The 71,478-nt window shown below is 39.6% G+C and overlaps 4 protein-coding genes across 6 annotated transcripts; 2 read left to right on the plus strand and 2 right to left on the minus strand.

Moving 5' to 3' along the window:
- Nucleotides 1-8,331: 8,331 nt before the first annotated feature.
- Nucleotides 8,332-18,730, plus strand: top1a (DNA topoisomerase Ia). Its single transcript, XM_066671075.1, has 21 exons — nucleotides 8,332-8,467; nucleotides 8,808-8,832; nucleotides 11,836-11,932; nucleotides 12,214-12,319; nucleotides 12,428-12,474; nucleotides 12,750-12,839; nucleotides 13,628-13,709; nucleotides 13,811-13,905; nucleotides 14,049-14,164; nucleotides 14,383-14,504; nucleotides 14,583-14,705; nucleotides 14,822-15,009; nucleotides 15,260-15,404; nucleotides 15,594-15,737; nucleotides 15,981-16,166; nucleotides 16,251-16,319; nucleotides 16,962-17,076; nucleotides 17,189-17,316; nucleotides 17,450-17,544; nucleotides 17,638-17,787; nucleotides 17,904-18,730. Exons 1-21 carry the CDS (start codon nucleotides 8,441-8,443, stop codon nucleotides 18,004-18,006), a joined length of 2,253 nt encoding a protein of 750 aa, XP_066527172.1. The 5' UTR covers nucleotides 8,332-8,440; the 3' UTR covers nucleotides 18,007-18,730.
- Nucleotides 18,731-24,125: 5,395 nt separating this feature from the next.
- Nucleotides 24,126-31,076, minus strand: fam83d (family with sequence similarity 83 member D). The gene is made up of 4 exons (XM_066672549.1): nucleotides 30,231-31,076; nucleotides 28,990-29,154; nucleotides 28,250-28,374; nucleotides 24,126-26,245 (listed from the first exon to the last, which is right to left on the minus strand). The coding sequence occupies exons 1-4, from the start codon at nucleotides 30,702-30,704 to the stop codon at nucleotides 25,369-25,371; spliced, it is 1,641 nt and encodes a 546-aa protein (XP_066528646.1). The 5' UTR covers nucleotides 30,705-31,076; the 3' UTR covers nucleotides 24,126-25,368.
- Nucleotides 31,077-35,263: 4,187 nt separating this feature from the next.
- On the plus strand, nucleotides 35,264-47,264 carry adnpa (activity-dependent neuroprotector homeobox a). Of its 3 annotated transcripts, none has more exons than XM_066672415.1 (4): nucleotides 35,264-35,620; nucleotides 36,564-36,676; nucleotides 42,211-42,300; nucleotides 43,902-47,264. In XM_066672415.1, exons 2-4 carry the CDS (start codon nucleotides 36,569-36,571, stop codon nucleotides 46,590-46,592), a joined length of 2,889 nt encoding a protein of 962 aa, XP_066528512.1. In that variant the 5' UTR covers nucleotides 35,264-35,620; nucleotides 36,564-36,568; the 3' UTR covers nucleotides 46,593-47,264. The 3 variants fall into 3 exon arrangements, with proteins under 3 accessions (XP_066528512.1, XP_066528511.1, XP_066528513.1); XM_066672414.1 differs by having other exon boundaries at nucleotides 35,265-35,626; XM_066672416.1 differs by lacking the exon at nucleotides 35,264-35,620 and adding an exon at nucleotides 36,235-36,270.
- Nucleotides 47,265-49,083: 1,819 nt separating this feature from the next.
- Nucleotides 49,084-57,503, minus strand: gata1a (GATA binding protein 1a). Its single transcript, XM_066672443.1, has 6 exons — nucleotides 57,385-57,503; nucleotides 54,592-54,793; nucleotides 53,259-53,717; nucleotides 51,179-51,324; nucleotides 50,837-50,962; nucleotides 49,084-50,595 (listed from the first exon to the last, which is right to left on the minus strand). The coding sequence occupies exons 2-6, from the start codon at nucleotides 54,791-54,793 to the stop codon at nucleotides 50,347-50,349; spliced, it is 1,182 nt and encodes a 393-aa protein (XP_066528540.1). The 5' UTR covers nucleotides 57,385-57,503; the 3' UTR covers nucleotides 49,084-50,346.
- Nucleotides 57,504-71,478: the final 13,975 nt, after the last annotated feature.

The raw sequence follows: 71,478 nt of genomic DNA on the forward strand, positions 1-71,478 counted from the left end.
CTGATCGCACCCCCTACTCATGTGTTTACCCAGCTTCACTAGAAATAGGAATCCCATCTGGATATATGCAGTTATACATTTTATAGACTAGAAGAGGTCCCCATGTCTCAGTTTTGGGATGTGGTAGAGCGAAAATAACCACACCACTGTTTTCGCCAGGTCCCCCCTGACACAGTGTGTGGGTTTGAAAAAAATCTGAAGAGGTCACATTTATTTTTTCTGTTGTTTTCCCCAAGGTCAGAGGACCCCGCTCCACATGCCTTTGGCTCGCTCAGGGTGCTTTTGGCTTTGAAGAACCAACTAGGTTTCTCAAAGATGTTGACTAAAATTTTGAGTCTGAGCTTACTCTTTTTTTCAGGGGATTGGTGCAATGCACTCTGGCCTCAAAGGAGCAGAGAACTAGATCATTTCAGGCTGTCCAGTTTGCCTCACCCGCTCAAAAGAGCAGAGCGCGTCAACAGTGGGTAGTCCTACTTGACCCGCCCACACTGGGCAGAGCTTAGATAACGCAAGTCAGAAAACTCTCCCAAATCACACTCAGAGAAAGAGACAGATTGTTTTTCGGCCAGGTTTAACATGATAACATATCCTATGAAATGACTAAACTTCTCAAGGATGGTGTAGAAAACGTGTAAGCTCTAATTCCCGCCTTTTTTTTTTTTTGCTCTTGGCACCCTACAAGGACGGATCGGTAATACAATGGGTTTCTATGGGGGCCTTAAGGATCTGAAAGTATGTTGTTTGTGGAATTAGGTTCCACATTGGTAATATAGTGACAGACTGATGTAGTAGTGTGACCGATTGATCTAATACTGTACAGTGGGTAGTGGGGAGTGTGCTGGACACTCAGTGACCGGACATGACTGGTGATTTTGGTGATTAGGATTCCTATGGGGACTGTGTCATATTACCATTGTGGAATCAGCTTCCACATTGGTGATACAATTGGTTCCTACGGGGACTGTGTCATATTACCATTGTGGAATTAGCTTCCACATTGGTAATACAATGGGTTCCTGTGGGGACTGTGTCATATTACCATTGTGGAATTAGCTTCCACAAAGGTAATACAATGGGTTTCTATGGGGGCCGTTGTGGTGAATCTACGGAATTCCACCTTAAGAAATTAGGGGGTTAGGGGAATATATTACCTTTGTGGAATCAGGTTCCACATTCGTGATACAATTGGTTTCTATGGGGGCCGTGAAGGTGGATTTATCTAAAAAGTTAGGGGAATATATTACCTTTGAGTCCCGGTTCCGGTAATACAAGGGGTTTGTATGAAAAACCAGCTTTCAGAGGCCTCTTGGCCAGTAACTTGTCGTACGCTCACAGAAGACATATTCAAAATTGGCAAAATTGGTGATCTTAGGTCAAAAGGTCAAGGAGTTATGGTCAAAAACCAGATCAGTAATATGGTTCCAGATTGGTAATATCTGACCCTACCCAGCTTAAGATTTGACCCCAGGGGGTCGAGGGTCGAGTATGTCGTTGGTGGCAACCCCTTGACCTGGGCCCTAAAGTTTGGTGACTCTAGGCCAAAAGGTCAAGGAGATATTACCCCCCAAAAAAATCCCACACACGAGGCACTATTCCCGGCCACGGGACTTCCAGGATTACGCACCCCTAAAGCCTCATTCAATTCAAGCCTCATTCAAGTCTAATTTGACCACTGGGAGACCTAACTATAGATTAGATTCAATTTTATTGTCATTACACATGTACAAGTACAAGGCAACGAGATATAGTTTAGCATCTAACCAGAGTGCAGTAAGCAGTAAGTGCAGAATGTACATATATAGAAGATATAGGCATGAATATGGACAAATATACCTGTGAATATATTATATAAGTAATAAATATAGTTTGGCGAGAAAGACATGTGCAGATGGAGTAGAAAAAATGCTATAAACATGATATACAGTGGATATATAAATACTATAAATTTGATATACAGATAACTAATTTACAGGTTGGGTTAGCAAAGGATGGTTGGATATGTTTACATTAATTGAATGTGCAGAATATATAACCCAATATAATATACAATTATGTACAGTGTAAAAATAGTTTACAGAGAATGTAGTCCAGTCAATGACCAGATTACAGATTTTAGGAACAAATGGAAGAAAAAAAGTTTTGTCTTTTTTTGGGAAGGCATTCTTTCTGTTAAATATAAACACAGTACAACAAATTATTCATTAGCACTGAAAGAAAGTGTATAAACAGAGCAAACAAATTAAAGTTTTTCCTCTGAATCTCCTTCGCAGGAATAAGAAAGTTTCAAATTTTACCATTATTTGACTTTTTGGGAGATGGGGAGATCCTTCTAGGTTGAATCCAACACAATGACCCCAATTCTGCGTCTGAATTGGCAAATAATGAATGTACTCAATGTAACAAAGGTTTATGCTTCAAGAATATAACAACTTTTTTTTTATAATTCTAAACTTAGGTATTATGTGAAATATTAAGCAAAAGTTAAATAAAAAGTTCAGAAGCTCTTCAGATCTCTCTTAGGCTCTTCAAACAGGGTCCAGACAGAACAAACCCAGGACAGAGAAATAAAATGTAGAGAGAGAAGAAAAGAGGAGGGGTGGAATGAAGGACCAGGAGAGACATGCATGGATGTGTCTCTCACAAGGAGGAAGATCAGCAATAAAGGAGAATCCCCACATGCCCATCATGAATGCCACCAGCTCTGACGGAGTGGTCGCCATGTCCAAGGCTGCGTCTTTGACCAAAAGCCAAATGGAAGAAAAGATGCAATGCTACAAGGCCCATGTCTGCGAGAAGGAAGCCCAGGACTCTACACAGACTCAATACATAGTGACACCTGGACTGGTCTGAGGATTCATCAAGGAAAGAGAAAGTGCTTGGATAAAGGAGTACAGCGGACCCGCATTGAACAATACTTGTTACGGGGTTGTCCAAATCAGTCGGTTGAAGTCCAGTGACAGGTTACTCACCACAGTTCACAGGATTTCAATACCTCTGTTACTATTGAGAATACCAGCACAAATGTACAGGAAGGTGAATCTAATGCTAACCAGAGGAACGGTGGACAGCAGGAAACAAGGGGTGAAAGAGAAAGGAAATGGGCAGAAGATAAGTGTAAAATGGCAAGCTGCAAATGATGATTTTAAAGGTATATTGGCTGGTTTGAAGGGCTCAGCAGAGAAGAAACTGAATAGTTTAATTAAAGTTATTTATGAATATGGAAGTGGCAAAATTTGGTAGGTTGCAGAAAAAGCAAAGGGACAAGATATTGTGACGTCAAGTCGGCAAGCATGTAGAGGAGAATGGATCCAGATCAAGAAATGAAAAAACGCTAAGATTCAAACATTCACTTTCTTTTATCAAGACCTCACATTCCACAGAATGTGTGTGTGCTAGCAGCCACACACACACCGAGTCTGTTGAAGGTGTAAAGGCTGTAAAATCCCCTTTTCCAGTGACCCTGAGATGCTCACAGAAGAATCCAGACTGACACTGAGTGGTTCTCCCAATTTTATGACTCCAGAAAGCATCGTTAAATCAACATAATGCAAATAGAGCCTTGAGAACTTCGTCATAAAAACTCACCACATGTGGAGACCCTAGGACCCCCAGCGTTTTTTATTACTCTCCAGCGTCGGACTGTCGAACGCTTATCTTATTGCAAAATCGATAGATGGCCCCCGAGGAATGCGCTAATATTGAACTCTCCACCCGAGTTCAACCCAGACGAGCAGCATGGACCAACATTGCTCCCAAGTGGACATTTGCGAAATCATATGCCACCCGAAACAATCTCTCTCTCCCTCTCTCTCTCTGTCACGACTGGACAGAAGGCAGACACAAGCGGCGAGCAGTATAAAGAGTTTATTAGCAACAATCCACAAGGGGTTAACAATAACTAGCACAGGTCGAATATCAGGAACAAACAGTACCTCAGAGATAAACCAGCAGAGTAGTCGAAAAGCCAGACAGAAGGATCGAACACCGGGAACAAACAGTACATCCGAGATAATCCTAAAGAGTAGTCGAAAAGCCAGGCAGAGTTCATAAACCGGAGAGCAAACAAATCCAAATGGGCAAGGCAGGGACGAAAACCGAAAGACGAGCATAAGGTAAGTAACTGGAATTCAAGACAAACTGGTAAGTAGAGAACGCTTTGTATTCGGAGATAAATCACGCAATACTCTGCAATGACTGGTGAGTGAGTGGAGCTTAAATAGAGAGATAAGCAGGTGTTCCAAATCAGAACTCTGGTGATTGAGAACGGTGTGGTGTCATGTGACTGTCTAATGAATTCTGGGATCTGGAGTTCAGAGAGCCCTGCGTGACACTCTCCCTCTCTCTCTCTCACCCTCTCAAAAAAGAATTATCTCGGACACATATGATTCTTCTGGGCACGGTGGCGCAGCAGGTAGTGTCGCAGTCACACAGCTCCAGGGGCCTGGAGGTTGTGGGTTCGATTCCCGCTCCGGGTGACTGTCTGTGAGGAGTTGGTGTGTTCTCCCCGTGTCCGCGTGGGTTTCCTCCGGGTACTCCGGTTTCCTCCCACAGTCCAAAAACACACGTTGCAGGTGGATTGGCGACTCGAAAGTGTCCGTAGGTGTGAGTGAATGTGTGTGTGTCTGTGTTGCCCTGTGAAGGACTGGCGTCCCCTCCAGGGTGTATTCCTGCCTTGCGCCCAATGATTCCAGGTAGGCTCTGGACCCCCCGCGACCCTAAATTGGATAAGCGGTTACAGATAATGGATGGATGGATGGACATATGATTCTTCTGAATCTAATCATGTATTATGCAATGTGTTATTAATGTTTATCCTCTGTTATTCTCAGGTGACTCTATAATAACATGAATCGAGTGACATGAATTAGGGTCATCGTGAAGAGAAACTCCTTTCCCAGTTTAAAAGAATGTTAATTAATCTCTAATAACTAGAATAGTTGGGGTAATTACATCGGTATACTCAAAATGTTATATTCAAGTATATACGAAGTATTAATTTTAGGATGTTCGATTCTTGCCAAAACATAAGTAATTTTTATTTCTCTGGGAACTTGAGACGGTCACGTGTACTCCCCAAACCCAGGAACAAATCAGAGAACGGTGACCTCCCAAGTGGGCGTGACAGCGCCACATAAGAAAACAGGAGTTCGGTCAGAAGGACACACACTTTTTGACTCACTTCTTTTTACCTCTTTTTCACTTCTGAACTTTTTTCGCTCTTCCCTTTTTTCTGAAGCTGACAAAGCCAACTCTCAAGAAGACTCTTAAAAGACCGATCCTCATGCGAACTAACAGGAGACGCCTTGGGTCAGTTTGCATTGCTCAATAGAGAAATTAAGATAGCGAGAAGTTGATGAGCTTTGTTAGTAACTTTCAACTTATTTCATATTTTGTGTTTGTTGGTATTTTTTTTTTTTTTTTTTTTTTTTTTGCCCAATCAAAGTTTAATTTTATGACTGATCAAAGCAGGGGAAAATTGTTTTGGCCAGAATAAGAGCCACCGCGTAAATTAGTTGAAATTTTTAAATTAGTATTAGTTACTTATTTTGGAGGACATCGCTTCTGTGAATTAAGGAAACAGAGAGCTTTTATTTTGATGCCTCTTCCTTCCGGAAGTGAATCCCAACCAGGACAGCGAGCCAGAGGAAACTCTTTAACTGACGTCACAACGCTCTGAGGGTGCCTGAAGCGGCCGGCCCCGTAAGTGACGATTCCTGAGCGAACCCAGCCTCAGTGCTCCCACTGAGAGAACTGCAGGAGCCAGGCTTGGCCTCTCTACTGTCACCGCGACGCGTTGCTGTACCCATCGGTTGGTTGATTTGCGACAAGAGTAAGCAAGCTCATACAATCCTCATTCTCAGAAGCTGATGTCTATCTAATTAAGTCTCTTGATAAAGTTATATTTTAATTAACCTCATAATAGCAACACATATTAGTCACAAGTCATATAGCCTAGCCAATTATTAAAATCATGATGGTTTCATCTGCGTTGATCCAGTTGAGATTTTGATGATTATGCTATGTTTATGTTTATTTATGTTTATTATTCCTCTTAATAAAGTACTCCTTGATTTGAAATAATACGGTGTGTGGAGTCTATTGCTAAGAGTCTGAAAATCCTGAAACTCACCCCTAACAGTATTTCAATCTCTGATAAATTATTAATATTGTTGTTATCTAAATTCGGTAATAATTATGATAATAATTATAAGTGATAATCACCATTAAGCATAACTAATTCAAATACTGTTACCATGCTACAGTGCCTTGCGAAAGTATTCAGCCCCTTGAACTTTTCAACCTTTTGCCACATTTCAGGCTTCAAACATAAAGATATTACATTATTTTTTGTGAAGAATCAACAACAAGTGGGACACAATCGTGAAGTGGAATGAAATTTATTGGATGTGTCAAACTTTTTTAACAAATAAAAAAACTGAAAAGTGGGGCATGCAATATTATTCAGCCCCTTTACTTTCAGTGCAGCAAACTCACTCCAGAAGTTCAGTGAGGATCTCTGAATGATCCAGTGTTGTCCCAAATGACTGATGATGATAAATAGAATCCACCTATGTGTAATCAAGCCTCCATATAAATGCTCCTGCCCTGTGATAGTCTCAGGGTTCTGTTCAAAGCGCAGAGAGCATCATGAAGACCAAGGAACACACCAGGCAGGTCCGAGATACTGTTGTGGAGAAGTTTAAAGCCGGATTTGGATACAAAAAGATTTTCCAAGCTTTATAGATCCCAAGGAGCACTGTGCAAGCAATCATATTGAAATAGAAGGAGTATCAGACCACTGCAAATCTACCAAGACGCAGCCATCACTCTAAACTTTCATTTCGAAAAAGGAGAAGACTGATCAAAGATGCAGCCAAGAGGCCCATGATCACTCTGGATGAACTGCAGAGATCTACAGCTGAGGTGGGAGAGTCTGTCCATAGGACAACAATCAGTCGTACACTGCACAAATCTGGCCTTTATGGAAGACTGGCAAGAAGAAAGCCATTTCTCAAAGATATCCATAAAAAGTCTTGTTTAAAGTTTGCCACAAGCCACCTGTGAGACACACCAAACATGTGGAAGAATGTGCTCTGGTCAGATGAAACGAAAATCCTTTTTTCCCTATTATTTATTTATATGAAACATTGTAAATGACCCTATCAAGCTCCACTGAGCGATAACACTGTATTTGAAGCTCTGAGCTCTTGGTTGCGTTTCTCTGCTGTTCACAAGGTCAGCAGGATGCCTCTAAACTCTGCCACAGCGTCCCCTGCTCATGACGTATTCCTGATTCCCCTCTAAACGTGTAGAAACATGGCGGTTCACTGGAAAGAACCAAGGTTCCAAGAATCTGGAACAGAACCGGTTCAAGAACCAGCGTTCATTTTGTGGAAAAGCGCTATGGCTGATAGCAACAAATCAATGTTCTGATTAGTTAAACAAACCTCGCGATCTGGTTGGTCCAGCTAAAGGTTTCCTATTGGTCCATCAATTGGTGGTGAAAACAAGGTCTTAAATCTGCAACAGCAAAAAGAGATTCGCACATGCAGCAGAGAAGGAGAATGTGTGGATGTTTCCACCTCATTCAAAAACTCCCACTGTCACATTTGGAACCTTAAAAAGGTTTTCTCTTGCACATTTTAAGCCGTTGGAGAAGGTACTGATTCACACATTCATGACACTTGATTTACAAACGCAAATCTTTTTTTTTTTTTTTTTTTTTTACACAATTGTGATTTTAAGTTATTATTGTTGTTGTTTTAAATTTGTGCATTCCAATACATTTGTTTTAGTTTTACGTGTATGTAGTTGCTCAAACGCAGTTACAACGTCCGTTACATTTGTGAGTATTGTTTTACAAACTCAATCTTTTTGACCCTATTTTTACTCCATATATGCTTGCTGTCTTAAATACTGGTACTAAATAAATTTTTGGGTTAATCACCAAAGAGGTTATTTTATTTTGGTAGAAATTGTTGAATAACGACTTTTTTCTCACATATAGAACCCTGATATAAGTATCATATAAAGGGTTTTTTTTTAGGATTTTTTAAAATGTTTTGTTGTGCTATGCACTGCTACTTATTAGATTATTAGGCACAAACATAGAATTTTCCCCAAAAAAATAGAAAAAATGCCAACACAATGGAAAAACAGTAATTACGACCCATGTAAAGCCTGAGGCGCGAGGATGGCGCTTACGAGTTACAACTGTGTAGGGTTTAGCGATTAGTTAGCACTGTTCATCACTTGAGAACGGGACCTCATGTAGCGATCGTGTCCCCTGCCTTTAAAAGCCTGCGCATGCGCACTAGGTCACATTTGAGACTTGGTCTGTTACACAACGCGAGTTTCTCCACTTCAGCTGCAGTTCCGCGCCGGCATTTTATTATCACGCGAGTTTAAATAGTTTTTTTTAAAGACAGTAGGGGTAGAAATGAGCGGGGACCACAATGAATCTCAGGTAAAGTTTGCAGGCGTTTTCTTCATTTAAAAATATTAAAACGCCGTTTGAATTCGGCTCTAACCTGTAGCGCTAAGCTAACAGGCTACCATAGCCATTCATGTAGTAGGGTTAGGCGCAGAAAAAGTTTAATTTACATTTTATTGGTTAGATTTGGTCAGATTTATTAAATGACTCAAAATTCAATCTAAATCCAGATCGTTTTTTCTTCTTTGTCATACTTGCTCTCGTGTTTTTAAACTACTATGCTAATTGCGCTATAGTGCTAATAGCTCAGCTGTAAGTTTAAAGTTAGCGTGCTGCTGTCATCTAACTTAAGTCCCTCTCTTTTATTCTACAGATTGACTCTGGATCCAAATATAGTGGTAAGTGTGGTTTGATAAACCTTGACTAACCCAGATATTTATGTCTATTGCTTTCTCTCTGCTTGTTAGTGAGGATAGAAATGGCGTCCAGAGACTAAGTCCCCTCTCTCTGTCACAGTCGCCTATTGTTCACATTTAGGCCCAAGAAACAGAGATTACGATTTATTTTTACTGAAGTGGGCATCGGGATCTGGTAAATAAAGATACATTTATTCTAAGTGTTCCATTTAGATGTTATAAATGTTACAGGACTGCTATTAGAGTTCTTCTGAAACTCGGGTTTTGGGGGTTAAGGACTTAGTCTCTGCGCCATTTTCTTTTTCTCTAGCGGTCTGAATGTAACATTAAGATGGACATGATATGGTGAAGCAGCGAGTCTGTCATTAATATACTGAGGAAAGTCCGTGTATAATATTAGTTGATTTTTTGTTCTTTTTCTTTTTACACAAGGGCTTTATCTGCTCTGGTGTGCATGGACAGCTCACTTGAAATGAGCTCACTTTGCCATAACTGTAGGATTACACAGTAAAATGATAATGACGGATCAGTTTTTGATTAAACATTTTGTCTTATGTATACTTGGTTGTTAGAACTAAGCCACGCTGTAGATTGATCATTAAAAATGTTATTCCCTGTTTTAATTTGCATTATTAACTTGCTCATTATTCCTCTATGGTGCCTTTACCATTTCATTCTGTGCGTAGTTTAAATGTTCATTCACAATGAAAATGTTAATTGTTTATTCACTTCTTCAAAAAAATCACTGTGACATTTGACCATTGCACCCTTTGTGTTTTTAATTTAAAGTTAAGCTTTGCCTGACCATTTGAGGAATGTACAAATGTATAAATTCATATACTGTTTTCACCAAAGATTAATCATAGCTGTAGAATGCAGTTACTTCTGTTTTTTTTTTTTTTTACATTGATTCTTCAGATATTGATGCAAAGTTTTTATGAAAGCATGCAGACTGATTAGCTGTCTTACAGTTTGTAAAGGACTGCCACTTTCACTGCTCAGGTTTGTTTGGGACTGTTTAAATGCATATTTATTGTAATATAGGGAAGTATGAATACACAGCTTAACAAAGCACTCTTTTAGCTCAGCTTATTACTGCATGCATTCAGATTCAGAAATACTTTATTGATCCTAGAGGGAAATTGCTGTTACAGTTGCAATCAATTTTAAAAATGAGAAAAAAATTAAATGAAAAGAGAAATTTGCAAAATGTGCACACTTACGTTCTTAAAAATACAGTAAAGTGTCTTTGGCTGTGATAATAAATAGAATATATATTGTATAGGTGATTGCACCTCTGAATTATTACAAAAATTAAGAAAAATGAATCATTATTATTATTTTTTTTACATATGAGCAATATAATGTGGTATTGAGTATTGCACGGATGAGCCATGGTGTCATACTTTGAGGGAGGAATCATGGAGTTTGGTGGCCACATGTAGGAAAGACCTCCTGTGTTTCATCACTGTGTCGTAGAGTGGGTGGAAGCCAGACAAGAATGAACATTCTTGTCTCATTTTTCTCACTGCTACATGTAATCCTATGCGTGGCTCAAAACCCATAATCCAGACACATCTGACCAAAACTGTGGATTTTGCAGTCTGTTATCCCACTTTTGATGTCATAGAAAACTAGAAGAGGAGATTGAGACATGCTCTTGCAGTGGGCTGAGCCTATGCAGGGCATGCTGGAGAAACTCTGGATAATTTTCCGCATTTAATCCATACGTGGTAGTGAACACACAAACATACTATCAAGCAATGTTTTTATTTTGTTTATTTGCCCCGCACACTGAAGGTGTTGATTATAAAACATAGGGCTCTAGACTTTTTTTCAGAACCATCCCGAAACTTGGTCCCTAACCCTGAACTGAAAATTACACAAAGGTTGCCAGTTCGATCCCCAGAGCCAGCAGGTCATGACTGAAGTGTCCTCGAGCAAGGAACCTAACCCCCATCTGCTCCCTGGGCACCATGTACATGTAGGAGCTCATGGGCCATGCAGCCTTTGATCAGTAACTTTAGCAGGAAATTTAATGTGGACGGGGATTTCACAAGGCCAGTGGAGTTAATTTTAAGCTCCCAGACTTAGTATAATTCAAATTTTTGGGTGGTCACTTATTTAAGGTGGGAGTTTCAGTGAGGTCAGGGTCTCAATAAAATGGTTGTATTTTTAATGTGGCATGGCTTAAGGTGGCCATATAATTTTAAGGTTATGTTTTAATGTGGAACTTCAAGGTGGATCTTTAAATGTTAAATCTGTAACTGAAAAATATGACTTCAAATATCCAAATATAAACTGAAAAATACTACAAGGAATTTAAATTTTGAATTCCTTGTAGTAGTTTTCAAACTTCAATATTTAGAAGTTCAGTTTCAGATTTTTTCAAATGAACAAAACTTTTGTCCCTGCATTAGCGCCATATTATACAGAGTTTTCTGTGTAAGTGGTGTGTGCTTTTGTTTTGGAGGATTTTGCACACCTTCAGACTGTCAGCATGGATGACGTACTCAGATGACAATGTGTAGTGTATAAACACAGACGGGCACCCACTTCAAACCTGCAGTTTCAGTTAACCAGTCAAATCGGTAAGCCTGTTGGGCTACTTGATATAGTGTGGCTGTATGTAACAAGACAGTTGGCAGTTTGCTTTTATTTATGCTAATTAAAGCTATGTGAACTTTGCCAAGCTATATGAGCAAAATCACTGTTGTGGACAGATACAGCAGTGTGAACAAGTGATTTATGGTATATTGGTGTCATTTATTTATTTATTTATTTATTTATTTTAAATTTCAAGCACCATCAATTTCGGTTCCTATTTCAGTTTACAATTTTGTGAATTTCACAATCCAGCTGCTGGGAAGCACTACCCTGCTGACAGAATAATACTGCCAGGTGTCACTTCAGTTTGCTCTATAATGATTTATATTTTTTATTTATTTATTGATTATTTTTATTATTTTTTTCCCCCCTTTTCAGATTCACACAAACACAGGGATAAATATAAGGATAAAGAACACAAACATAAAGACCACAAGAAAGATAAAGAACGTGAGAAATCAAAGTACAGCAACAGGTACCACATAATTTAAGATTTTCCTTTTTACTTTATTTTATTATTTTTATTTATTTATATATAAAGCCGCACTCTGTTCACCCTGCTACAAGTTGGGGGCTTTATGGTCTGGCTTTGCTAATGTGAACACATGCCCAGTAATTTAATTTTTTATTTTTTTTATGATGTTTTCGAGAACAACTGGAATGAATTTTCGCTTTAGGCCACTTTCTCCTTAGGGATTGTTATCAGGGATTGCTTGGTTCAGCCTTAATATACTGTAATTTCTTGCGCTTTGACAGTGAACACAAAGGGTCCTCAGATAAACACAGAGACAGAGACAAAACAAAGCACAAAAATGGATCCTCCGCCAAGCAGAAGGACAAACATAAAGAGAAAAAGAAGGAGGTGCGGGTGACTGTTTTATTTTGTTTGTTTGCTTGTTTCCATTAAGTCATTATGATTTCTCCCACTGTAAGACTTGCCTTACGGTATGGCTTTTTATTTCTCCCTTAGTCTTTCGATGGGGAAATAAAAAGGGAGAGAGAGAACGGCTTTGCCAGGTGAGTTAGCAAAACATTTTGACTGTTGTAAATCTAAAATACTTAATTCATCCTCTGCTACTTAGATGTGTACAGGTCTCGAATTCTAGCTTTTTCTGTTTTCATTGTCTGAATTTTCATTTCAGAGTGTTTTAATTTTCTACTTTGCATAGTAGTTATATTAACTTCAGTGTATTTTGGGGCGATTAAAACTTTTCCATTGCACCTTCAGTCAATTTATTATTCAGTCAAGGTATGTGTTCTACTGAATAGAGAACTGTTTCTGTCTTTCACAGCCCTCCTTGCATAAAGTCTGAGCCAGAAAATGAAGACTTCTACCACTCAACAAAACACAAATACCTTAAGAGAGAGCATGATGATGATGAGTGAGTAACCGGCACCTATTTTAATGTTTATTTTAGTTTGTCCTCTCATCACTGTCATGCAGAAAACAAGTTAAAACTATGGATGCACGGATATTGCTTTATTTGAGCTGATACGAAACCACTGTGCTGTAGTCGATACAGATATTAAAAATCAATAATGTTTTCAAGTTCATTTTATGGGTTTATTCGGTGTAGTTCATTTATACTTTAATAAAGATTTACTGATGGTTCCACATGAATGGTTTCTAGTGGGGCGCTAATTAGTGCAGCAGGTTTTTGGAGAGCGAATGTGAGGATGAGGTGCAATGTGTGTTTAATACATTCCAAATGATTTGATATTGATTTTTCATGTGAGAGTTTTTCTTTTTATATAGGAAGTGGAAGTTTATTTTTCTGCTGTTTGTTTGTGTGGTTTGCTCTAGTATCTGAGAGTCTCTGACACTTCACATTCGCTTTCACCCTCAAAAAGGCAATAAAACAATAATGTAGAGCAACTTAAAAACACCCACGGCAGACGTAGTTGTGTAGTTAGCCATCGGTGGATATATACTAGCACAAAAAGGTGCTAAGGTATTGATTGTGATAATGGTTACAAAACATCTTTAAAAATCCACATATCTGTCAAGGATATATTGTATATCACTAGTTAAAATTTGTTAATGTTGCTGCTTCTGTAATGTGATTCATTTACGGTTCCAAAAATTTGTCCTATTGTTTTATTTGGTTAAAGATGAATACATTTAATTTTATTCTGACTTTTATTTTTTTTTATACTCCTGATTTTTCAGTGCTGAGTTCAAACCCAAAAAAATTAAAATTGAAAATGATAAAAATCAGAAGAAGGTGAATAAAAGGAAACAGGAGGAAGAGGTGGGAATGCTGGTTTATCCCTTTAATAAATTATCATTTTTGTTTCTGTTGGAGCATTTTAAAAAAATAAAAATAAATTTGCCATTCTATCTACATAACAGGATACAGTATCCAAAAAGAAGACAAAAGGCAAAAAAGACATGGGAACGCAAGGCAAAAAGAAGGTAAAGACGGAGCAAGAGGAGAAGTGGAAATGGTTAGTTTCTCTTTATTTCTTCTGCTTTATAGTCTCTTATTTATACAGCAGTTACCATCTTGAGTTTGTATTTGAAGGATGTTATTTTTTGGTTTGATATGCATTTGATTTTTCTGCTACACATTCTTTGTAATTGCTGGTAGGTGGGAAGAGGAGAGATATAAAGATGGAGTAAAATGGACGTTTCTGGAACACAAAGGGCCTGTGTTTGCCCCACCATATGAGCCTCTTCCAAGCAAAGTCAGGTTCTATTATGATGGTAAGAGTATAAAGCTTTGGGGTTGCCTGGGGTTGTCACTAGATATTTCTGATAATTTGCTTTGTACTTCATTAGACTTTTAAATGTTGCTGGCCACCTGTCTATTACTTTTTACTGGTGATTTGATTATTCAGCTTTTTATTTATTTATTAATTTTTTTTGTTTGTTTGTTTTGTTTTTTTTTTTTGTTTTGTTTTTTTTTTGGACACTGTATTCAGGAAAACCCATGAGTCTCAGCCCAGAGGCAGAAGAAGTAGCAACTTTTTTTGCTAAAATGCTAGACCACGAATATACTACAAAGGATATATTTCGTAAAAACTTCTTCAAAGACTGGAGGAAGGTAAAAAATAATCCTCTTTTATTTTCCACTCAATACCAAGAAAATGTTTGAGTAAATCATTTAATTTATTTGTTTTAGGAAATGACTCCAGAAGAAAAAACAAAGATTACAGACTTGAACAAATGTAACTTTAGTGAGATGAATGAATATTTTAAAGCCCAGTCTGAGGCAAGGAAAGCCATGACTAAAGAGGAAAAACAGGTATGAATACCAGCTTGGTTGTGCTTGCAGTTATTCTTACCATAATTTGGCAGCAGTAAAGCACCTGTGCCAAATTGTAATGTTGGTGTTGTGTTTTTTTTGTTTTTTTTTGCCAGAAAATCAAAGAGGAGAATGAGCGTATTCTACAGGAATATGGCTTTTGTTTAATGGACAATCACCGGGAAAGAATCGCCAATTTCCGTATTGAGCCACCAGGTCTGTTCCGTGGAAGAGGAGACCATCCAAAAATGGGGATGCTCAAACGCCGCATCCAACCAAATGATATCATCATCAACTGTAGCAAGTAGGGCTATATTTGAATACCTTTTACACTTACCAGATACACCCAGATATGCATATGTGTAATGCCAGTTATGAAAAGCCTGCATGCTGCAGTCTTGAGTATTCTCCCTGCTCACAATGATGGAAAACCATCTGTTGACAACTTTGGAATGTAATTGTTTGAGGGCCTTGATTCATAGAAGGTTGAGGTTCCTTCCTGACTTTTATAATGTTGGAGTATCTTATTTTGCGAGTGTACTTTGCATCCTCAGGGACTCTCAGTATCCCAAGCCTCCTCCAGGGACCAAATGGAAAGAGGTTAGACATGACAACAAAGTGACGTGGCTGGCGTCCTGGACAGAGAACATTCAAGGTTCCATCAAGTACATCATGCTGAACCCTAGCTCCAGAATCAAGGTGCGTATATCATTTGGTACCTAAGACAAAAAAAAAAACGCATCGGACGCAGTGTGAAGGTATTTTACATGTGAAAAAAGTCATACTGTGTGAAAACGTCTTAAGTTATTCGGTCCATCCAATAAGCATTTTAAATATATTTAATTACCTTCATGTGAAGTGTAAAAAACTCGTCTTGTTTCCCTGCAGGGAGAAAAGGACTGGCAGAAATATGAGACGGCTCGACGGCTGAAGAAGTGTGTGGACCGCATTCGGGCTCAGTACAGGGAGGACTGGAAGTCAAAAGAGATGAGGATCAGGCAGAGAGCTGTTGCCCTCTACTTCATTGACAAGGTCTCTTGCAGCCACCGACCACCAATTATTTTTTATTTTTTTATTTATTTTTTCCCTTCTTTTACTTGTGGGGGAAAAAAAATCTGGTTTTAAAAAAAAATAAGGTTTTAAGTTATTCAACCCCCACCCCTACACACACACACTTGTGCAGATTTAGTGCATTCAAATTGTTTCCTAATTGAGAGTCAAATTGTGAAGATTGAAATTATTTTTTTTCCTTCTATTTTTCTTTTGTGTGTGTAGTTGGCACTAAGAGCAGGAAATGAAAAAGAGGAAGGAGAAACAGCAGATACCGTGGGTTGCTGTTCGCTTCGAGTTGAGCACCTTTCTCTGTACGCAGAAAAAGGTGGCCAGGAATACGTGGCAGAGTTTGACTTCCTGGGGAAAGATTCAATTCGCTACTACAATAAAATCCCTGTGGAAAAGAGGGTAAGCTGAATATTACCTGACATGAGACTTTAATTGTTTGTCAAGTAGTGCTCATTTATTTATTTATTTATTTTATGTCACCAGGTTTTCAAGAATCTGCAACTCTTCATGGAGAACAAGCAGCCAGAGGATGACCTGTTTGACCGCCTAAATGTATTTGCACGCTATGCTTTTGCTTTACACACTGCTTTGCTCTACACAATTTTAGGTTTTCATGTTTCTGAAATCTCTAACCTACAATTTTCTGACATTTTAATAAGTTTTTCTTCTATTTTGCTATGACTCTGTGACACTGTTTTTCTAAACTTGTGATTCACACATTTGATTATTCATGAGATAGGTGTGAAACACAGGTGCGAAATCCCCCTGAGCTCTGTGCCCTTGCACATCTACAAAATAATTACTCTCAGCTTCATAAATTCCTTCACTAGAATATACTGCTGAACTAGTGTAGCATCAAAGCTAACCATTCTAAACGTGCTTCAGTGAAACTAGTCTAATATATTTCACTTTATCATCACAAAATGAAACTCCTCCTTAGGCAGCTGAAATGTGACTGCGCCATTTCTGAGCTCAGTGTGAAAACGCAGCCATGTGCACTTATTTATGACTGAAATGAGCGTTTTTACATTTTGTAATCCTCCGATAAGAGTGGCCAGGTGATCATGCTATTATATGAATACGAATGGGTGGGCCACTAAAAATAAATTAATTCAACCTCCATATATTTGAAAAGGAGACCCTTTTAATGTTTCTGGGTGTATGTTAATTTTTAACTTTCTGCAATATCCCTAGACCACTGTTCTTAACAAGCATCTTCAAGAGTTGATGGATGGCTTGACAGCTAAAGTGTTCCGTACCTACAATGCATCCATCACGTTGCAGCAGCAGCTGAAGGAGCTGACTAACTGTAAGTTTCTCTACGAATTTGTGTCCCTAGGCACCTCAGACTTTTAACTTGAGGGTCTAACATATGTATGAATCTTGTTGGTCCCGCAAAAAAAAATTGCATTATTTTACAGCGGAAGAAAACATTCCTGCAAAGATTCTCTCTTACAACCGGGCCAACAGGGCTGTAGCCATTCTGTGTAATCACCAGAGGGCGCCTCCAAAGACGTTTGAGAAGTCCATGCAGAATCTTCAAACAAAGGTATGACATTTGTAGTATTTTGTTTGTTGCTCCAGCTAGAGAGATTGATTGTTTTTGTTTTGTTCCCCCTTCTTCCCCTATCTCTTGATGTTTTAACTGTCATTCTGACATGTCTTGTGTCCATGAAAACCAGATTGATGCCAAAAGAGAGCAGCTCGCTGATGCTAAAAGAGAACTGAAAAGTGTGAAGGCTGATGCCAGGGTACGCAGAGATGAGAAGTCCAGGAGGTGAGTAAGAAAATATTTGCCAATGAAATTTGGACGTCATTTCACACGAGGGTATATTTTAGGACTGAATGTGTGATGTGATGCAATACTCAGAGCTATAGAATCGAAGAAGAAAGCTATACAGAGGATAAGTGAGCAACTCATGAAGCTGGAGGTGCAGGCCACAGACCGCGAAGAGAACAAACAGATTGCTCTTGGCACCTCCAAACTAAACTACCTGGACCCACGCATTTCTGTTGCCTGGTTAGTGCGAATTTGTATATTTATTTTAAAGCTGAGATTTGTTGATGGAATTGTGTGTGTGCACAGCAGTTTTTCATTAAATCAATGTCTTCTCATCACTTTTGGTTTTCTCCCAGGTGCAAGAAGTTTGGCATTCCTATTGAGAAAATCTACAACAAAACTCAGCGTGAGAAGTTTGCGTGGGCTATTGACATGGCGGATGAAGATTTTGAATTTTAAATCTACCATTTGTATTTTATTCCTTTTTTTTTTTTTTTTTTTAAGTTAAACCCCCAGACTTTTTTTCTGTTTTTGGGACTTGGTGTTTATCTTTAAAAGACAGCTGACGCTAGCTTGGAGTTTATCCACTAGATTTCTTCACCTCCCATTGGGCAGAAATGCACGTAAATGTCTGAACTAATGAAATCTTGTTACCAACAGGTAGTTGCATTGTGTATTTTAATTTTGCCTGAGTTTTAGCCCTCCTTTTATTAATATTCTATATTTTAATAGAGAAATTATTGAATTCCTTATACACCTACACGCCTTTTTAGTAAAAAGTATGTACTTACTGTGAGAGTGAATGTGACACGAATTTTTAAAAAAAAAAATATTACAAACTGGACTAAGAATTGTGTATGAAGTGTATCCATACCACAAACTAGACTTGGAGGGTCAAGTAAAGCAATTCTTAAGCCAGAAGGTAAATTATGTGGGTAAAAAAAAAAAAACTTCTATCAGGGAATTGTTAATATGTGTGTTTAAATTTTTTTTTATTATTATTTTTTTTAATTTATTTTTTTTTAAATAACCAGTCACTTCTAATGTCCTACAGATTGTTCTTCACAATTTGCATTTTTCAGCTTTAACTTTGTCAAGTGATTTTTTTCAATAAGGAAAAATGATACTTGAAGATACCAATATGTTAGTGTATTGGTTTGAGGTTAGATAAAATGGGGGGGGTTTGTTGTTATTATTATTATTATTATTATTATTTTATTTTTTATTTTTTTATCCGGTTAGGTCAGGGATTTTCTTTGCCAAATAAGGTATAATGCAGAATGACTGGTTATTTTACAATTTTAAAGGAACGCTATGTAATATTTTTATCTTAAAATTACATCTTAAATCTTTGTTTCACTGACCGTTGTAATAGAATTGCATATTATAATTACAGTGGGCTTACTACTGTAGAAAGTGGAGGCAGGTAGGATATTACCAAATCCTCCCTGCTAAATTTAGTACAATGCTATAGAAATTATACTAGGGAGAGACATGGGCAAATGGAAATACTGCAAATCTTACCTAGTGTTCCTTTTGACTATGAACATAAAACTCACTTAACATTTGTGTTTTTTTTTTTTTTTTTTTTTAAATATATTCTCTGTACCATTAATTTACAGTAAAAAGAAAACTGGTCACATCAGAGGGAACATCTGTGTAATTTTATGGCCTACAATCATATTTTATTTAGTTTTTGTTGCTCTGCTTGTAGGTCATTTAAGAATAAAGACTATGAATCTAACTGGTTTGAATGAAACTTTTTCCCTTAAGTGTCAACCATTCCTGAAGTGCTGACTCTTGCTTTATTTTATTCCCCCCCCCCCCCTCCTCAGTGCTATGTTAGTCTGTGATTGTATGACTGCAGGAGGCATCAGTCTATGGGGCTAGTGCCTCTAGTCACTTGTGATACTACCTACTTTTTAGGGGCATAAACACTCTGCTACTCTCTCAGAAATCTCTCACAGTATTAACATCTGTTGTCCAAGTAACTGGGCACTCCTGTACAAGCTAGTGTAAAAGGGACACCAGCTGTTTGGGCCCCATGAACACAAACAGCTCTTCGACAGGGCAGATGGCTGCGTTTACGTGAATGTACAGATTGCTAATCAGAATGAAACAGTCAGAATCCTGACAATGAGGCCAGGTTTGCTCACTGAGAGTTCAGACTCACCATCAACTTGTGTGGAGAGTGTCTGACTGGGATGAACATTTGTTTCTCTTTAAGGTGAACCTATAAAATTCATTCATCCATTATCTGTAAGCGCTTATCCAGTTCAGGATCGCGGTGGGTCCTGAGCCTACCTGGAATCATTGGGCGGGAATACACCCTGGAGGGGGCACCAGTCCTTCACAGGGCAACACACACTCGCACATTCACTCACAGCTACGGACACTTTTGAGTCACCAATCCACCTACCAACATGTGTTTTTGGACCATTTTGGGGGAAACCGGAGCACCTGGAGGAAACCCACGCAGACACAGGGAGAACACAACCTATAAAATCGTATTCAGTATTTCCGCTGAAAGACCACGACTGGAACGCTAATTTCAAAGAAAGCCCAAGTGTGGTGAAGGCTGAGTTGAGATTTTCTGTTGTACTGCAGTACATATAGCCTTCATCCTTCTGTATGTATCATGCTTTTATCATTAAATAATCAACACCTGAAAAGATATGGCATCTGTCCTTATAAGTAACACAAACACACTGGACATATCTGAATATCACTGCCTTTGTTGTGAGTACATCTGCACAGCTTTTTCATTTTACATGAAAACAAATGACATTTCTGGATTAATAAAGCCACAGCACCAGAGAGTAAAGGGTCTGATTGATATTTTAAAGAGGTTGTAGACATCCATGACATACAACACTTTTATCAAATCAGACGATTATAGCTAAAGAAATGTAAGTTCATAGTATAAAAGATTTTTTTGTTTGTTTGTTTGTTTGTTTGTTTTAGAACTGAGATGGAGTCACCACTTTCATGAGTAATTGTTCATTGCCTGAGTCTAGACACAATCCTGTTGTTTTAATAACCACAAATTAATAGACTGTTACCACAAACCATTTGAATAATGTTTTAAAGCTCATACTACTCTACAATAGTAACATTCTAGGAACATTAAAAATGTTGCCTTTATAACCTAAAAAAATATTAAAGGACCAATCCTCTCCAGCTGTGCGGCTCAAACGAGTTGCCAGGTTGAGAAAAACTGATGTGATCATAAAAAAGAAATGTGATCATATCAAGCTATTCAAAGCCCATTCCTCTGAAATTATACATTCTGGATTTGAAGTGACTATTTTATAGGGTGACCATATTTGAGTTTTCAAAAAAGAGGTTGGGGCAGGTTGGCAGCACAAATGCTTCCATAACCATGTAACTGTGTTGCTGAAATTTAATACATAAACCGATACTCTTTAACAAGATAAAAAATAACAAATGCCTTTTTGTAGAGTCCTTTCCATTAAACATTTGGCCCTAAGCAACAGTAATAAAATAACAATTCTGTCATTTCTTGACAGTGTATTATTATTGAAACCTGTTATTTTCTGAGGGTGGTGCAGCAGGTAGGTGTCGCAGTCACACAGCTCCAGGGACCTGGAGGTTGTGGGTTCGATTCCCGCTCCGGGTGACTGTCTGTGAGGAGTTGGTGTGTTCTCTCTGTGTCCGCGTGGGTTTCCTCCGGGTGCTCCGGTTTGTGGTGTGTTCTCCCTGTGTCTGCGTGGGTTTCCTCAGAGTGACTGTCTGTGAGGAGTTGGTGTGTTCTCTCTGTGTCCGCGTGGGTTTCCTCCGGGTGCTCCGGTTTCCTCCCACAGTCCAAAAACACACATTGGTAGGTGGATTGGTGACTCAAAAAGTGTCCGTAGGTGTGAGTGTGTGAGTGAATGTGTGTGTCTGTGTTGCCCTGTTAAGGACTGGCGCCCCCTCCAGGGTGTATTCCTGCCTTGCGCCCAGTGATTCCAGGTAGGTTCTGGACCCACCGTGACCCTGAACTGGATAAGGGTTACAGATATGAATGAATTAATGTTATTTTCTGTTCATACCAAATTTCAAAATTGAAGCCCTGTATTAACGCGATTTGTTTACACCAGAAAGCTCATGATCATGACATAAACTGACGTGTTTACTTTTTAACTATGTTTTTTAAACGTTACTAAATGCAAGCACCACATTTTATCAACCAGAAGTAATACAGACTTATAATAATAATCAGAGCATCGCTAGGATCCAGATATTTATGTAAAAATACTTATATTTCATATTATATGATCTGGCTGATAAAACATGCTGTATGTGAGAGCTATAATTCAGTCAGTTTAATGAGTTGGCCAGAGGAAAACTGCCAAGCTGTAATTAATTAACTCAAAAAAAGTCTGTAACGGTCAGGTGTGTCCGTGTATTTGTGCCGTTATAGGGACAGAAGTGACGACTTTCAGTTTTTTAAAATATAAAGCAGAAAGTGAAAGGCTCATGTGACACAGAAACGCTTTCAAATACGAAGAAGAGACTATGATAAATGACCATAACAACTTTCAACACATTTCTGTTCGAGGCTCCAGTAAAACACGGTGATGTGGAGCGGAGCTCGGCTGAAAGTGATGTAAACACAAGAAGAAGCTGCGCGTGACGAAGTGTGTCCCATTTCTGCTCTGAGCTCCGACCCCTTGAACACTTGATCCCAGTGCGCCCCTTTTGCTCACCTAAAACAACGTCATCAAACGTCATCGAAGTGCACACTCCAAGAAAGGGATTATTGCTTTTTGTAAGAATTTGGACAGGGGGAAGACTGTGGATGGCAAAATCCAGGACAGTTTCGGAATCCCAGCCGGACGCATTTTTTAGGCCCCCCGAAAAGAGGACACGTCCGGCGAAAAGAGGACGGCTGGTCACCCTACTATTTTACAGACCCTGAAAACCTACTGCTCTGATTAACACATACATTCGTAGTCTCGTCTCAGTATTTTGAGTAGCCTACTGTTTTTTTTTTTTGTTTTCTTTTTTTTGGTGGGGCGGGGAGTTGTTGGATGAGCTTTACACCTTTATTTGCTACATATGGGAAAACATGGGATTTCCTTTTTAATTCATCTTTAATTCTTACATTTACGTTTCGGCATAGCTGCTCGAGATGAGGGTGGGTATATGAGCTTTGCCTGACGTAAACAAGGACTACTGACGTGCAGACTGACCAATTAAATGTTTACAGAGAAGGTTATCGACTAATAACGGTAGCGCTACAGTCAGACCGTCCAATCAGAAGACTTTAGGCTACTTCACCACGCCCCCTTCTCACTCAAGCGAACAAAACGGAGTAGGGGAGGGCGGGACTAGTTTGTGAACGAAGCGCTTCTCGAAAAAAACAAAACGTCCTCTTTTACCCGGACATGTCCTCTTTTTTAGACATAAAAAATGTCCGGGCGGAATTTCACAAACGTCCGGGATGTTGTTTTTCTAGAGCTTACATAGAACTTCGAGAAGTTTAGTTCACAAACTAGTCCCGCCCTCCCCTACTCCGATTGAGTCGCTTGAGTGAGAAGGGGGCGTGGTGAAGTAGCCTAAAATCTTCTGATTGGACGGTCTGACTGTAGAGCTACCGTTATTGGACGATAACCTTCTCTGTAAACATTTAATTGGTCAGTCTGCACGTCAGTAGTCCTTGTTCACGTCAGGCAAAGCTCATGTACCCACCCTCATCTCGAGCTGCTATGTCATTTATCAGTGTCTCTCCTGACTTGTGTGTTCTTGAGTTCCTCTATGGTTGGTACAAGTACAGGTTGAACAAGCAAAACCTTCTGGGGTCAGGGCCTCCTGGAGAATACGAGCCTGCAGGTCTGGGATGTGGCCATACATTTTCTTGGTCTTGATCTTGATATTGTAGAGACGATATTGTCTGGCTTTGTTCTTGTAGTCTCCTTTACCTGATATATATATATATATATATATATATATATATATATATATATATATAATCCAATCTGTAACAGATGAACAGTTTATGAGAGGTTTTCCTCATAATCAATGCATACATTTCAGCTTTCATTAGCATGTTTAAAGTTGAACAACAAATATACAAAATTCAGCAAGTATATGTAAATTTTCTAGAATGATTTGAATGTCATTTTTTCATCAGGTTTTGCCTGGCCTGGTCAGTCCTTCTGTTACTTATTGTCAAGTGCTGGAAGAAGGTTCTGGTTTTAAATGCTGATGGGCTAAAACCAGAACACTTACAGGCGTACGTGAGTATGTGGCTCCGGATAGACTCAAGGTCAGCTGTTGATCTGTTCAAAATATTCAGTCATGGGTCAAAATTTAGCTTTTTTTATTCATTTAGCATTGCATTCACGTAGTTCAAGAGATAAATTACCTGATGCTAAACCACGACCAAGCTACAGTCGGTTACTAACGGGAGGGGAAGGTGTTTTACCGTGAGAACATTAGTTCTTCAGAATCATCCACATTGCCTTTAAGCAACATCAAATATAGAAGACATAAAAAGTAAGTAAAGTAAAAACAGTCAATTTGAAACTCACAAATGTTTTAGTATGTATCATTTTTGCCTGAACAGTTAATACATTAAATACAGTATTTATATACTTCATAAATCATTCAAACATGACAGTGTGGAGACAACTTCAGAAAATAAAAGTAAAGCCACAGAAGAGTTTAATTTTAAACTTTTAATTTTGTTCATACACACCACCAACTATCAACCATATCATTACCACCACCTCATTTCTGTATTAACTTTCAATCCCGTTCCACTGACCACATAGCAGCCTGCTGTAGTTCTGCAATTAGACTGTAGTCCATCTGTTGCACTGCATACTTTGTACAAGACTGTTTGTAGAGTTCAAATAATTAATAATAATCAGTTAATATTTAACAACTGTTGGCAACCTGTCATGCAGTTATGATACATGTTAATGCAGGAATTTTACATTGTTCTCAGATGACAGAAAATGTATTTTTAGATCCTGACATTTGTAAACATGTAGGGGTCAACTGACATGGCAAAAAATTAACATTCAAAATTTTTCCCCATGTACCTGTCAGTGCAGAAACAAAAATAAAATGATAAATTATATCCAGACAAACATTCCTGACTAAAAATATTACAAAAGTAGTCATAATAGAACCAATATATTACAAATAATTAAATAACAGTTGGCAGCACAGTGGTGCAGCAAGTAGGTGTCGCAGTCACACAGCTCCAGGGACCAGGAACAGGTTGTGGGTTTGATTCCCGCTCCGGGTGACTGTCTGTGAGGAGTGTGGTGTGTTCTCTCTGTGTCTGCGTGGGTTTCCGCTGGGTGACTGTCTGTGAGGAGTGTGGTGTGTTCTCCCTGTGTCTGCGTGGGTTTCCTCCGGGTGCTCTGGTTTCCTCCCACAGTCCAAAAACACATGTTGGTAGGTGGATTGGTGACTCAAAAGTGTCCGTAGGTGTGAGTGAATGTGTGTGTGTGTGTGTGTGTTGCAGTGTGAAGGACTGGCGGGGGCCAGGGTGTATTCCTGCCTTATGCCCAGTGATTCCAGGTAGGCTCTGGACTGGATAAGGGTTACAGATAATGGATGGATAAATAACAGTTATATTCAACATTAAGTTGTCTCTAGCCAATGTCTGTTCTATATTATAACTTAATAATGGTCAGTTAGCTTGCTCTTAGACATAAAAAAACAACCGTTTTTGGTAACGTCTTTGGGTATTTGCTAATGTTCTTTTTGTACAAAACAACAATTTAACATAAATCTTAGTTTCATTTTTTTAAAACACTTTTGTTGCCAATCTTAGTCCATGTATTGCATGTTTCCTATACTTCACTGTACACCCCTTGCCCTTGGCCATGTCAAATTTAATGCTCCCTCCATCACAGCATTAGCAGAGCCCCTGGAAACCCTGGGTAAGCTGGAGCTGAGTGACAAACCCACATGCTCATGCCTGCGGGCCAACAAGAGCATCATGTGTTCCAATTTGGAGCGGATGGAGGTGTAGTGGAGCTGCCGCTCTGCAGCAAGTTTGCGGTAACACTCTCTCAGGTTAGTGTTTTGAACTTGATTGTGTACCTCCTGTTTTTTGGGGACACACACATTCCTGGATGGGGAAGAGCTTGTGGAAGAGGAGGAGCTGGGGCTAGAGGAAGAGCTGATAGATGGAGTGGATTGTTTTGTACCTGTCTGGACCATGTCTTGTTTTGTTGGGCTGGTTTGTGTGGATATATGGCTGATTTGAACAGCTGGAGAGGTCATATCTCTGACTGAGTGACTTTCAACTATCTCTGTCTTAAGAGTAGACAAAACTGGAAGTGCTTCAACAACAATATCTTCCTGTCTGAGCTCCTGCTCCATGTCTCCTCTGAGCGTGGATCTGTCAGACCCTGGAGAGATTATCCTGTTCTCCTCCTCGTCTTCCTTACTGATACGTAGACTCTTTCGGCTCTGCTGGGTGTGAGTTATATTAGGTGTGCTGGTCAGATATGCTTGCATTGAAAGGGCTCCCCTGCCTTTTGAGGTTTCTGGAGTCTTAAGCAGTAAGTTGTCATAGAGTCCACAGTTTCTGAAACTAGAGGCTGCACTGGTGACGACTGGGAGAGACTGAGCATACAGTATTCTAAATTCTTCATCAAAACCCTCTGTAATCTGCCCAGAAAGCTCAACTAGATTGCTGCTGTTTAGTTTGCCATCTGTCCAGTTGAACCTGTGGCAAAAGAAATACAGAAAAAAAATTAATCTTGTTTTAAGTGCATTTTGGCTCGTTTAAAGACTCAAGTAGCAATTAAAGGACATATATCTGGTTTAGAGTGAAGAACTAATTCCAGAGCAGTCAAGCATTTAATCACCAATGGTACATGTCCACACTTGCACTGTTTCAGAGCCTGTTGCCCCACGGATTCCTTTGCTTACCTAATGTGGGTGTGTCTGTGAAGTTTCTGTATGCAAATAAGAAATGATAGATAGATATACTTTATTGATCCCAGAGGGAAATTCAAGGCATCCAGTAGCTTTTCCACATAAAAGAGTAAAATATTCAAATAAGAGGCACAGTGGCGCCAGCAGGTTAGTGGAGGCTGTGGGTTCGTCTGTGAGGAGTTTGGTGTGTTCTCCCTGTGTCTGCGTGGGTTTCCTCCGGGTGACTGTCTATGAGGAGTGTGGTGTGTTCTCCCTGTGTCTGCGTGGGTTTCCTACGGGTGACTGTCTGTGAGGATTGTGGTGTGTTCTCTCTGTGTCTGCGTGGGTTTCCTCCGAGTGACTGTCTGTGACGAGTGTGGTGTGTTCTCCCTTTGTCTGTGTGGGTTTCCTCCGGGTGACTGTCTGTGAGGAGTGTGGTGTGTTCTCCCTGTGTCTGCGTGCTTTGGTTTCCTCCCACACTCCAAAAACACATGTTGGTAGGTGGATTGGAGACCCAAGTGTCCCTAGGTGTGGTTTGTTTCTGGTGAGTCAATCAATCAATCAAATATAGCATTTTTCACAATGCAGAGATCTAGGTCCAAGCCTCCTATGAGCGAGCCAGGGGCAACAGTGGCAAGGAAAAACTCCCTCAGCAAACGAGGAAGAAACCTTGGAAAGAACCAAGACTCATACAGAGAACCCATCCTCCTCGGGTCGACACCGGAGACACAACAGAGAACAGAACAGAAGTAAAAGTGAAATGATGACAGATGAAGGGGTTATAGTAATTTAAATGTAGTATATTAGTGATGTATGAGTCTGAGGAAGGAGAAGGTGATCAGGGATTCTGTGTGAGTTAAAAGTAGGGGCAGAGTTAATCTGAGATAAAACAGCATGATAGTGTAGATGAGACAAGGCCATGATCTTGTACAGGATACACAGGGGCTGGATCAGGGCAACACCTGGAGAGCAGCAGGACATCTCCAAGCATGAGAGAGACAGGAGAAAGAAAACCAGACAAAGGGAACAAATAAAAATCCAGAGGGTAATAGGTTCATGGTAAACAGGCAAAATTGTCCTGTGAAAAAGCTTTCATGGGTCAGGCAAGAGAACCCAGCGACAGACAGCGTGTTGGCGGTTACCAGAAAGCTAACTAAAAAAGCTGTAGCTATGGTAGTATGACAGGGTTAATACAGAACAGTGATAATATGAAAACCAGCTCGAACACCAATAGAGAAGGAGTAACCTGAAAGTGAGTGATTAACCAAAAGCTTGTATGAAAAGGTAGGTGTTTAATGTAGATTTAAAGATTGAGAGTGTGTCTAAGCCCCGAACAATAACATGTCCGACCTCGAGCCTGAGTACTTGGTCCGACCTTGAGCCAACCCAATTATGTGTACGGCGCAGTTAGGTGCTAAATGGCATTCGTAGCCAAGGTGTGCTTTGCATATTGGACGCAGTAGGTCAACAGAGAACTGGTTAAAGCGTAGCTGCTAATCAGAGTAATGGATCAGAAACGCACTAGTCCAGAACACAGGACTTTCTTCCTGTGTTTACATTCTTGCTCCCGTCACAGTCAAGTCTGACCAATCAGTGGTGAGAACATTCTCACGTGATTTGCGGTGATGCGTTTTGGTGCACTTGGATTTTTCAGTATGTGAAAACAAACCAAACCAAGGGAGGAATCATTCCAAGATTTTGTGCTTCTTAATGGATTCAGAACAGAACAAAGAGTGCTAAAACACCCTTAGAGTGAAGAAGAAAATGAATCTGTCACACAGAGGAGTCTTGTTAACTGAAGCTCAGGATTTACCTGTAGGAGCCTGTAGCCACTCTGTTCCCATCAATCAGCATGAAGCGCTCGTGAACTTTTCCAGTGATCCGTGCGCCTGACCTCAAGTAGTATGTTGAGCCAGTTATGGTCCGCACTCTCATGTGCTTCAAAACAAAGTATAAGCATGACAAGTATTTACCAATGTTATATTCTATATACATTTATACTGTAATACAGTTTAACAGCAGTTAAATGATCCAAAACTAAATAAATTAGTTAAATAAAGCTACCTGCCCATAACTATGAGGGCTGTCAATCACAGAACCATTGGCAATGGCATCCTCAAAGTAACATGCATCAGTAAGTAGCAAAGCAATGCTGCCGACAATGACCTTTAACACTAGAAAGACTGAAATTTTCAGAACCTGAGGACACTCCCCCTCCTCCTCGCAGTCCATTAGTGAACTATTAGCTACCATTTCTTATGTAAATTAGGCATAGCAGAGAACTCTCCAAAGGATGCAAGAATTCTTAGAGAGAGAGAACAAGAGATATACAGCTACATAGGCATCTTATATAGATATATAAATATATATAAACCATAATGTTTATAGCCAATTGCTGCTGAGCTGCAATCACACCAATTGTCTTCAGGAAATGCGCTTTTAAGATTATTCTTTATTAAAGTGAAATCAATATTCAAGGTGTTTTTTATGTGATGCATTTAATGTATCATTCATTTATTCTTTTAAACACTGCATGGAGGAATAAATTCCTACCTTGAGCTCATCCAGTCGCACATGAAGGCTTTTGCACATCTGAAGGAATTCTGAAAGGGATCTCTGATCCAGCACAATGTAAACAGGCACCCGGCGCAAAGTGGCTTCCCTCAGGTCATGAAAAATGTCTAAATCTGTCAGAGAGTCTGTTACTATGGCAATCACCTGGAGGTAAAAATGATGAACAATTCTAATTATAGCTGAAACAGAATGTCATGTTTAGTGAGGTTAAAATTTGCACGTTAGGACTGACACTTAACCTCCCTGGATGTGCTCAGGGGGCATCTATCTTTACCTCTGGCTTACATAATGATTTTACATGTGTGTTATAGAAGTGATTTTAAATGTCTATCAATAAGATCATGAGTAAAAAAAACTCAGTGATTAATCCAAATGTCAAACAGAATTTACAATTTTATTTGAGATGTAATGAACAAATTTGAAATATCTAGTGAACTATTTAGGCACTGGAAAACGACTACATTCAGAAACAATTTAGTCTTTGTCCATTGTAGGACTGTGTGGTATAACAGTATTTATGATGTGAGTGTGGTGTGTCAAACTTTATGTAGCATTTTTGAAAGTGAGGCAACAAGGGCGCAGGGTGTCAGCTGCAGTCTGATTCGGGCACAGCCCGAGGAAGGAACTCGCGCTTAATCTCGGGATGTAACGGATACGGAGAAACTCCCGCGAGATTTTGAGGAACCGCCACTTTTTGGAATCTGTGCAAGACGCCACTTCTGACACAGACTCAAAACAAGTTTTACGCAGTGACAGCTGGTGAAAAAAATGCTGTTTGTATATTAAAGATGAATAAATACTTACATAAATAAGTAAATAACTCAGCAAACACAAACATATTAGCAGAAACACTAATAGGACAATATTAGGATTTTCTAGGACGCCGTGCTGGTTTATAACAATATTATTAATATATTATAAATACCATGGTGAATAAACCATAAGATACATAACTAGGTCCAAATTCACAAACACGGAGATAAATAAAAAGTGTGATCCAACAATATACTGCATTATAGAAACGAATAATATTGTCATATCAGCATTTCTGCTATTTATATTTTCTGAGAATTTTTAAATACAAACAGTCCCACCAAGACGTTTTCACCAGCAGCCACTGTGTATAACTCATTTTGACTCTGGGCCAGAAATCGTCCCTTACACCGATTCTGCACAGAAACAGAACAAAACACATTTAGGAATTTTTCCCGGCTGCACACCTCCTTTGCGCTGCGGATCATCCGGCATATCGCCTCCTTGCAGCGGTAAACGGAACCTTCGTACGCGGGCTGGAAGTGCGCCACAGCACGGGTCACTCCGCGGAACGAGCCGGCGGTGAAAGCGGGCCAGCCAAGCTCCAGCAAAGGCGGCTCCACGTCCGACACCTCGGGGAAGTAAGTGAGAGAGGACCCGTCACCTGCGGCGTTCTGCTCGCAGCTCGAGTCTTCTAACGCAGAGGTGACGGCTTGCGTCGCGTCGGCGTCAGAGAGGATACCCTGGAGCTCCGCGGCCGAAAGAAAACTGGGCAGTCGCTCCCGCTTCAAGAACTCCAGAAAACACTTCGCGCCCCCGGATACAAGAGCTTCCAGAGCGAGCCGGTGTTGCTCCTTATAAGCCGTGGGTAACTCGCAGTCTGTTTTAGGTCGAGGACATTTCCAGCCCGGTGAATCTTCTAGATTCTGGGACAGAGCCATGTTTAATATTCACCTTAACTCTGTAACAGGCGATGAACCCGTCTAATACATTCCAAAGCACAGGCTACGGGCGATGTACACGTAGCGGCCACTGGAACCCCGCCTATTGCTGTAGGTCATTGGTAGAAATATCCTGCTTAAAAGGGTGGAGTCTGTCGTTACTTTGATGTAGGAATGTTATTGGACGGATCGCCTCACTGCCATTGGCCACATTTTGAATTTGGGCGCAAACAGCTATCGGTGATTCGCATGGCATGGATTTCCACAGCCTATAAATCAGTGACTTTACTTGCCACTGTTGCCCCTGCTTTGCTCACCTGGGGGGTTTATGTTTCATTTGAAAACTTTTGTCTTTACTGGATTTCTGAGAAGCTGCTTTGTGACATCATCAGTTGTTGTTGTCACAGCTGGTGTCAAAAGCTGGTTGTTTACCATTTAGTTTTTGAGAGTTGTTAGACTAACATGATCTGTTCTAATGTTACGGTTGTGTGTAAAGCACTAAGCTCTTGAATATGGCAATAAAAATATAACGAATTATTATTATTATTTTCTTTCTGACATTTCAAAAGTCTCAGTATTTGCATGGCACACCCAGCCTGCTCGTAGATACAAAGACAAGTTATGACAGGTTTACACCGTTGTCAACAGATAGAACTGTATCATTTGAAGAATACTGCAAAAGAAACAGTAATTGCTGCTGTAGCTGTTGAAGATTATATGTGCACACAGGCGCTGTAATACACACATGACCTGTGAGCACCAGATATTTATGCTTCTTTTGACTATGGCACAGGAAAAAACTTAATTTCTAAATTATTATAGCTGCTTGTTATTGACCGAAATAACGATTACCAATCTGAATCACTTTTAGAGTGTTTGCAGATTTATTAGCATTGCATTTAATATGTGTCTACACACTGTATTGTTTTAAAATAAAGTTAATTGCTTATTGAAAATAATAACCTAATTGTATATACTATAATACTATAAATGTATATTTGCATCATACTACATATATCTCAATAATCAAATCTAAAGAAATCAGACTATAGAAAATATCCTACAGATAATAAAGCAATGGAACGCCAAAAGGATCAAAAAGTCTTAAGAATTTTCACCCACAGACGGCATGTATGAACATCTACAGACAAAAGTATTACTGGGCGCAGGGGAGACGAACACACTCTGAAGGGGGCACCAGTCTTTCATAGGGTGGCACACACTCACACCTTCACTCGCTGCATTTTGTTGTCTTGCACCTGTATAGAACAATGACAATAAAGTTGAATCTATCTAACTAGATATCTATACCTACAGACACTTTTGAGTCGCCAATCCATCTACCAACGTGTGTTTTTGGAGCGTGGGAGGAAACCGGAGCACCCGGAGGAAACCCACACAGACAGAGAGATAACACACCACACTCCTCACAGACAGTCACTCGGAGGAAACCCACGCAGACACAGAGAGAACACACCACACTCCTCACAGACAGTCACCCGGAGGAAACCCACGCAGACACAGAGAGAACACACCACACTCCTCACAGACAGTCACTCGGAGGAAACCCACACAGACACAGGGAGAACACACCACACTCCTCACAGACAGTCACCCGGAGGAAACCCATGCAGACACAGAGAGAACACACCACACTCCTCACAGACAGTCACTCTGAGGAAACCCACGCAGACACAGAGAGAACACAGCACACTCCTCACAGACAGTCACCGGGAGGAAACCCACGCGGACACAGAGAGAACACACCACATTCCTCACAGACAGTCACCCGGAGGAAACCCACACAGACACAGGGAGAACACACCACACTCCTCACAGACAGTCACCCGGAGGAAACCTACGTGGACACAGAGAGAACACACCACATTCCTCACAGACAGTCACCCGGAGGAAACCCACGCAAACACAGGGAGAACACACCACACTCCTCACAGACAGTCACCCGGAGTGGGACTCGAACCCACAACCCCAGGATTCCAGCTGAAAGACTAGGGGCCTCATTTATAAAGGGTGCATATGCACAAAAATGTGCATATGTAACATCTCACGGACTGTGGAGCTGTGTGACAGAGACACTACCTGTTGTTCAACAGTGCCGAACCTTTAATCAAAGTAATCAGGCCTGATGCCGTAAAATGGAAGTGGCCAGTGCTCTATTTGCCAAAACACCTGAACCAAACTCAGCACATGCACATTGCACCGGAGTCAATGCCGAGTCCCTGTGTCAAAAAAATGGAGCTGGCCCATGTCCGACGTGTTGGGAGGGGGGTATATATTTGATAACAGACCAGAATGTTCTTTTATAAAACGGTCTCACAATGTTACATGAAAACAGAAAAACATTCTCAGCGCAACATTTTGAAGTTGTTTTATGGATGTTAGTGAGGCCTGTGATGACAGAAGGTTTTTATAAAACATTCCTGTAACACTATATTTGAACAAAAGTAGAATCTTTTTTTCTTTCATTATTCAATGTTTTGTGGATATACTTGAGGTAACATCTGAGTTATACTAGAGCACAAGGAAGGAATACATTCCAAATACAGAAATTAAGTACTTTCAGTCCAAGTAATATTTGAAAAGTCTGTATTCAGAATACAGGTATGTTTTTTATATTAGGAACATTCATTCATTCATTGTCTGTAACTCTAATCCAGTTCAGGGCGGCATTGGGTCCGGAGCCTACCTGGAATCACTGGGTGCAAGGCAGGAGCACACCCTGGAGGGGGCGCCTTGAAGTCTTATTACTTAGTAGCATTTGATTCAGCAATATAAAATATGCGTACCTTCTGAATAGGCCACAAGTTTTGTGTTTTTTTCCTAATATGTTAATCAGATGAACTGTACTTTTGCATAACATTGGATGGATGGATTTATTTTATTATTTACATTGTTTTTATTATTATTATTATTATTATTATTTTTACAGCTAATACAGAGTGTGTTCACGTTGCAGTGGTTTTCCTGTGAAGTACCATATCTTGATGTTGCAAGGAAAAGTTTTTTCATTTGTATTTATATTCATTTTTCAACAGGGGAAAGGAGAGACTCGAGAAACCCACAGGAATTTTATGGGTGTGACTCAGTGTTTTTATTTTTGTTTAAGGTATTTTGTATTGTGTGGAGTGGATGCTACATCTGTTAATGTATTTGTGATTACAAAATAATCACAAGGTTATTTGCATTGATTGTGTATAGGTAAATGTGGGCGTTACGGAGGCGGAGCATGAGGCTGGTTCACCTGGGCATATTTTGAAGGTTATGATTTTTAAAGAAAAAACAGTGTTCAGGTGTGTGTACACACGGTTTTATAAATATGAATTTTTTGGGGCATACGCACACTTTCACCCCAGAATCCAAGCAGTTTTATAATGAGGCCCCAGGACTGGAACACTACTTCCGAGTGTGGTGAAGGCCGAGCTGAGATTTTCTGTTGCACTGCAGTAGACAAGGCCTTCTTTCCAACCATCTCCATGTACTACGCCTCCAACACTGAATACCCAAAACACCTAAAACACATGACATTGCTCCAAACATTCCAATTTAACACTAATGTCTTGCAAGGTGTTAGCTCTGTTCTTATAAGTCAAACAAACATGGAGAGTACACATGCACAGCTTTTCTGTTTAACTTTACATGAAAACAAGTGAACTTTCTGGATTAATAAAGCCACAACACCAGAGACACCAAGTTTGATCAATAGTTTAAAGAGGTTGTGGAGGAAGAGGTTGTTTAAAGAAGTCCGGAGGGATTTGCATGTGTGTTGATCTGTGAAAGCCAAATCAAGCAGTCATCCAGGGTAGCCTGCTGCACAAGGAAGAAATGCTAGCGTTGCTGCAAGGGGCTATGGTGGTCTTTTCAGCCATGGACCTAGAAAGTGCGTATGACCAGGTACCTATGCATGAAGACAGCAGAGACCCAGCAGCCTTTATTAAACATGATAGCCTATTTAGGTTCTGCAGGGTACTGTATGGATTAGTGTCTGCTCCTGCTTTCCAGAAAATGATGGTTGTCATTAAATTGATTATACGATAGATTAACTAAAGCATACTGTCTATGTGACTTTTGGTGCCTTTATTTCAAATTTAGCAGTGGGAATCAATAAAGTAATAACTGCAGGATTTTAATATCCATTTTGAGAATGTAGATGATCCACCAAAAAAAGGCATGTTTATTTATCCTAGATTTAGTCAGCTTTTAACAAAATGCAGAATACACATATACACCACTGTCGTTCTTTAATCATATTAGCACGCTGCATTAATAATGCTGTAGTTTCTGGAGCTTAGAAACGCCATTTCAAGTGAACTGAAAGAAAAACAGACTTTAATGATAAAAAAAAATTGGCAAAGTATGTACCTAAAAGGTGTTTGAAAAACGTCAATATCTTACGCACCAATCAATAAACGAACCTACATTTATGTTGTCTGATACATTATTATACACGTACAGTGCATTCCCGTGTCTGCTTCTGTGTTTCAGAGCGATGGCTGTTGTGCTGCTGAAGATATGAACGTGTGGTCTTCTTTTTCAACTTCACACAAATATGTCACTTCCGTCCGGAGCCGAGCGCCATTTTGAGCTATGTGGAATGTGGAAGCGTCTAGAAGCAGAAAGCCGCAAAAAATACAAGAAACTCCGCAGACGTTACGCTCCGAACACTCGCTTTGTTTTCGTGCTGGACTCCGGATGGTTTGGTGTTTTCTGGTCGCTTTTTCCGGGAGTTATTGAAGCTGCGGTGTGATGAGAAGCGCGTAAAGCCGCCACAACTGACGCAAACACACAAACACACCCCAAACCAACACACACACACACACACACAAACAAACAAACACTGGGCAGACCACCGAAGAGCCCCAAGTCCATGCTTCTCGGACCCCGCCAGGCAGATCAGTGTATGTGTAAGTGGTTAAGCTGAAATAAGCTTCTCACTAGAAATAGCCGTTCCACCTTAAACGGTGCAACACCCATTCTGGCGCCATGGCCTAACAGACAACGGCTGAATATAACTGCTGCACAATTTAAGGTGGAACCGACAACTTTAACACGAAGCTAACTTGGGCATCGTTTGTGAATGTGGACAAATCTACATTCAAAACACGGCTTCTGTTTTGTCAAGGGCGCAAGGCCGATTACTGCACCATTTAAAGTGGCACAGAAAATTGAAGTAGGGTTAATCAGCTTCACGTTCGCGTGTTGATGGAATTAAATCTTAAACTAAATTAAAACGCAGATTTTCTGTTAGCGTGCAGGCTAACATACCGGAGGCTGTCACGAACTGAAACAGACCACGGATTAATAATCCTGATCTTTTCATTTACAACCTGTCGTAACTTTAAGCGCAAATAATTTTAACATTGTGAGGTATTGTGCTGATGGCTTTAGAAGAGTGTTGGCCTGAGCGCTGCTGCTGCTGCCGGCCCGCATTGTCTAACGCTAGCTTTAGCGCCAGTGTGTGCTTTAGCATCAGCGCTAGACATCAATTCACCATCTTTTGTGGCCTAATGCGCTGCGGTGATAGAGATCATCGTACGCCGTATATGGAGTTAATGCTTTATTTTTTTATTTTGCATCAGTATTCATTATTTATTAATTTGGCCGTTAATGACTAATAATATTCGCACATATTTAATAACGTTTCAATTCTGTAGTGTTCTCTACTGGTACTTTGTACATTTTCTTGCTAAACTGGGATATTTTTCTCATTAAAAGTGTTTTTTTGATAATATGTCTTATCCATTCTGTAGTTATTTGTTTGGCAGAAGGTAGTGTGTTGATACTCTCTCTCTCTCTCTCTCTCTCTCTCTCTCTCTCTCTCTCTCTCTCTCTCTCTCATAGGAAAGATGTTTCAGCTTCCTGTGAACAACCTTACTCGGCTGAGAAAAGCCAGAAAAAAGGTCAAGAGGCTGTTAAGTGACATTGGTCTGGACTATTGCAAGGAACATATAGAGGTGAATAAACAAAGATGTACACACATGATCATGACGTTTCGGTCCTGTTTTCCTGCTCAGTTTAATTCCATGCTAATTTACTGGTCCAACATGATCTTCCTGAGAGACTATAACAGCACCCAAGCATGAAGTGCTGAATTTGATGGTGTTCAGAATATTAAGTTCCTTTCCTCTTTACATACTGTTTATTTTGGGTTTGTTGGTAGATAGTCTAGGCTTACTTTGTATTTTTATTGTTATTTTTTTCAGGGAAAGGTAAAGAACCATTCAGTTCAGAATTCCTGATGCTATGCCATTTCGGAGGCATGGATCAAATATTTTTCTTTTCAGTAGAGCTGCAACTGATGATTACTTTGGTGGTTGATTCATAAGTTTATTATTCAGTTAGTCAATGATCAAATTTCGCAAACAAAAATATTTAAAGGCTAAGCACCACTTAATGGCCCTCCATGAATATTCCACATTATTGTAGTTACTGACATATATAAGTATGAAATAAAATGAAAATATCAGCTTAATTTAACCAGAGCTCTCTACGGAAATTCTTGAACGTGACCGTGACGTCACTGGTGGACAACAGCTGAACAACGCCACGGTGAAACACTGTTATGACAGTATCTAGCTAGTTAAATAACCAACATTATTCATGACAATAGCCTAGCAATAAGCTAAACTCAGATTTAGAGGTACCGTTATTCTTGTAAATGTGATCAAAGTCGAACTCCAATTCATCCGACACTATAAACCTCCGTAATGCAGCTACGTAGCCGAGTATAATCTGAGCCACCGAGTTTAGCAAGTCAAGCTAACGTTAACTAACACCAACCGATGGTCTTTTAAACCTTATTCCTTGAATTAGTAAGAAATAACATGTTTTCTAGCTATCAATAAACACAAGTTAGGAACTCAAATTCCACTGTATTTATTTGTTTGACACTTTCATAAAGCTGCTGCTTAGCCTTTAACTGCAGCAGGGCGGTGGGATGCTGCACCATTTAAGTTGGAATGGGTTTGAGAGTTTGCAATTCTGACTAGAGTGTGTCTTTTATTTTTTTATGTATTTAATTAGTCTGACTCCGATTTTACCCAGAGTTTTTACTCGGACGCGAAGAGGAAAAAGTCTGGGTAACATCTGGGGCCAATATTGTAGTTGGGCATTTTCACACATACAGCCCCACTGGGTAAACTCAGAAACATTTCTGCATTAAGGGGCATCAGTCACATTTTAAAGACAAACTCTGAAGTGTTTTTACATGCCTACAGTGATTTAAAATTACTTAAGAAATCAGTATAGTCTGAATCAGTTGCCTGATACTTTGAAGAGTATAATTCAGCATAGAATTCTTTAAAACGATTATTAATCTTCTTTGAGTCCGTTATCAGGTCTCCTGATTTTGATTTTATTTTGCAAATAGCATGTTTTCTTGCATCCCTTTGAGTTCTCTTACCAGCAGCCTCTAAGGTTTATCCACAACTTATATATGCTTACTTTCCGACCCTTCCGCTGAGAATAGAGTTATATTCATATTTAAATGTTAGCATCTTGTGGTGATCATGTTGTAAGAGTGAAGATCTGTATTGGTTTTCTAGATCTAAAAGATTTTTTTTTTCCAATCTCAAAATCTGGCATTTTGCGGGTTTTTTCCATTAAAGATATAATGTGGCCTCTTATAACTAACTTTAGAGTTTTCCATAAGATTCTGACACTCATTAGTTCCAAGAAATTAATCTAGTTTTATTGTCATGTATTCGATAAATGTTGTATCTTTTAATTAAGAGCGGATTGAAACGCCAGCTGTAATGTTGTCTCTGAGAAAGTCTTCCCCATATATGGACCTAGGTAGCAGTTAGTCACCACCCATTTAGTGTTGCACTGTATAACGAGAAGTATCTCAATACTTTATCATTAAAAACAGTACAATACCCCATATAATGAGTACAGGTATTTTAAGAAGGTGGTATTTCCAACGAGTGCCACAGGGCGGCAGTTTGCACCCACATGGCGATGGTATCGTTTCAGACCGGTATCTAGATATTTAGGCAGGTATCGTATCGAAAGTCATAATTTTGGTATCGTGACAACACTACACCCATTATAAAAAAATTTTGCATTGTCTGGGATGGCATTAATTAGTTTATGAACAAAATGTTATAATGGGGGACATACAATTTATTCAAGGTTATAGGAAAATAATGAATGTTATTTTAATATATCTACCATGGGGATCTGTTCTCACAGAATCAGAAGGAAAAGGCGAGCTTTTATGAAAAAGTATAACCACATCCCTGGCCTTAGAAGTAAATGGTGCTTGCAAAATCTGATATAACCAGTTGACCCTTAGTTTACGTTGCTAAGTTAGGCTTTAAGTGACTTGAGATGTGAAAACACACAGCCCGTCAGCTGAACCCACAACTGCTCCCCACAACTGGTCACAGCCCATTGTTTGTGTCTGTGTGCGCATGCACATGTGTTTTCACTGCCACAGGTGGGTTAAATGTGGAAGACATTTTGTTGTGCAGTGGCAAATAAGTGCAGATTTTATATACAGAGCCTACAGTATTAATAGTGTAAAGTGTACACACAGCATTCATTCGTACTGTACTTTTGCAGAGTGAACACTAGGGTCAGGTGTGTCCATCTTAGAGTGATAATGGATGTAAAGAAGTTGGAGCTAAGCCGTTCTGGCATAGATGCTGCTCTATCTCCTTCAGGATGGTAGGAGATTGTACTGTTTGTGGCGGGGGTGGGACGGGTCCTTGATGATTCTGCATGCTCTGTGCAGGCAACGCTGGTGGTGAACATCTCGGATGTCAGGGAACTGTGAGCCAATGTGGTGCTGAGCATTCTTCCATCTTGTACAGGATCACACAGTTGGTCAGGACGTTCTTGATGGTGCTGCAATAAAAGTTAGTCATGATCTGACCAGCTTTCCTGTAGCCCACATTGTGCTCTTTGTTATTCTTGGTGTTGAAGGAGAGGATGCTGATGGAACACAATGCTGCCAGGTGCTGGTTCTCCTCCCTATAGGCTGTTTCAACATCATTATCGCCATGAACATCTAGAAGGGAGAGTTGGCAGGGTTGCTATGGCTAGTGATATCTGGATAACCTTTCACAAGTTTGTAGGTGTTTGGCTATTTAATACCACCAACCCCCCCCCCATTTTTTGGTTGTATCCATATCCCCAAATAAATGTGCTGATGCATTTAAACAGACTTTTTTATTATTATTATTCATACCCCTTCAAAGAGCATTCCCCTCCTCTTACTGTACAGACATTCTGAGCTGGAGCAAGTCTGTTTTATTGTCAAGTGTCTGAACACTGGCTGAATCAGGGAGGGCATTGCTGGAGGGTTGGTCTTTAGTATAACCTGGAAAGTCATTCATTTTCCATGCTTGTGCTTGCACTCACAGTAATGGAAAAGCCCGTTTAGCTTCTCAACTTGCTTGGCTCATAGCATGAGTTGCAGGGATTTACATTTAGAAAAACCAAATGAAAAATGCACTAACGCCTAAACAGAAGAACAAGTGGACTAAAGAGAAGCCGTCCTGGAGTGTGGGTAAGTGGATGAAAGTCCACTGATGAAATACATCTCTGCATTGGCCTAGGTCATGATTCTGGAACATTTGTTTGGTGCTGCTTTAAAGGAAAGCAACCTGTTTGTTTCTTTCTTTTTTTTTCTCTCTGCCTCCATTCATACAAAGTAGGTTTGGTGAGAAATGATCATTTTCAGAATGACGATGCATAAGCAACAGAGAAAAGTGCCTCAGTGCCTTAATAAATTCAAGGCAGCATCAAAATCTTAATTTTACTACTTTTGATATTTATTTATTTTGGTGTTGATTATTCCATATGATTTCTTTAATTAAAGAAGGTAATTGAATTTAATTTGTTTGATGTATGCAGCATGGTGCCAGAATGTTCAGATTTAGGTTTTTTGCTCCTGGGGCTCCCCCTGGTGTAGTTCATATTTACAGCACTGGTGGACCTTCACAATGATTCTGAAGCTGTAATTTTAAGGTAGTAGTGTTCCTTTTTTGCATGAAACGCAAAAACAGCAAGAGCTGGTACCTTCCTGAATTTACAAGCCTAAACTGTTTAAACCAACCTTAAATGTTTACACTAGACGAGGCTGGTGATATCGGTTTTCTCTGCAAACATAAATATCGTTTTAGGAGATCGGTCCTTGCTGCTTAATCGGAATTTTTGTTCAGACATGTTGTTCCAACTTAAATGGGTCTGTTTACGAGGCTTATTGGTGCTTATCACCAACGTCTTGCTTGAATACACTGCTCCACCTTAAAAAGATGCTATGCGATGCTAAAGATAGTAATAGGTTTTATAAACATATCCAGATTTGAAACAATTCTTAATTCCCACGTACGTCATGCGACTAATGCTTACGTGTTTATTGGATGACTCTTTGTTCTCTTGATATTATGCAATATTCTAGAGACAACTTTGAGAAGGGAGCCCAACAAATTCCTTTTACTGTGTGTGAACACTGCAAGCGATTAAAATTGCTCGGCGTCGCCCATTCAGCAGGTGATGTGTCACTGGTGGGCGTGTCCAATGTTCACAACCTTGATATGACTTTATATCATTTGTGGGAATCAAGACATTTTTACACACAATTATCAGCAGATTAAGATATAGGTTGCAGCAAGTTCAAAATGAACTAGAATTAAAAGTAAAATTGAGCACCGTTTACAAAGATTTAAAGTGTCTTAAATTTAGTTTTCCATATTAAAGGGCTAAGAATTTCTTCAAATGTCTTGAATTGTAGGAGGGGAGGCACTCATTTATATCTGGGGCAGAATGAATATGGGTGATTTTGATTTTGTTAATGTATCCTGATTTTTCTCAATGTCTAATAATGCCTTATTCACTTACATCATCTTAAACCCAACTTGCTGTTTTTTTTTTTAAAGTTAGGTTCTAGATAATTTTCAGACCCCATTAATGTGATATTTTCCAAAATATCAATTAGTGACTTTCTGTACAAACCATAGCTATTTCTCATAGAAAAGGATTGTTGGTAACAGCTCTCTCTGTGGCTCCTATCCCCCCCAAAGGCAGCTGCAGGACGCCTGACAAAAAAGGTCTTGTAAGGTCCTGGATGAGTGTTGGGGTTCACACACACAGCCCAAACGTTTCTGGGTTACTGTGCATGTGCGAAAGGGGCAAGGGATTTTCTAATGCTTTTTTTTCCATGTTAATCTTTATTAATTTCATTATAATATTATAATTACATGTCCCCCTTACTTTAGTCATGAATTGTAGTTGTACTGTTGCAGTTAAACAATCATTTGAGTAACACAAATGTTGAGTAGACGGTGGCTTTTTAATATTATCAAATAATGCACAATGCAGTGTTGCTAACTTACACTGTAAGAAATCAGAAGTTTGCTGAACCCTGAAAATGTTCATATTGACATTTAAGATTGGAAATGTGGCGTCAGGGTGTCCTGGCCCTCTGCAGTGTTCTGTCAGAATAAATGTTTCATCTTTTTAAAATTGTTCTCCCCCACAGGACTACAAGGAGTTTGACTCAGATGAAATCTACTCAAAACATTATTACCTTGATGTGTGTTTGTGGGATCCAACATGGACAAAGTCACAAGTAAGATATTTACAGGATCTGTATACAGTAATAAAAACATTTAGTTTAAAGGAGCAATCTGTAATACTAACAGCAATATTACCCTTTTATAAAGGGGTCATCAAGCCAAACAAAATAAAATGGAGAGAGTTGACTGCCTCCTCCCCAGAAACTTTTTTTTTTTAAAACAAATTTGTCAGGTTTAAGAAAACCTACACAAATGTACATAAGATGAGTTCAGGATCTTTGACATTTGCAGTTAAAAAGAACATGTCATAGTCAATATATTTGCACAATAGTGTATATAATTCAACTAAAATGTCTACCTACGCTTTTCCTGTATAGACCAGGTTCATATTAGATTTTCATTTTCACCTTTATTTCAGCCTCATCTAGTGAAACATTTATCTTCCTTAATGATATTCCCTGTTCAGCAGAAAGTTTGCAGAACTCACCATCCATCTTTAAGCTGTCTCCATTTTTCAAAAATGCATTACTCAGTCTCTAGTTCTGAGGCTGAGGGTTTTTTTTTTAAATTTTATTTAGGTCTGGTAGAATCTAACATCGCCTCTGTTTGCATGCTCTCATTCATGGCTGCAGCAAACAGTTTGTCTGCTGTAATGTATCATACCTAGCAACCTAGGGAGTGTATACAGTACCAAGGATTGGGCCGACGGTTGAGAGCACAGGCTTTACACAAACAGAATTTTGGGGTTTGTTTGAAGCTTTCAGCAAACGTTAAATAGAAATCAAAAATAAGTATCACAAAACATGCCTCATATCACCAAAATTCTCTTTTGATTGGAGGTGAACATAATATTTAATAACGTGTAAGAACGTGTGCAACGGACTCACATGGCCTTGAGACAGAGAAGCTGTTTTTTTAGCTATTTGTTTTCAATTGCTGTTGTGATTTTAGAGATCTTAGTGGTTTGCTGTTGTCCTTTATCTCTGTAATTGAGTTTCCAGCCCATATGCTTCAGTAGTGTAGTTAATCTTAATGCATCGCACACACACATACATGCACACACAGGTTGGCGGAGGGAATATTGTACAACACAGTACATATTTTGGCAGTGTGCAGAAATTTAAAGCTTAGTATTATTTGTCAGATCCTTTTTTTTTTGTTCCAGACGTGTGTGTGTGTGTGTGTGTGTGTGTCTTTCCTTTCTTTAAGTCGCATCCCTCAAGTGTGGAGAACTGGGTCAGATAATTCACAGCAAAAATCATTGCTTAATGTCCCTGGAAATACTCTGCCTGCCAGGTTGCTCAGACTTGAAGAGAGTGCATTGCCATGTTAACCTTGTGAATGGTCAGGGTAAAGCTTATTATACATCATGGGGAGAGCAGTAGTGGTGAAGTACATCAGACATTTTTTATGCTTTGAGAAGATATTCATAAGAAATATGTACGTTTGTATTCTGCTCCTTGAGGAAACAGATTACCATCATTAAAAAGAAAACGTAGATTTAGTCTCTGCCCGTAATCTCTGGCGACACACCCTGCATATTTTATGGCTTAGTACAGTCAATATATTATATATTGCTCCTTTAAAGTTTGGTTTATATTATTACTGTTTTTCTAATATAGTGGTCTTATTTTTTTATCCTTATCTTTTCCAGGACTATAGAACAAAGCAGTTTTGCTGTTCAGATTGCCCCTTTGCCTCGAAGTACTTCTCAGCATACAAGAACCACTTCCGCAATGTTCACAGGGATGACTTTGAGAACCGCATTCTGCTCAACTGCTCTTATTGCATGTATAGTGGGAACAAGAGGACCCTGGAAACACATGTCAGGCTTTTCCACATGCCCCAGACAATGGCACGACAGGGTGTCGCTAGTCCACAGGGGTCCCTGGTGGGTATTAGGGATGGTATACGGCTTGATAAGCCTATGTTGACTGACAAAAAGGAACTGCCAGTGTACTATTGCAAGAAGTGCACTTATCGGGACAGATTATACAATGTAGTGCGCCGGCACATTTACAGGGAACACTTCCAGCATGTGGCTACACCCTATGTAGCCAAAACCTCAGAGAAGCAGGAGAACAGTGAAGCAGGAGCAACCAATAGTCACGGTATTCATTGTAAAAGCTGCCTTTTTGTCCCTCGCTCATATGAGGCTCTGGTGCAGCATGTCATTGAATTCCACGAGCGTATTGGTCATCAGGTGACCTCTATGATTGGCCACACCAACGTTATAGTGGCTCGGCCACAGGCCAACATAATTCAGAGGGGTGCTACGATAACCCCTGCTATATCTCCTCACATGGCACAACCCGTTAACCGCTATAACCTACCCAAAATGATGGGGATGCCTGTGAGTAACCATTTTAAGCAAGGTGTTGCTGGAAACTCTACAACTGTACAACCGGTCCGCATTACACTACCTGACAAGGCTCTAATGTCTGGCACAATATCACAGCCACATACAGGCAAACACATGGGTGGCTTTGGGGCTCATGGTAATGCCTCATTTTCCTCTTCAATGAAGTCCCTACCTCTCTCTTCAGTGCATGCTGCTACTGCCAGTTTGACCTCATTGCAGGCAAAAAAGGCTTCAGCTAATGCACTAAACACCTCACAAACACAGAAGTGGAAGATTTGCACCATATGCAATGAACTCTTCCCTGAGAGTGCATACAGTGCTCACTTTGAAAAGGAGCACCAGGCTGAAAAAGTGAGAGCTATGGCCAAGTACATCATGAAGATACACAACTTCACAAGCAAGTGTCTGTATTGTAATCGGTACCTGCCAAGTGACTCCCTCTTGAACCACATGTTAGTACATGGACTGACATGTCCTCAGTGTCATTCCACATTCTATGAGATTGAAAAAATTGTAGCCCACAAGCGGCAAGCTCACCCAAACGAGCCAGGGGAGTCGAGCTCTGGCTCCCCCCTTACCTTTGATCTCACACTTCAGCAAGGCAGTCCTAAAAATGTGCAGCTTATAATCACCACCTACAACATGAAGGAAACACCGGACTCATCATCTGCTGGAAAGCCATCAAACAGTGCTGTAGCACGGCCAACAGTCATGGCAAAGGGGCCAGAAAAAAACATTAGTGAATCCCTAATGAGGAATACGTCCCAGAAAAAGGAAGTTGGAAAAACACTCTGTCCGCTGTGCTTCACCATCCTCAAAGGCCCCATTTCTGATGCGTTATCATACCACCTTCGAGACCGGCACCAGGTACTTCAGACATTGCACCCCGTGGAGAAAAAGCTCACATACAAGTGTATTCATTGTCTGGGTGTGTACACAAGCAATATGACTGCTTCCACCATCACACTTCACCTTGTACACTGCCGAGGAGTCGGGCAGAGTTCCAAAGGTCACTGCAGCAAGTCCATTGCCACACTGCGCTCATCCGGAGCCGGTACTCTTAAGCGAGAGCTGGTGGCATCAGATGCTATTGATCCTAAGAGGAGGAAGATGGTGGATCAAAGCAGATATTATCCGACAGTATTCGTGGAGAAGCCCGAAGAACCTGTTGTCCTTGTCTTGGATCCCAAAGGCCATGCAGATGAGTCTTATGAGGCTCGGAAGGCTTTCCTTACTGCCTATTTCAATCGCCGTCCATATCCATTGCAACGCGAAGTAGAGAAACTTGCCGCCAGTCTCTGGCTATGGAAATCTGATGTCTCAAGTCACTTTGCCAACCGCAGGCGTTCTTGTGAAAGGGACTTTATTACTCGTAAACCAGTAGTGTTACTCGGCTTTAATATGCGGGCAGTGAATCAACTCAAGCATAATATGAACTTTGATGCTGAGTGGCTGTTCACTGTCAACAATGAAGAAAAAAGTGGAATCTCAAGAACATCCAAAGTTAGGCTGAAGACTCCTGTTGGTTTCTCTGGTGAGGAAGGTGCAAAAGCACTTCAATTTATGGTCACAAGGCAGGCTCCAAACACTGGATTCAGTAGTCATAACAACTGTGCCTTCAAGCCAAGCCCTGGGACGTTTTCAGAACCAATTGCCATTGATTCTGATAGTGAATCAGAGCAAGAGGAAATGGCTGTGGAGAACATGAACATTAAAGTTCATCAAACAGCTACGTTTCGACCTTCTGTGTTGCAGACCCAGGCAAAAGGGTCTGAACTGAGGAAAAGCTTCCTCTATGACAGAGATGGCAGAACAAGTAGAAACGCTTCTATAGGTGAAGAAAAGATTCTGGATGGTTCTGCATCCAGCTCCAGTCCAGAAGATGTGATATGGACGGGCAATGTGTCCCCCAACCAGGGTCGCTACAGACCTGCTGGACGGTTTGAAGAGAAGGGGAAGGAAGTAGGATTGTTGGGTAGATGATGCCCCCCCACCCCACCCCAGTGTTAGACGCCTTTATTCTTAGGTGAGAACTTTACCTCAGTTTGAACTACAGTAGCGTGATAAATAAAGCTGAAACCATTCAAAGTGGAACAGTGGAACAAGCTCACTGAAAAAAAAGAAAAAAAAAAAGTTTACTGTCACTGTCTGCTCTGTGAACAAGCAGCAAAGGCTAACATACTGTAATATTCTGATCCATGCATAGTCCTCCTGTGGACCCCCCCCCAACCCTCCCCAACATTACACAGCCCTTTGTATTTAATCACACAGTTGATGGAATTGTAACAAAACTGATAGGTCTTTTTCTCTCTGATCAAATAAAATTGACATTGTAATTTACTAAACATATCTTGTTTATAATTTTTAAAGTTCTTATTATTTTTAAGGAAAGGTCAGTGAATTTAATTATCTTACTTATAAAAGGCAGTTTTCTTGATGAGCCAATTGCCTGGTTTATAATTATTTCAGTAGAATATCTGTAGATTTATTTGTTGTCCTAACAACTTGCGTCATTAAACTGTCATGTATTTGATATTTTTAATAATGTAAATAATTTTCTATATAAACTCAATGTGAGATGAATGTTTCTTTCTAACAAGTGCCAGAATATTCTTTTGGCAGTACAAAACCAATGTGTTCCTTGGATCTGAATAAAAGTTTACTCAGTTTAATGAGTGTTTTAGTTATATCATTAAGAAAGTCATTCCTCTAGCACAACGTAGTGTTCTGAATGAAGTCTTTTAAACTGTGGAAGCCTGGTTACAGTAAATGGCTTAAAGCCAATAAATGTGGGGTTTTTATTTTTATTTCTTTATTTATTTTTAAACAGTTACATAGTTTTAATGTTCTTTGGTGCGAGTCTTGCTTAGGTTTGTCCGTCTAAATATTTTACTTTTTTATGCCAGTAGATGGACCTATCTGCAAAGGCTATGAACTGAAAGCAATGAGCAACTAGTTACTCAAACCACATTTGTTTGTTATTACAACCTTTTCCTGTTTAGATTTCATATTTAGTCTTTTGCAAAAATGGTACAGGGTTTAATTAGTAAAAAACTAAAAACTATTTCACTGTCTACCTGTTTTGCAGAGCTGTCATGCTGGATATGAACAAAGTTGATACCTCTTAACAGCTTTATTTTGTTGTGGTTAATATGAAATAAGTTTTATTCTCGACCAAATGAATACTGTCAAAAGAATATTGTTTTGGTTACATTCCAAAGGTCATGAAGCTGAGTTGGTGCGTCTAACGGATGACTTCTAAAACCGAACTGGGTTGATCCTGTGGTTGCTAATCTTTTAGTGTCATTTGGTGCCATTTCCCCAGCGTAGAGCCAGGCGTCCCAACCGATAAACACAGTTGGGTTGGGGGTGGGGGTGTTAGAGAAAAATAGAAACCCACCTGCCACTCTAGGGTTAATTTGCAAATTCACCAGACCAGTTGTTTGCATTAAGTGTGATGGGAATGCCTGTTTTTTTCAGTACACTGACATTAGTGTTAATTTATTAGTCGTTATACAAATACACAAACGTGGTTCATGGCAGATGTAGGTTTGCTTTCCAAAGGGGAAGCAAGCAAGAAAAATATTGCCAACTCATCTTCGAAAGTAATTTAATTCTGAAAGTGTTGATGTGAGAGTTAGTGATGGGTAAAGTGTGTTTCCAGATATGTCACTCTGTAAAGGGAACGCAGCCTTTAACCCATGTAGTCTCTAATCAAGCATGGCAGGGTGACCAAGGCCTATGCAACTATGCAAATGATTTATTTCTGGATTTGGTCCGTAATGAATATAAAACTACTTTTTTTTTAAATGGCTTTTTATTAAAGGACATGTAGCAGGTACATGACTAAGTCATTGATTTTGAGTTGTTTGAAAAGGTCGGTTGCTGATTCCCTTTATTAATGAATTATATAATTTTTTTTAAGTGTAAAATATGTAATACATGTTTTAAGTGTGTTAATATAGCAAAAGTAAATCTGTACCCTTTTGCTATTAGTCTACTCATGGACTGTCCAAAAAGTGAATGTGAAACGTGAAAAAATGTCTAACTAGAGAAGATTTGAAAATCTATCCAATAATTTGTCTGAAGGAAGTTCAGTGACCTTTCCACATTCAGGCTCTGTTTTATTTAGTTTAAACCAAGTTTGTGTGCATTTCTATTAATCTTGTCCTTTACATTGCACCCGATTCTCCATCTGTCATTGGTGGTGGCACAAGTGGTTATTTAGTAAAGATTTAGTCACTGGCAGCTTTATGGAAAGTGATTAAGTTGAATTAAGTGGTTAATTGTTGTATGGACAATACACTTTTAATCCAAAAGGCAGCATTACAATGGCACTAACTTTAAAACAGTTCTGAACTATAGACCTATACACACAAAAATGAACTGCACTGTGAAGTATAAAAGCCCATTTCCAGAAATGTTTATAATAAAAACAGAATGCAATGATGTGCAAATCATTTATCTCCATGTTTAACTGGAACTTGTACAAAGACAGGGTTTAAAATGTTGAAACTGAGAAAGAAACAAAAGTATGCATTTATTTAATTTTGCCATGTTTGTGTTTTAAATTGAATGCCAGCACCATGGTGTAAAAGAAGTTGGGATTGGTGAACAAAAGCTGTGCACGTGCTTCCAAAATAAACAATTAATTTGCTATTTTTTTTTTGAACTTTTATGGAAATATAGTTAAACATATAAATGCAGAGAAGACACTGTTAAATAGGATCCAGAAACACCACAGACGTCTCTTGGCTCAAGCTCAAGTGGAAAAAAAGTTTCCTGTGCTCTGACAAATCAATATTTGAAGTTCTTTTTTTGGAAATCATGGATTCCACGTCCTAAGATGCTAAAGAGGAGAGGGACCAGAGTTCAAAAGTACATTATGGGACATGATAGTGTTGCCATACGTCCTGCTTTTCCCGGGAATTGTTCTCTATTATGTATTTATTTATTTATTTTTAAAATCTTCCTTCTCTGACACCTATTGTCACAATTTTTTCGTGACAATGCAATTCCATTCACTTTTAAATAAACATATATTCCGCTGTTGCATCAGTGTCCTCTTCCCTGCACCTACAGGGACCTTGTCATTTTTACTCTTATGAAAATGGGTTTTTTATAGTGTCGTGCTTTTCAAAATCAAGGCAAGAATCACAATATACACATTTGTTAAACTTTATCAGTGGAAGTGGACGTAATTCCACACAAAACTTCATAAAAAAAATACAAGGCATATATTTATAGTGCATGATACAAGACTTTAAAGTAATTAAAAAAAAAAATAAAATAAATGAATATATGTTTTACACAGCAGGATAAAGTATCTTGTTTTTTTCTTCATAATAAAGGCATTCAGCATTTTCCAGGAATAAAAATTAGACTGCACTAGCATAGTTTCTCAGATGTCTCAGGGCAGAATTTTGCAGTTTATAAACAGAGTAGGAAAATAAAAAATACACTTGAGAAAAAGAAGACAGCAACATTAGTGTCCTCATAGCTGCTGAATAACAAAGTTGGGCATTTATTGATTTACTGTGATGTTGATTTTAGGACAATTTATTGAAGGTTGGAGCAAAATGAGTGCTCTTTTCTTACGGAAAAAATGAACCAGCACAAATTATAATAATATTGCTCTCTATCTAGGTATTTAGATATTTTCTAATAATATTTTCTAATCATTATTTCATACAATTTCATATTCATGTACAAAAGAAGAGTCTTATACGAGTTGTTTTCACACTAGTGTGGGTACAATGTTTGCGTTTGGGTGATGTGTGTATGGCAGGTGTGTGTTGGTGCTGTAGGAAAGTAGGGGCCCTGGTGGTAGTGTAAAGGCTCCCACACACTCATCCTGAGCCATGGGTGGGACTAATTCAGGATAAAACTCCGCCCCCACACTCTTCTTCCCCTTCTTGTTCCTACTGGACACTTTACGGTTCCGTGTCTGTATCCCATCCTTCTTCATAGTCAGTGGCCTGTTCACCTATAGATTTATTTTAAAAATGTTATTTATATATTAACATCATTTTAAAACACATTATGTGGAAAGAAGTTTATCTCTGTGATTATAGTCAGACGATATTTGTCAAGGATTTACATCACGTCAAGACGTTGCAAATGGATGTAATTATGTTGTTGTGTAGTTTTACATGCATAAGTACACTTTAAAGGACTACATTTGAGGTTCAGTCAGGATTAACAATGAATACTGGGTTGATACTTACATTGTGCAGTTTGAAGTAAAGTCCACAAGCGTTACACACAGGCTCCCCGTTAGTGTTGCGACGCCACAGTGTAGTGGTGCTCGTCTGACAGTTTGCGCACTGCGTCCCAGCTCGCTTGCTCACAATCTAATGGCACAGACGTGGTTTTTGAAATGGCTTCCAATACATTTGTTGATTTAAATAGACCAAAGTATACAATGTCCTGACAGAATCCATAAAAATATGTATATTTCAAATAAATATTCTCAATATTCCATGTCATTTGAAGCTAGTGTCAGGCAATAATCAGCTATTCCTTTACACTCAGATACTTAAACCTTTTACTGTAGTCTGCCAACATACCAGTCTTTTCTTGGGTCTGATGAGTGGTCGGTTTTGGCCATTCATTTTGTGATAAAGGCCACAGGCATTACAGAGATAATGCCCCGTCCCATCCCGCCTCCACAGAGGAGTGGCTGTGGCTCCACAATTCACACACTCACGAGCATCTGTCCCAGAACACAAAGTTACTCAGAGCTCATTTTTGCATCTATCACTGATGTGTATTCAACTGTAAATGTCTTTTTTTATATTAAAATCTTAGTCCGTCAACATGGGTCTCTGCACTCAACCACAGAAGATGCAAATGGTGGAATATAAAGTAAAATGTAACTATAACTATAATTTGTGAAATTTTAATTCTCTTGATTCTTTATGTCACTGACAAGTACAAAGAAATTCTTTTACTGTCCAACGTATTTTTATTATTTTTGTTTTAAAATATGAAAAAGGGTGCAATTCCTTCAACACAAACACATTTGAAACAAGGGAATGTTTCCATTGGGACACACCGCCTTGTAATTACACCGTTTAATTATTTTAGAACTGCTGATATATTTGCAAGTGGAATTTTAGCAGATTCTTGTTTTCTTCAAGACAAACTGTTTTTTGATTTCTCTCTTTATGATGTGCCATACATTTTCCACACGAGGCAGATCTCGAGTCAAGCACTCTGTTTTATTAAGCACTGTTGTTGTAGCTCATGCAGAATGAGGCCTGGTTGTGTCTTGCTGAAATAAACATGTACATCCTAAAAAAAAATATGTTGCTTTATGGCGGCAGATGTCTCTTTAAAATCCCAGTATTCACCTCTGTGTAAAAGGTACATTCATTCAAATTCAAGGTCACCTATGGTTTGTTTCACAACAACCTGAATATTCTGTGATCTTAGTGTGTTGCAGGTAGCTATATTTATGAAATATTATCCTATTTATTAGCCAAAACAATAAAATTAATTGATTCATTCATTGTCTGTAACCCTTGTCCAGTTTAGTCGCAGTAGAACTAAGAACACAGGTTATTACTAGGAGAGTGGTTTTACAATTATAATGTATAAACAAGGGTTTTTTGGGGGTTTTTAAATACATATTTTAAACTATACGACAGTAAACAGGAAAGTACCAGGTCAAGCATGAAGTTACATTCATGATAAAAAATATCTGTTGGGTCTGTGTTCCTTTTGGATCATTTGATATTCATTTTGAAAACTGAAAATGTGAAACCCATTTCCGATTTGTAAACAGAACATCGCTGTGGCTGTGATCAAGGAGACGTGCTCTGTGTTCACTTTCACCTGTTCCTACTGCTCTCTCTGTTATGTTTCTCAGCAGGACAGCCCTAGAACTACACTCTGAAATCCTTTTACACAAAGCAAAAAGAACCCTCCACAGTATTCGCCGCTGTGTCGCAGGATTCTCAAGAAGAATGGGGGGGGGGGGGGGGTCTTCCCTTAGTAGTGTGAGGAGATTTTGGTTTAAAATGTTTTCGCATTGCCTTAAAACGCCTCTTTTTTCCTCACAGTCCTGCAACATGGGCCAGATACTGTTCAGAAAATCCAATGTTATGATCAGAGTTTGGTTCTAAAACCGCGGTGCTGAGCAGTGTCTCTTCACACTGAGAGCAGAGGAATGCAAAGTAAACAGAGATAGTGTCTTTGAGCATCTGGAATCAAAACTCGTGTGACTGTCACAAGAAGTTGCGTTTGCTGTAGTATCGTAGTTGTGCACACTTATATATGTGTAAATACATGACTTGTGGCTCCTAGTTGTAATGTGTTTTTGTACTGGCGCTTCATGTCTGATAGATTCGCCACCCCTGGTCTCATTAAATACGATTAGATAGGATTATATGGTTAAATTTAGTGCAAAATTGCCCCAAGGTGTGAGGTGACTGTGCAAGTGAGTAGTATGTGTAGCACATGTGACACCATGCAGTGGACTGGTGCCCTACGCTTCTTTGTGCTGTTGCACTCTGATGTGTGTGAGCCTTTACACCAACCAGGTGGATGCTGCACTGTGTTTTAAAGAACCTTCTCTGTATTTTCCAAAAATTGTTAGTATTTCTATATTCAAAAATCAAAAACGTTGTAACTGTGCTAACTCACCTGGAGGAGAGAGTCTGATTTTATTTCTCATTTTTGGTGAAAATGATGGGGGGTTAATCCAGGCCCCTGCAGTGGAGTACAGTGCAGTCGATCCATAATCTTGGGGCATTGGCATGTAGGAGCTGTAGGGGCTCAGCATGTGTGTGTGTGTGTGAGGAGGAGAGTACACACCACTGGTGGAGGAACCCAGATTCAGAAAAGTCCCCCCGGTTCCACCCAAGGGACTCAGACGCTCAGATTTTAGGGCATCTTTACAGTCTTGGCCAGGAGATGGAAAGGAGGAGGGGCTAGTGTTGTAAAAACCTGGGGCTGGAGGTGGTGTGTGGGAATGTAAGTGGGGTTTGGGGAAAGAGCTGGATGCCCAGGTTGTGGAAGGACTGCTGCAGGTCAGTGAATGACATCCTGAATTGTCTAGCCATGGAAGATTCCCAAGAAGTGAAGATGTGTAAACTTGACGCACTGAGCATAAACACACAAAATAGATTTAGTTCACATTGCTATCCCAATCAAATCTCATATCTCAAATAAAAAACTAGCATTTTTAAATTTCTATTGGTCGTTTATTATGAAATGCTTCAAAAAATGGAACACAGACAAAAATTAGTAAAGAAAATTAGCCTTAATCAAAAAGCGTATTCTTAATTAACATAAATAAATAAATAAATAAGATTAACTTTGGCCATAAAAAAGGTTATTTTTATGTGCTTTTATTGTCATTGTACAACATACTGTCCTGCGTTTAACCCATTCATGGCAATAAACATGCAGTAGTGCACTAGACGCAGCCGTCCCCAGAGCCCCATTTGCAGTTTGGGCATAGGTGTCTTGCTCAAGGACACTTCAGCTATAGGATGAGGAGGGAGACAGCACCATCCCAATTTCCTCTAAGAAGCACTTAGAGTTGTCAGATCAATAATAATTCGATTAATAATGAGAGTATAAAGACTAATTTTAAAATACTACCAATACGTTTAATCAGTTTCATCTTTCTGCTTAACCCTAAATTTAGGGTGACCAGATCTGAGATGGTGAAAAAGAGGACACGTCGTGGGTGGTGTTTACAGAGAAGGTTATCGACCAATAACGGTAGCTCTACAGTCAGACCGTCCAATCAGAAGATTTTAGGCTACTTCATCACTCAAGTGAACCAATGGAGTAGGGGAGGGCGGGACTAGTTTGTGAACGAAACGCTTTCTCGAAATTCTATGAAAGCTCTAGAAAAACAAAATCCTGGACATTTTTTTTAAGTTTAAAAAAGAGGACATGTCCGGGTAAAAGAGGATGTCTGGTCACCCTATCTAAATTGGACACAGGTATATTCATTTTACCGTACCTGGACTATGTCTGTATGAGGACTGGGTCCGGTTCTGTCCACTGCTGAAGTATGTAGGCAGGCTATAGTTTGTTTCTGAGGAGTAGAAGGGCTCCTCTTCCTCTGTGGCTTGCAGGAGGCTTGATTCACCAGGAAAACTGGCAAGCGGGTCGGAACTGACCAAACTGGGCGTGACCCAACGTGAATCTGAAGGGTTCTCCATCTACAGCAATGAGACACAGTTAACCACACATCACTGTTGCACAATTAAACTCATTAATACATTGTTCTGAGTTGACTTTTAATTGTCAATTGTTACATATTACATAATTGATACGTAAATAATTATCAAAAAACAACAATTATCAATATAAATTTCAATTGTCCATCTATTGCTTAGCAATAAATTTTTCGGAAAAGCACCTCTAACAATCTTTAAGAACTTTAAAAGATGCTGCAAATTTTAACTGGGTTGGTTTTAAATCAGATGCATGAGTTTAGAAAAGCAGTGGATGTTAGGCCATTTTCTACAATAATGTGAAATTCAGGACCAGGAATAAACAGGAAGATTGCATGGATTAACTCGCTGGTAACACACTGGATAACACATGCAGCTAAAACAGTTGCACTGCATTCAGTAAAATTCATATGAAGCTACAGTTGCTTTCGACACTAATAATGATATCAAAGCTAATTACAGAGACACTCAGTTGAGACCAGATGCTACACACTAGATGATAACTTCCCTTTAAAAGATCCTCATTTGCTTGTGGCTGAAAGTAGATGCTAAATATACACTGAGTCTATTACAGGCTTCAACGACAGGAGCTGAGAGAAAACATTTGTTTTTTTTCAAGGGATGCACTTAAGTGAAACCACTGATGCACTGTACATGATTAAAGCCTTAGTTACATATAATTGAAAGAAGATGACAGCTATGTTAATTAATAAAGTAACCAATCATTTGGATTCCTAATTGTGATAACAACAAATAATATGTTAGAGCAATAAATGTGTTTAAAGAGCCTTTCTGGCCACCAGACACACACTTGTTATCAGAGCTAATAATTCCAGACTAATCGCATTATCATTTTTTATTCCTTGGTCAATCCAGAGACAATAACGCCAGAGAAAACGCCAGTTCTGAATACATAGTGTATTCAGTGTAATATGCTCACAATAAACAATGGAATCTTTTAAGAATGTTATTGAATTTTAAAAATGGTTAGTTTAATGCGTCTGATATCTCCTCCTAGTTTTATGTGTTTGATCTCATGTCTTTAAAATGTCCAGATCTGTTCAAATAAAATAAAGGAATTTTCATAATATGGACGACAATCGAGTGTTAAAACCTCAGGCAATTTATATATAAAAATACTTAATATCATATTTAAACTAAACATCAACATAAAGTGTGAATATAGCTCATTAATATATATATATATATATATATATATATATATATATATATATATATATATATATATATATATATATATATAAGCTTGTCATAAAACAATTAATACCTTTATATAACTATAAACTTATAGCCATTTATGTCGCATCATATTTAAGCCTTGAATAATAAAATGTAAATAAATCTGAGATCACATAAAATAATGAGTGAGACATTTACTAAATTATATAAATTTTGCCAACTATTGATTTATGGTTAAAAATGACAATTAACAACAATTCTGTAGAGTCACAATGCTGATCTAACAATCACAGACTTGCGTTTGTTTTGTCATAATAATGTTTGTTTTTATAAAGAACAAAATTAAATTTTCTTGCACAGAGTATAAAGAATAAACTCCATTTTAGAGCTCCCAAATATATCTCTGTCAGGATATAGTAAAACAAATACTCATTTTTTAAGAAATATTAAAATGCAAACGAAAAACAATATAACCCCTGCACATTCAACAAACAGCAACATTTAAAAAAATCTAAATTACAGGTCGCATTCATAATGGGGAAAAATCCCATTTTTTAAGCAGATAACTTAAATGCAACTCCTGCTCAGTACTAACACATTGTATTTTCTTTTTAAGTGTAATTAAATTTTAAACACTCTGAAATATCCCCATACAACAACCTAAATAATGTATTACACTTTAACAGGCTTTGAAGAGCGGTGTTCACACAGTGACTGTGTTAGACCTGACTTTAAGAGAGTTTATGTTATTCACGTTATTAGTTACGTTAACACACCAATGTCAAGATTACTTAATTTTATTTAAATCATATTAGTTTCACCCCATTTTCTATTGAATAATCACTACTCATTCTGCTGATTGTCAACTTTGTATAAATGTATTTCTTATAAAGTCAAGCTCCATCATTTTTAAAAACTTTGTTAGGCTGTAAACAAAGTGGTTTTTTTTGTTAGTTTTTTTTGGTGAAATGTGCCATTGTGAAGTAATTTAAGTCAAACCGTTTCACAGTGGTAGTGATAGGATATGGAATTGCATCACGTTACTTATTAATTTTGAACTAAATTAGACATTTAAGGTAAAAAGAATCATATAAATCCTACTAGCTGTGGATGTAATTATTAATGCATTTCTGTTTAAGATTTTTCACCCAGAATTGGCCTTATTTAAATAATTTAGTATTTAAATTTTATATGTAGATGTGTGTGTGTGTGTGTGTGTGTGTGTGTGCAAGCGTATATCATTACTTTTAACACTACAGCTTCAAAGTCCATATTGAAGAGCTGCATTTGTGGTGTCAGATGATTATTTTCATAACTTATGCATGTAAACTTGTGTTCCCTGATTGTTTTTTCTGTAAAGGCGCATAAGGTCTTACCTGCAAGGTAGAGTTCTTAAATGAAGTAGGCTGAGGGACCCAGGAGAGGGACACATGCAGTATGGCCTGAGGTCAGTCAGGCTGGAGGGCTGTCTCTGTATGTGGATATGAAGAAGCTGTGTGTGAATTTGGAAGACCGGTGGGCTTGGTTGGCAGTAGTTTAACATTTCACAAGACACGCCCACTCTCAGCCATACCCAGTAATTTGATTATCAGACGGTGTGCAGCATTAGACCAGTAGCAGGTTCAACCACAGCACAGAGGGCACGTGGCCTAATGGTTAGAGAAGAGGGCTTAGGACTGAAAGGCCATTGGTTTGTTTCCCACAAAAACTGGGGGCAAATCCAAATCCACAGCCGAGGGGCCCTTGAGCAAGGCACCGAGCCCAGAACTGCTCCCTGGGCGCCGGGGATGACTGCCCCCCCCCGCTCTGGTGTGTTCACAACCCCTTGTGCACTAGTGTGTGTGTGTGTTCACTGCCACAGACGGGTTAAATGCGGAAGACATATATCGTTGTACGTTGTACAATGACAAATAATTGCACACATTAATTAAAAGTCAAAATAATAGCACAGACATGGGTCTGTTGTTTACAACCTTATTTGAACTGAAAGAGCCGGTGAACATGATTCCTTGCTTCTGTGTGTGTATGAAACAATAGGTGTCATTTAAACACCACTGTACACACATTTATATTCACTGAAGGAGGTCTTTAACTTACAAAAGGAATTACAAAGTTTAATAGCTGATAGTGTGATACAGCCTCAGTAAACATTATCATTCTTCAAACTTAAAGGATACACACAACCATAGCATTATAACCACCTCCTTGGTTCTCCACTCACAGTCCATTCTCTCCACTCCGCTGACCAGACAGGAGCACATTGTAGTTGCATCTCTTACACTGTTTGGTCCCTTTCCCCCTGTTCCTCAGCGCTCAGGACCCCCACAGAGCAGGTGTGATGTGGTGGTGGATCATTCTCAGTGCTGCAGTGACACTGACGTGGTGGTGGTGTGTTAGTGTGTGTTGTGCTGGTGTAGAGTGGATCAGACACAGCAGTGCTACTGGAGTTTTTAAACCATGTGTCCACTCTCTGTCCACTCTGTGAGACACTCCTCCCTCGTTGGTCCACCTTGTAGATGTAAAGTCAGAGACAGTAGCTCATCTGTCGCTGCACAGTTTGTGTCGTTCTTCAAATGGAGCAGAAATTACTATATGAAGTGTTTTTGGAGCATGGGAGGAAACCGGAGCACCCGTAGGAAACCCACACGAACACAGGGAGAACACACCACATTCCTCACAGACAGTCACCCGGAGGAAACACACGCAGACACAGGGAGAACACACCACACTCCTCACAGACAGTCACCCGGAGGAAACCCACGCAGACACAGGGAGAACACACCACACTCCTCACAGACAGTCACCCGGAGGAAACTCACGCAGACACAGGGAGAACACACCACACTCTTCACAGACAGTCACCTGGAGGAAACCCACGCAGACACAGGGAGAACACACCACACTCCTCACAGACAGTCACCCGGAGGAAACCCACGCAGACACAGGGAGAACACACCACACTCCTCACAGACAGTCACCCGGAGGAAACCCACGCAGACACAGGGAGAACACACCACACTCCTCACAGACAGTCACCCGGAGGAAACCCACGCAGACACAGGGAGAACACACCACACTCCTCACAGACAGTCACCTGGAGGAAACCCACGCAGACACAGGGAGAACACACCACACTCCTCACAGTCACCCGGAGGAAACACACACAGACACAGGGAGAACACACCACACTCCTCACAGACAGTCACCCGGAGGAAACCCACGCAGACACAGGGAGAACACACCACACTCCTCACAGACAGTCACCCGGAGGAAACCCACGCAGACACAGGGAGAACACACCACACTCCTCACAGACAGTCACCCGGAGGAAACTCATGCAGACACAGGGAGAACACACCACACTCTTCACAGACAGTCACCCGGAGGAAACCCACGCAGACACAGGGAGAACACACCACACTGCTCACAGACAGTCACCCGGAGGAAACACACGCAGACACAGGGTGAACACACCACACTCCTCACAGACAGTCACCCGGAGAAAACCCACGCAGACACAGGGAGAACACACCACACTCTTCACAGACAGTGACCCGGAGGAAACCCACGCAGACACAGGGAGAACACACCACACTCCTCACAGACAGTCACCCGGAGGAAACCCACGCAGACACAGGGAGAACACACCACACTCCTCACAGACAGTCACCCGGAGGAAACCCACGCAGACACAGGGAGAACACACCACACTCCTCACAGACAGTCACCCGGAGGAAACCCACGCAGACACAGGGAGAACACACCACACTCCTCACAGTCACCCGGAGGAAACACACGCAGACACAAGGAGAACACACCACACTCCTCACAGACAGTCACCCGGAGGAAACCCACGCAGACACAGGGAGAACACACCACACTCCTCACAGACAGTCACCCGCAGGATGGATGGAAGGCATGGCGGTTTCACTCAAATGAGGCAGCATGCATGTTTATACCTTTGGTCTATACTGCACAGACTCTGATAACTAAAGGCCAATTTTGGCTTAATTACAGGCACAGCATCCATGTCTCTACAGCCATTCATCTCTACATTGAACAATTTTACATACATTTTTACATTTTGTTTAATGGTCAAATATTGTTTCTTATTTTCTATTTGCAATATTTGGACCAGTTTTATATCATTTACTATCAATGTTGTATTAGAGTTATAGTAGCTTTAATAGTGTTAAAGTAATGTCAATAAAAACATAAAAACACTGAGTAATGCTAATTGTCTGAAATACTGCAGCCTATGATGTAGATTAAGCTTCATACACACCTCACAAACACTAGCCCAATCATTTGGTGCTAAAAGCATTTCGAACACAGTATTCAGGAAAACTATGGCACTGTTCTTTTCTGCAGTGGTAAAGTTTTTGGAGTTTAGGCTGCTTCAGACCCGCATGTACTTTACTAGCAGCTAACTTTCTCTCTCTCTCTCTCTCTCTCTCTCTCTCTCTCTCTCTCTCTCTCTCTGTCAGTCTTTCTGTGTGTGTGTGTGTGTGTGTGTGTGCAGGGATGTGGCTCAGTCTGTACGAGCTGTTGTATTATGATAAGAGAATATCAAGATGAGTGTGGGAGTTGCTAGGTCGTCCCCCCAAAACATACACACACACACAGAGAGAGAGAGAGAGAGAGAGAGAGAGAGAGAAAACCATGCTACTCTTTTAGGAATTTGAAACCAAACTGTAAACAAATGAATTAAATATATAATGATATGATTTAAATTCTCTCCACATAATGCATTCTTAATTTACCTACATCTGGTTTAGTGATGAGTTCGACTGGAACGGGTACAGAACGAAGTGTGTGTGTGATGTTCCAGATAGCCCCGAACCTACAGAGGATAGAGGATATAGAGGATATTAAATCTTTCAATTGGTTACAGCACTGACCTTTACACCACTAATAATACCTGAGCTTTTCTGATGTGTGATACATATCTACTTTTCACTCACGCTGTAAGAATAAAGATCTAATTAATAATTTTAACTATTAGTTATTATTTTAGTTCAATTAAAATATAACATGATTCATAAGTAACATCACTGACAATGTCTGAAACTATCTGCATTTAAGTAAATGTATGACTAATATGAAAAAAATACACAATTATGATTCAAAACGTTATTTTGTAAAATTACAGTTTATGGTTCTATAAAACCACGGACAAGATTGATATCAAATTATATTAAAATTGTTTTAACACAGTACAAGCATTATTTTAATGCATTTTACAATGGGAACTGATCTTTCTAGAATATATTTTCTTTGTTAATTAAAGCATATAATATACACAGAATACTAAGGAATCAAATTTCCAAAGTTTATTTTGACTTATTTTTTATTGACTTCAAAATTGTGGGACGACGTGTGCAAATGATCCAGAAATGTTTGAAATTTTATGAATTGTTGATCTTCATTGTTACATTTTTGGCCTGAACTCCAGATCCTGTACTTTCTAAATGAGAGATCTCAGACTGTTAGTACTGGCCTTCCTCCAGGAACCCAATCAGAAGGTCATTCAGTGCACATTGTCCCCTGCTTTTAATGTTGCTGAATTATAGCTTTATTTTAAAACACAGCTCACATCGATTTACCGATGAAACAGACGTGAATCAGCAAACAGGAAAGAAAATAAGCAGCTTGAGACAACAATGTAATGTTGATAAACCTAAATACTTGATTTTCAATAATGAAATACTGGTTAAGCAAACTAGGTACTAGGTAACAACCACCACATAACACTGGATTTTACAAAAATTATGTTTTACTAAGAAGTGACAATAAGTGTAGGTTGTCTCCGGTGTCGACCTGAGGAGGATGGGTTCCCCGTATGAGTCTTGGTTCCTTCCAAGGTTTCTTCCTCGTGTGCTGAGGGAGTTTTTCCTTGCCACTGTTGCCCCTGGCTCGCTCAGAGGAGGCTTGGACCCGGATCTCTGTAAAACTGCTTTGTGACGACTTTTTGTTTTGAAAAGCACTATATAAATAAAATTTGATTGATTTATTGATTGGTAAGGGAAGTATAGGGCACACATTTTATGGTGATGTTTGTCCATAAATTTAAAACATTATCTTTATGTTTACTGAGTTTAACATACTGGATAAAAATATCAAAAAGCAACAAAATATAAAAAAAGCCTTAAGTTGCACAGATCATGTTTTATGTTTGTTTAGTGCCCAAATTGTTAAATCTAACAAATTAAAAGTAATTGTGCATTAAAAGGGGAAGAAGTGTGCTCTGTGTTAAATAGTATTTACCAGGAAAATCAACAAAATATGTAAATAAGCCTGGTGCCTAAATGTTTGTATAAAATGATGAAGGATGACTGTAAGAATTTGACCACATCTCTGTAGATCAGTGCCCGTGCATTCATTCTTGTAAAGGTGGCACCTCCTGGGGCAGGCTGAATTTCTTTAGTTGATGCAGAAAGTACATCCTCTGCTGTGCCGTCCTGATGATGATGTTATTGTCCCTCATTAGGTCACTTGTGATTGTTGTGCCCAGGAACTTGTAGGACTTCACGGTTCTCTCGAGGATGGTAAGAGGTTTGGGGGTATTCTCTTTGAAGTCCATTATCATCTCCACTGATTTAATATTATTAGAAGTTGTTGAGGGTAATTTAGACTTGGGGGTAATGTCCCATTTTACAAAAAATTGGCATAAAATATTGACATAAAATGTCAATGTAAATGACTTCTATTATGTTTCATGCAACTCTTAACATTCATTCATTCATTATCTGTAACCCCTATCCAGTTCAGGGTCGCGGTGGGTCCAGAGCCTACCTGGAATCATTGGGCGCAAGGCGGGAATACACCCTGGAGGGGGCGCCAGTCCTTCACAGGGCAACACACACACACACACACACTCACACCTACGGACATTTTTGAGTCACCAATCCGCCTACCAACATGTGTTTTTGGACTGTGGGAGGAAACCGGAGCACCCGGAGGAAACCCACGCAGACACAAGGAGAACACACCACACTCCTCACAGACAGTCACCTGGAGGAAACCCACGCAGACACAGGGAGAACACACCACACTCCTCACAGACAGTCACCCGAAGGAAACCCACGCAGACACAGGGAGAACACACCACACTCCTCAGACAGTCACCCGGAGGAAACCCACGCAGACACAGAGAGAACACACCACACTCCTCACAGACAGTCACCCGAAGGAAACCCACATGGACACAGGGAGGATATCCTCAGTAAAAGTGTGAAAGTACAGATATGTGAAAATATTTACACTAATATGAAGGATTTATGGCATTGATAAATATGTGAAATATGCAAATTCACATTTTTGTTAGAATTACTTAACACGGACAAAAATGCTACAAATCAATTCAATATATTTTTTTATTGATTTGACAAAATAAAGAAAGTTAAAGACTAGTTTCTGAAACATTTGTCATTATCCCAAACTCCAGCAGAGACGGACAAAAATGAGACGGCCATGCAAAAAGTCAGAAAAATTAGAGTGGTGTGGAGCTAACTCACTATAGTTGGACCATGAGCTAGTTTAACTTAAATGTTACACAAACACTAACTGGCCAGATATCCTCCTAAAGCATATCAAATTCAGTTAGTCAGACTCATGCTACATATAATAGATAGTATTTTTACCTTAAAATTACAACTTCAAAATCGTTATGATGATTAATTGACCTGTAATAATCTCCTACTACTCTGGGCTCAGCAGTGCTGAAACTGCACTCTATAACATTTAGAGAATGGTAGGAAACCACCCTCTCCCTCCAACTGCTTTCAGCACTTGACTTTAGGACAGTGCTGGAAAAGTGCATTACACTCTGCAACTGTAGGGGGAGCCCAGGAGCAAAAAGACCAAATCTTATCTACTGTCTGTTTGAGCCCATTCTAGGTCTTGCCTTTTCTCACAAGCAACATTTTTATAAACTGAAAACATTTTATGAAATAGTATTTAAAAATATGTGCACAACTATGCATCAAAATGTTCAATAAATGATCTTACAAAGTTATTTTTGATGTAACACCTAGACATGCATTTGTCTAAATAATTCCACTGAAGTCCAGTGTGTGTGTGTGTGTGTGTGTGTGTGTGTGTGTGTGTGTGTATGTGTGTGTTAAACAGTGCTGAGGGGGTCACTGGGCCTGCACTTCCAGAGAAAGAGTCTTCTATGAACATTTAGTCTTATCTCTGTAGCACACAGCCAGATGACACACTCACTCACAGTAGCCTGTATTTCTCTCATAAACACACACACACACACACACACACACACACACACACATACACACACACGCGCGCTTCTCACAGGCATCATTTATTGCATTTTCTTTTTGGGGCCTTAGGTTTAATCTTTATTTGATTAATGTAGGGCTTCTTCAGTCTAAACCTCAGGCTGATGGAATGTGTGAAATCAGTTCTTCTCAAAACATTTTATCCAAATGGTAAGTGAATGTACAGAGAAAATTCTGTGTGCCATAAAAATGTAAACTCTAGTGCTCCACCTGCTCTTCATAACAAAGATGATGTCACCTTGATGAAAATTAAGCTAAATATATGTCCATGGTTTTAAGATAAATCATTGGAAAATATTTTTATTTGAAAAAAAAACTGCAGAAAAGTAATGTCTATTTTAAAAGTCAATTTTAAAAGAAAAGAAGATGTACATGCATTTTTATTGTACTCTTTTGAGCTGCATGACCTTGAATGCTCTTATTTGAGAGGTTATTAAACGAAACCTCAAAGCCACAATTCCCACCGGTGGGGCTAAAATTTGTTTGTTTATTTATGCAATTCTGTGTTATTTCGATTATCGTACGTTTGTTGGGTGAAAGCTGAGTATATGTCACGAGACACTCCTAATTTCAAACTTCATATTAAACAGAGTTCGCATTTCCACACCCTTTAACCGCCACTGTACCACGGTTATATACATACACCCACGACAGCAGGCCACAAGCACAACCCCGTTACTCTCTCATCTCATTTATAGATTTGCATTTTAAGTTCCATTCATAGAATTTACCACTTCCATCCATTTTGTTGTAGCAGGAAGTATATTATCTTCATATTTCTGCTCCAGTCCAACATTTATTTTGTACCACAGAATGCAGAGAAAAAGTTTTTTCCACTGACTGAAGCATTTCTGTAGATCTGTGTTTTGTACTGAATGTAATTGCTTTAGGTAAATACAATAAATACTATTCTGAATATCATTTTTGTATATGTTTAATATGTTGTTTAAAAGTGAATATTTACCAGCTTATTAAAATCTTCTGATCCACATTAAAAGGTAAGAAAATGACAGAGAATGATTTACTGATAATAATGTTATGTTAATAGAGACATATCAGTTTTATCTTCTTTTTCAGAATGTAATCTGGTTTCTAAAGAATGGATCATAATTCTGCTCCAAACATGTTTAGATTTGCATTTTTCTGTGTTCTAAATCCCGTTATTTGTCCAACAGATGGCCACAAAACTCTTCCTGGAAACTCCATTTTCTTTACAAGAATATGGAAGCAAATCTTTCTCATCAGACTTTAAAATATTACCACCTTTGAATTTGTAGCACTGATTTTTTGTACACTGAAATTATGCATCTGAATATAACTGCTCTTGAATAGAACTCGTGAATTTTCAAGAACACGTTTTTACTGTTATTATTCAAGGGTTAATAAATTCAGATAAAAACATACCAAAATACGAGTTACAAAAAATTCAGATACACATCCGGGTCACCAAGAATGAGCAATCGATTCATTTGGATTTTCTTTTTCACCTTAAATGGTGCAGTAGTTACATTCAGTAGTTACATTAAATACAAACACAACACCGTGGAAAAACTACACGTTTAGCTTCCTTCCGCGGATATTATCTCTTTATTTTCAAAGTGTGTCAAAAATCTGAAAGACTCATTATAGACACAATATAACAGACTATTGATGGCCTGAATATGAAGACATTTTACTGTGGATCTTTTTGTAATGGCCCTGTGAACAGAGCGTGTCATATGACAGAATGTGGAAACATGAACTGTGGGGTATAGGTCCTATGGCATTTTTATTTTTTAATTGTCAGATTATCAAGAATCTGAAATTGATTTTACAGAAGAGTGCAGAGTTTAATCCATAAAGTTGTGTTTGTTTAAACACTGAATGTCGGTGTGTATATTAACAATGTCTGGTTATTTCTAATATTATAAATATTTATATAGAAATTTGTGTTTGTAGATTATTTATTTGTTGTAACAATGCTACTTGGCAATAAATCTTATACCGTTGAAAAGCCTGTTCATTTCCCTTTTCAATGGTGCCACATTTGTAAGGAACATGCATTTGTGGGAGGAGCAGTAGAGTTGAATGTGTGGGAGGAGCAGTAGAGTTGAGTGTGTGGGAGGAGCAGTAGAGTTGAGTGTGTGGGAGGAGCAGTAGAGTTGAGGGTGTGGGAGGAGCAGTAGAGTTGAGTGTGTGGGAGGAGCAGTGGAGTTGAGTGTGTGGGAGGAGCAGTGGAGTTGAGTGTGTGGGAGGAGCAGTGGAGTTGAGTGTGTGGGAGGAGCAGTAGAGTTGAGTGTGTGGGAGGAGCAGTAGAGCTGAGGGTGTGGGAGGACCAGTAGAGTTGAGTGTGTGGGAGGAGCAGTAGAGTTGAGTGTGTGGGAGGAGCAGTAGAGTTGAGTGTGTGGGAGGAGCAGTGGAGTTGAGTGTGTGGGAGGAGCAGTAGAGCTGAGGGTGTGGGAGGACCAGTAGAGTTGAGTGTGTGGGAGGAGCAGTGGAGTTGAGTGTGTGGGAGGAGCAGTAGAGTTGAGTGTGTGGGAGGAGCAGTAGAGTTGAGTGTGTGGGAGGAGCAGTAGAGTTGAGGGTGTGGGAGGAGCAGTAGAGTTGAGTGTGTGGGAGGAGCAGTAGAGTTGAGTGTGTGGGAGGAGCAGTAGAGTTGAGGGTGTGGGAGGAGCAGTAGAGCCGAGGGTGTGGGAGGAGCAGTAGAGTTGAGGGTGTGGGAGGAGCAGTAGAGTTGAGGGTGTGGGAGGAGCAGTAGAGTTGAGTGTGTGGGAGGAGCAGTAGAGTTGAGGGTGTGGGAGGAGCAGTAGAGTTGAGGGTGTGGGAGGAGCAGTAGAGTTGAGTGTGTGGGAGGAGCAGTAGAGCTGAGGGTGTGGGAGGAGCAGTAGAGCTGAGGGTGTGGGAGGAGCAGTAGAGCCGAGGGTGTGGGAGGAGCAGTAGAGTTGAGTGAGTGGGAGGAGCAGTAGAGTTGAGTGAGTGGGAGGAGCAGTAGAGTTGAGTGTGTGGGAGGAGCAGTAGAGTTGAGTGTGTGGGAGGAGCAGTAGAGCTGAGGGTGTGGGCTGCACCCATGAAAAATTTGCCAAATCCTCTCTGCCAAAGCCAATTACATTGTACAACGTTCGTACAATGTTGATAAGTAATTTCTTCAGTTTTAATTGTATAAGCTCCATCTCTCAGTGCTGTTCAAATGAAAGTCAAATGTCCATATGTTTATTTATGTATAAAAAGACAAAGGCTTTCATGTGGTGTTCTAATTTTCACACGACTGTATCCCCACAGTTCATGTTTCCACATTTTGTCATATGACACGCTCTGTTCACAGGGCCATTACATAAAGATCCACAGTAAAATTTCTTAATCTTCATGCCATCAATAGTCTGTTATATTGTGTCTATAATGAGTCTTTCAGATTTTTGACACACTTTGAAAATAAAGAGATAATATCCGCGGAAGGAAGCTAAACGTGTAGTTTTTCCACGGTGTGGAAGTTGTGTTCGTATTTCGCCACCTAGCGGCGACAGAATGGAACTAGTCCAGCATTTAAGGTGAAAGAGAAAATCCAGATGAATCGATTGCTCATCCTTGGTGACCCGGATGGGTATCTGAATTTTTTGTAACTCGTATTTTGGTATCTGAATTTCGTCTGTCGAATTTGAGCAACTTTTTGAGCTTGAATGTTTTTATCTGAATTTATTAACCCTTGCATAATAACAGTGAAAACATGTTCTTGAAAATTCACAAGATCTATTCAAGAGCAGTTATATTCAGATGAATAATTTCAGTGCAAAAACAATTCCGTGCTACAAATTCAAAGGTGGTAATATTTCAAAGTCTGATGAGACAGCTTTGCTTCCATACAAGAAGCCCAGATCAAGCATTCTGGGAGAGACTGTGCCACCTGCTGGCTGTGGAGCTGTGGAGGCCCCTTTTTATCAGAGGCTCTGGTAAACCTGAAAAATACAAATTGAAAATGTTTTCTCAGGTTTTTTCTATATTTTCTTTTTCTTTGCTTCATATAATTTTATGGTTACTTTCTTCAAAATAAATTAAACTTAACAAATGCATTAAAATGTGGTAAAAAATTGAATTGCTTTGTCATTTGCCTTGGGTGTGGCAAGTGGAATTCATAGCGCCCCCTACAATTTCAAAATTATTTTACCACTGTGGCTGCTACAACCTTTGGCCAATGCTCAAAAATTTTAGTAGCAGCATTGCCCTCACTGTGGCTGACACATAAGCCTTTGGGTAGCATTAGCTTCACACAAACATGGAATTTGTGCATTTTCAATATAAACTCTCATGAACTATTTAAAGAAAGTTTATTGCATTTCCTTGAATTTCACTAGAAATAAACTTCAGACAACACAGATAGCAAAGAATAATTGGCCCAAATGTGGCACACCTGCAACTGTCTTATGGCTCACATTTGACCCGGAAGGACATTGTTGATACAAGGCGAGTCCAGTCTCAAATGCTCCGCCCACAAATAGACAGAGAGTCTAAACTCTCACTGCACTAATCTGGCCTCACTGTCAGGATTCTGCAAGTTGCATTCTGATTCTGTGTCTGTCCTTGTGTCTGTACATCCATGTATACGAAGAAACATAACTGACATCATTATACACATCATGAACACTGGTTTGTGTGACTTTTCAGAGTTTTTTCACATATTATTTTTTTTTTTTAATCAAACTCTTTCAATGTCCTCCTAGACAGTTCATCGAATTCACTAAATATTTTGTAGGAATAAATCTCAAACATGAGTGGCACGGTGGTGCAGCAGGTAGTGTTGCAGTCACACAGCTCCAGGGACCTGGAGGTTGTGGGTTTGATTCCCGCTCCGGGTGACTGTTTGTATGGTGTGTTCTCTCTGTGTCTGTGTGGGTTTCCTCTGGGTGTTCCATTTTCCTCCCACAGTCCAAAAACACACGTTGGTAAGTGAATTGGCGACTCAAAAGTGTGTGTGTGTGTGAGTGAATGGGTGTGTGTTGCCCTGTGAAGGACTGGTGCCCCCTCCAGGGTGTATTCCCACCTTGCGTCCAATGATTCCAGGTAGGCTCTGGACCCACCGCCGCCCTGAACTGGATAAGCGCTTACAGATAATGAATGAATGAAATCTCAAACATATGTGAGTAAATGACTGCCCTCCTGTCCGGGGGACACTGATGGAAGACTGGCGTCCGGAGACTCCTGCTCACCTGCCTTGAGACCATTTATCTTCCTCCATTCTCAGTATGTTTTACATTGGATTTTTGATTGGACTGATTTTCCTAAAGACCTCCACAATTAATAAAGACTCAAAGACTGCTTCTACTTGCAGTTTTAAATTACAACTCTGTTATGATCATTTGTTTGACCAGAGAAGAGTGGGTCCCCTTGTGAGTCTTGGCTCCTTCAAAGGTTTCTTCCTCCAGCCTCAAGGGAGTTTTTCCAGGGCACTGTCCCCTTGGGCTTGTTCTTCTTAAGTTCATGTTAATTTAAATTTAGTTTTAATTCTCTGTGTCTGTAAAGCTGCTTTGTGACACCATCTGGTTTTAAAAAGTGCTATGTACGGAGCCCCTAAGGTGATATGGTGGGTTTATTTAGGAAGTCGTTGCCTCTATATAGTATTTTGAGGCCACAATGTAGTATTTTGAGGCCACGAAATAATATATTGAAGCCATGAAATAATATATTGAGGCCACGAAATAAAACAGTATTTTGAAGTCACAAAATAATATATTGAGGCCACAAAATAATATTTTGAGGCCATGAAATAATTAATTGAGCCCACGATATAATATTTTGAGGCCATGAAATAATATACTGAGGCCACGAAATAGTATTTTGAGGCCACAAAATAATATATTGAGGCCACAAAATAATATTTTGAGGCCATGAAATAATATATTGAGGCCACAAAATAGTATTTTGAGGCCACGAAATAATATATTGAGGTCATGAAATAATATATTGAGGCCACGAAATAGTATTTTGAGGCCACGAAATAATATATTGAGGCCACGAAATAGTATTTTGAGGCCACGAAATAATATAATGAGGCCACAAAATAATATTTTGAGGCTATGAAATAATATATTGAGGCCACGAAATAGTATTTTGAGGCCACGAAATAGTATTTTGAGGCCACGAAATAATATATTGAGGCCACAAAATAATATTTTGAGGCCACGAAATAATATATTGAGGCCACGAAATAGTATTTTGAGGCCACGAAATAATATGTTGAGGCCACAAAATAATATTTTGAGGTCATAAAATAATATATTGAGGCCACGAAATAATATATTGAGGCCACGAAATAGTATTTTGTCTTCCACCATTTTTGCTGTTTGATTCTCCTCTATATATCTCTTCTGGAGAAAGTTCTCTAATTCGCACTGCTTTTCCATGTCGTCCATGAACATCAAGGCAGTAAGCATTAACGTTAACCAACTGCAATCCGGTGTTAGACTTCTCAAAGGTTAGTTGTGTGGTTGTTCAGCTGCTATGCCAATCAAACTTGTGTTTGTTACAATTGCAGGTCCCTTGGTCCAAGCTTCAATATATTATTTCCTGGCCTCAAAATGTGATTCTGTGGCCTCAAAATACTATATAGAGGCAACGACTTCCTAAATAAACCCACCATGTCACCTTAGGGGCTCCGTAGCTATGCAAACAAATTTGACTTGACTTGACTTGGTATCTGAGATGCTGGTACTGTTGACTCACCGTTGATTCTCTCCTTTTTAGTTCAGCTATTGTAATTGAATCTAATACTCATATTTTTGAACAAATGCCATCTGTCTATTCTGTGATTAAATGACTGTTCTGCATGGTGGGGCACTGATGGGAAACAGGCTGTTGTAGGCTACTGCTCTCCTGCCTTGAGACCAACTGGTCTCCATTCACAGCATCTACTACATTCCATACCTTCGCCCCACATCTGTGGCCCACGTCATCCCCATACAGCAGCTCCTGGATATTGTGTCATGCCCTTGTTCTGTCTTGTCATTTAGCACATGGCTCTGTTTGTTTGTTGTCCATGTCTGCGCCCTTGTCCTGCCTTTGTTCCGCCTCCTTGTCCGTCCTCCTCGTTATCTGTCTCAGGTGTGTCTTGTCTGTATCATGTATTTAAGTTCCCTTGTCTAGTTCCTGTTGGTTGGTCATTCGTTTCACTCCCCAAGTCATGTTGGTCTCTTTTCCATTGTT

The sequence above is a fragment of the Hoplias malabaricus genome, chromosome 5, assembly GCF_029633855.1.
Source record: "Hoplias malabaricus isolate fHopMal1 chromosome 5, fHopMal1.hap1, whole genome shotgun sequence".
In the NCBI taxonomy this organism is placed as follows: Eukaryota; Metazoa; Chordata; class Actinopteri; order Characiformes; family Erythrinidae; genus Hoplias; species Hoplias malabaricus.

Excerpts from the sequence above, each read along its gene's own strand:
- top1a (XM_066671075.1), top strand. The coding sequence starts at position 8,441 with ATGAGCGGGGACCACAATGAATCTCAG. Across the intron at positions 16,167-16,250 it reads AAATCCCTGTGGAAAAGAGG|GTTTTCAAGAATCTGCAACT; the intron begins GTAAGCTGAATA and ends TTATGTCACCAG. Across the intron at positions 17,317-17,449 it reads TGCAGAATCTTCAAACAAAG|ATTGATGCCAAAAGAGAGCA; the intron begins GTATGACATTTG and ends CATGAAAACCAG.
- adnpa (XM_066672415.1), top strand. The coding sequence starts at position 36,569 with ATGTTTCAGCTTCCTGTGAACAACCTTACTCGGCTGAGAAAAGCCAGA. Across the intron at positions 36,677-42,210 it reads ATTGCAAGGAACATATAGAG|GACTACAAGGAGTTTGACTC; the intron begins GTGAATAAACAA and ends TCTCCCCCACAG. Across the intron at positions 42,301-43,901 it reads CAACATGGACAAAGTCACAA|GACTATAGAACAAAGCAGTT; the intron begins GTAAGATATTTA and ends TATCTTTTCCAG.
- fam83d (XM_066672549.1), bottom strand. The coding sequence starts at position 30,704 with ATGGCTCTGTCCCAGAATCTAGAAGATTCACCGGGCTGGAAATGTCCT. Across the intron at positions 29,155-30,230 it reads TGATCCGCAGCGCAAAGGAG|GTGATTGCCATAGTAACAGA; the intron begins GTGTGCAGCCGG and ends TTTTACCTCCAG. Across the intron at positions 26,246-28,249 it reads GTGGCTACAGGCTCCTACAG|GTTCAACTGGACAGATGGCA; the intron begins GTAAATCCTGAG and ends CTTTTGCCACAG.
- gata1a (XM_066672443.1), bottom strand. The coding sequence starts at position 54,793 with ATGGAGAACCCTTCAGATTCACGTTGGGTCACGCCCAGTTTGGTCAGT. Across the intron at positions 51,325-53,258 it reads AATCAGACTCTCTCCTCCAG|ATGCTCGTGAGTGTGTGAAT; the intron begins GTGAGTTAGCAC and ends GTTCTGGGACAG. Across the intron at positions 50,963-51,178 it reads TCAGACCCAAGAAAAGACTG|ATTGTGAGCAAGCGAGCTGG; the intron begins GTATGTTGGCAG and ends CTGTGCCATTAG.